The sequence below is a fragment of the Lissotriton helveticus genome, chromosome 2_2 (assembly GCF_964261635.1).
Source record: "Lissotriton helveticus chromosome 2_2, aLisHel1.1, whole genome shotgun sequence".
Classification (NCBI taxonomy): Eukaryota; Metazoa; Chordata; class Amphibia; order Caudata; family Salamandridae; genus Lissotriton; species Lissotriton helveticus.
In genome coordinates, this window is record NC_136060.1 from 405,325,778 (window position 1) to 405,397,866 (window position 72,089).

A 72,089-nucleotide genomic window follows, 5' to 3' on the forward strand; every position below is an offset into this window, starting at 1 on the left:
GCTGCCAATAATTGATTATTTATATCCTCCAGCGAAATAGTTTCAAAGTGCTTAAGGTGACAAACAGGCGATATTGTCCGGACATCCTGATCCCTGGTAGGACTAATGTGCTTTATACTCATGGTAGAAAAGTTGGCATAAATTAGCGGAAATTTATTTTGGAAGAAATTTGCTAGTAAGTCGCAGAGTTCCTGCGTTTCTAATGACGACTGTTTGCATGCTTGAGGAGATGCAAAGTCCTTAACAATATTAAACAGTGCTTTAGAGGAGTTGCTGGCTTGTTCTATTTGGTTATGAATATACGAACATCTAGCAGTTTTAATTTGTTTATGGTAATGAGATAAGGCTAATTTATAGATTAGTTTATCAACATCATTTTTAGATCTTCTCCATCGTTTCTCTAGAGCCTTACACGAAGATTTATTAATTTTCAAGTCGCCTGAGTACCATGGGGCTGATTTCCGTCGGGTAGCAAGGGTCTTCTCGCACTCAGGAATAACTGTGTCTAAAGTCTACACCTAAGCTAAATTGAAACTGGCCAGCATATCAGATATATCCTGGTGACTTTGCTCAGTCCTTATTATAGTATTTGAACGTCTCCTCGTACACCTCCAAAGTGAGTTTCTGCCAAGGCCTACACCTCTGTGTCTTTGATGGATTCGAGGGTTTCATATTGGTAGCACCAATTTGAGGCAGGAGAGTAAATAGGATCATACAATGATCTGTCCAAGTCTGAGTGAGCGGGGGATGAAACTTTAACTGTTTCATGTTCGTAAAGATAAGATCCAACGTATGGCCTGCACAGTGGGTGGGTCCAAGCACCTGTTGTAATAAACCCACGTCACTCAGGCTGGAGGTTAGCTGCATAACATCAGGGTACATCGTGTCCTCTACATGAAAATTAAAATCCCCCAGCAAAATAAATTTACTGGAGGCCAAGACCTGCATGGCTATAAATTCTGTCAAATAATTGACAAAATTCGTTTTCGGACCAGGTGGACGATAAAGTAAAGCTCCACCCCAAGTCTCCGTTGGTGACATAGTGACCCTAGAAATTCCCAATTCCATTGTGTCGTTGCTAATAGTCGACAGCCATTGGGCTTTTAGATGGTCTTTAAAGGCTAACCCGATACCTCCTCCAGTCTTCCCTTCTCTATCTAAATGAATAAACTTGTAATTGTCAGGTATTGCCAGATTAATTGATGGACAATTGTGGGGGGTTAACCATGTTTCTGTTAGAAAACATAAATCAGGGGAGTAGGTAGAAATCATGTCCCAGATTTAAATAGAATGTTTCACAAAGGATCAAGCGTTGCATAACCTATAACTTGGCCTATAATATGTTTGAAAAAGGTCATCAGAACAAACACTCGCACGAGCCATTCCCGGAAGAGAGTGAAACTTACAGGTTTTACATGTGACAGGCCTTCTAGTACATTGGGAAGTTTAGTGAGACAGGTGTTTGTCGGTTCTTGCCTGCTATACACCATGGTTCTTATGTCATGCAATGCTTCTCCCGTATAAGAAAGAGAGACATCAGACTGGGCCTCAGGTGCTGATTGGGCAGCATTTCCCGCCTCCTGGCTCAGTCTGGCGTGGACGGGCGCAGACAGGCTTGCCTCTGGCGCGCCAGCAGTACGCCCGCTGTGCGTACAAACTGGTAGAGTCATGTTATACTCTACGGGCAGGTGGTGCACAAACAACTAGCCCGCAGACCCCGATTCCCCCCAAGATGGCGCCTGGCGAAGTGCGCAGGGAAATCCTTCCTGTGTCCCTGGGCAGCTCTTTATCGGCTGCGGGGAAGAGCCTAGAGTCGTGGGAGAGAATGGCAACAGTGCAGTAAGATTTTCAAAACAACCAAAATTAAAGACAGCTAAAACTATGATTCCCGGCTTTCCGCCTCAGGAATCCCCTAGGTGTGTGCGCGGGCGTCCTGACCCAATTTTTGTACTCTAAGGGCAGGTGGTGCACAAACAACTAGCCCCCCGACCCTGATTACCCCCAAGATGGCGCCTGGCGAAGTGCGCAGGAAAATCCTTCCAGTGAACACATTCTTGAACACTATTTGAACGCCTGAAAGTAATAAATCGTTGGAGTGCTTTTAGAAATACGTGAATTTTCTCTATATATATTCACTGAAAAAACCATAGGTTTGATGATGTCATCAGTGATGTCATTTGAGATGTCATCAGTGATGTCATCAGTGATGTCATTTGAGATGTTATCAGTGATGTCATTTGAGATGTCATCAGTGATGTCATTTGACATGTCATCAGTGATGTCATCAGTGATGTCACTGACCATGTCATGAATGATGTAATATGTGACATCATCAGCAGTGGATTGCGGGTGCGCGATATATAGTTAGTGCAACTAACTATATATGGAATTTCAATGGTTTTGTGTGAGTAAAATAAGGTTTTGTAAATGCTAATTCCTAACTATATATGGTCTATAACCTATGGTTTTTTCAGTGAATTTTCAAGGTTTTGTAAATGCTAATTCCTAACTATATATGGTCTATAACCTATGGTTTTTTCAGTGAATTTCATTGGTTTTTTAACAGCTAATATCTGTAGCTGTAAAATGTATTCTTCTTTAAATCCAAAAATATATTTTATATGTTTATGAATAATTTTTTTTTTAAATATATTTTTTTCTTCGTTCCCGCTTCGCGAATCGGGAAGCTTCCCGTTAGCTGACCTTGATGCCGCGAAATAGACCGCGAGCCGGTAAACGTTTCTTTACCGCAACTGCCGCGTTAGAAAACAACATCGTGACGCCTCCCGTCCGCATGACGTTTCACGTTGTCGCGTGATACGTCATATGACGTGCTACGTTAGCGAACTGGTACGCGAAGCGAGTCGCAAAGCGCAGGTTTCTGGAAGCAAACCGGGAGGCCCTGCAAAGCGCTTAACGTAAACACAGCAGGTCATGTGACTTGGTAATAACACTTTTCATTGGTTCATTTCACTTTTGGTTTCCTAATGATGTAAGACTAGGTCATATAATCTAAAATGAACACTTTTCATTGGTTGAGAACTCTTGTTTTTCCCAAATGATGAAAATCCCTCCTTCTTTCCTCACTCTGACTTTCATCATTGTGAGAGAAAGACCCTTTGTGATCACTGAGCAATGGCTTCTTTAGTAGCTTCAGCTGGTGCTTCCCCACCACCTCCACCACATCCAAGGAAGAGTGGACCACCTGCTCAAGTTATAATTCAACAAGAAGAGGAAGAAGAGGAACAGAACGACGAGCACGAAGAGAGGCAGTTTTTGCCTGAGGAGCCCAGGACGTCTCACCGGAAAGAAAACTTCATTTGGCAATTTTTTAAAATTCCCAAAGGTCAGAAAAAAGTAAATGCAAGATACGTAACTTGCCTTATATGTCAAGATAGACTGTCCAGAGGAACCGAGAAAAAATACAGTTTCGGAAACTACACAATGCATCGCCATATGACTAGGTGGCATCCTAACAACTACAGTGCTGCACAGTTTCGGAACGACCTAGATAATCTCCCTATTATGGCCAGAAGATCTGTTGTACCGGAAGTAACGGGACCAGAGGGCAGGGAGATGGTGCCAAATATACAAATGAGATTTGGTGAAGTAAAACACATCTGCGTATATTGCGATGGATTCATTTGCTACGGAGAAAGAAGCATCACTCTGATCAACAGAGCTATTGACTATCATATGCAAGTTTGTACGAAACGCCCAAAATAATAAATACTTTTTTTTTGTTTTGTTGCTCCTGTTGAGCCCTTTACAATGAATCGTTTTCATTGCCCCCTCCAAGAAAACCCCCAAAAAATATAAAACTGTTCAGAAAAATTCAAAAAAAGTAAAAAAATGTTCCGAAAAATAATAAAAAAAATATAAAACAACAAAAACAATAAAAAAAAAGTTCTTTTCAGAACTACCTCCCCGTTATTAAAAAATTGGTACAATATTTGGAACTGTGCCAACCTCTATTTCTCTTAGTTCGCTTCCCAGTTCGCTCGCCGGTACGCGAACCGGAAGCGAACCAAAAACAGTTAAGTATAAGGGAAGGAAACAGACACTTATGTTAAAAGAAAGACAGCTATAGGGGAGTAAACTAGAGATACTATTACCCGTAATCCACTGCTGATGATGTCACATATTACATCATTCATGACATGCTCAGTGACATCATCAGCAGAGGATTGCGGGTTTTTTGGCAACGTGCCTTATCCACGGTTTAATAACGCTGCCTTTTGCTTTATATAAGTTTTCAAATTGTATGAAATATATACCAATAGGTCGTTATGAACCTTTAGGTAGTGCTTTTCTTCATGAGGTCTGGTCGCTTCCATACACATACAGATGTTTCAAAGATGATCAAGAAGTTTATCTGAATGGAGAGGAATGCACTGAGACGCCAGATCATTCACTAATGTGTAGGCACATACAGTTACACGGTTCATGCAACAAACACCGACCAAATATGGCTTGCGTGTTGCAAGGCACGCCAGTTCCTGCTATCATCCCCACGTTCAAGTTGTTGGAAAATGGTAGTTATTTGATGCTCAATAATGAAGATTGTTCTGGGTTAATTAAAAGTATTCCTTTTATCGTAACAGTAAGTGAACGGGTTATTTGCTGCAGAAATGTTCTATTTCCTCCCACACATGAACATAGGGAGTTTCAATCTCGCCACAAATACCAACCTTGGGAGCAGATTTCAACGGCATGGCAAGAATAAGAGCTCTTTTGTCTCAGAGAGAGGTGGCCTTGAGTTCGGCCCGTGAAACTTTCGTGCTTCACATAGCGAACACCCGTACAGAGGTGCAGACCCTTTTCAATTCAGATTTGCCTTTCCATTTCAGCAAGATGGTTCGGACTATCTTTAACGCATCCTCCACAAAGGCCCTGGCGCACTTTTTTAAAGTTGTTACCAGTGGTCTCGTGACTTCATTTGAGAAAATCTTTGGAGTCATCCCTGCTTTCTTTCATTCTATTTTTTCCACTCTGCTTCGTGGATTGCCATTTTTACTTGCATTACCAGCGGACGCTCTTGTGCTTTTTTACATTTTTAAATATGGATGTCCCTCCTATGCAACCTCCCGCCCTGCAGCTGCTGACACTGTTCCGCAATCGCATGCTAGAATATTATGGCACAGTGCCGTTGGCGATATTAAGCACGGCATATGGATTATCTTTTCGATTCTCCTACTTCACCTGTGTCCAGCCTGTATTTCACTGCCTGACCTGTGATTTCGATTGGGCCATTGATTTGTGTCTCTGCGGACCGGTTTCTCCTGACGTCGACTTTAATCAGCTGATGACTCCTATCATTACTCACGAGTTGGTTTGTCCTGGCGAAAGGATTATGGCTGTGGCATTGATGCATGGACTAATTGGTCCCTGGAATTTACTGGCGGCAACACAGTCTTTCTTGGAACAGAGCTTTCTTGAAAACCCACCGAGCTGTCCTCTGATGGTGATAGAGGATCCGGTGCTGGGAGAGCACGTATGTTCTTTTCCGCTTTTAAATTGGATGGCTGAACTCTTTTCGGATGAAGACGGTGACTTCCTATTGGAGGCTGTTGCAGCTTATTTTGCATACACAGTTATGTCATAGACCTTTTTCATTTTTGATATGCTGAGTACTAGCATTTCATTGACAATTCATTGACTTATTTGTCAAGTTTTTATTATTTAGCTTGCCTATTGGCTTAAGACTCGATAAAGTACTTGGCTGTTTTATTTTTCTTTAGCATTACATTTTCCTAGTTTTTAATATTTTACCTTGCGGACCGTCCACATATAAAGTTGCAATCTGCTCTCATGAGATGGCACTTCTATTATCTTATTCAGTTCGTTTCCGGATCATGGGGAGGTGTCATCTAGGTCCTGGATATCTTTACACCGTGTTAAGTTAGCATGGGCTCATTACCGGTTTAAACGCCATTTTTCCTTTTTTGAAACTTCTGCACACGACACTTAGTTGTTGCTTTAGCTTTCAACCTAATAGTTCATCGTGATTTACATGAGAATAATATGTTATTGCTCTACTATCTGCTTTACTTGTTAAACTATATCTGTACAGTGACTGCTGAAGTTTCAAGAACAACACGATACAGAATTGTTATGAGGTCTGATCTCCACGACTTCATACTCATAACATAAGTGCAGCTTCTGCCAATTCTGGGCATGAGGCGGGTTTTATATTGCTTTGCCGAACACACATACACAACACTTGATGCGGTTCACATGAAGAGAGAGCTGGTGTATGCTGATGTGATTCCTTCAAATCTAAGACACTAAAGTATGGGCACGCCCTAAACCAACACAAAGAGACCTTCTTAGCAAATAATATAATATGTGTATTAGGGAGGGTGAGATATAAGCAGCCGCGGGCCGTGGAGGGAGTTACGATGGGGCAGGGAGGCGGGGAGGGGGAGGGGCAGGGTGGAGCCCTCTCCACCCTGCCCCTCCCCCTCCCCGCCTCCCTGCCCCACCGTAACTCCCTCCACGGCCCGTGGCTGCTTATAAGTGTTAATAACTCTTATTCATTTACAGCATGTTAACATACTGTCACCATTCGCTTTTTATGTACTAGTAACTATGCTGGTAATTTTGCTACTGATAATATGTGTACTTGTATTATCTAAGATACTACGCCTGAGAAGACGGCATTAGTAAATAAACATTTCAAATACACATGTGTTCTTCTTAACTCCATGTTCTGGTTTCTAAGAAATATATCACGACCGACTGTTCATGAGTTCCACGTATCCTGAGGTACTATAAGTTCATATTCTGGATTGTCTAAACATTGAGAGTTTGTTATATCCAATGTGACACTGTACCTAGCTTGCTAAGGGGTTTTTGAGTACTAAGGTGAGTTTTGGGGCACCCTAATTCGCCGAGGTTCCAATCCTCTGTCCACAGTTCTGTGTGAGAACAGAAACCCTGCAACAGGGGCACCCCCGACCCTTCCTGGAGCTTCATCACACTTGCGATACAACTCCAGCAATGCGCCACCTTTACGGCACAGTTACATCACGCATCTGTGCTGTTTTTGCCCCATGATGCGCCGCATTGTAAATGCAGCACACCATAGGTGACGGAACAGCGGCACAGAATGACTAACACATCCCTGGTGATGCGCCAGTCATCATAAATCTATCCCTATGCTTCTTATCTTGTTCGAGATGAACCGCCATATGTATCATCAAAGTTTTTTGCATTTCCTAAATAGCGAACTTTAAGGAATAAATAGCGATTCTTTACCATTCCTAGTTTGCGATTAGCTATTTGCTAATTACAAATTACCCATTCATTTCCTTCATTTCCATAGGGCGGTTGGACTCACTTTTAGCTCGAACGGCTGAATGGATTTCCACGAAACTTGGCAAAATTGTAGGGACTGGTAGCCCGATGTGCCTTTGCTATGTCTCAAGATATATGCTCCAGTGGTTTTTACGAAAATTAACTTTGAAAAATATATATTGGGCTACATTGGCCTATATATATGTTGGAGCCCAAATGTAGCCCAATGTAGCCCAATGAAGCCCAATGAAGCCCAATGTAGCCCAATGTAGCCCAAAGATGGCCGCCAGAGACAAAAAAAACAAATGTAGCCCAAATATCAGCCAGATGTAGCCCAACTATAGCCCAGTGACAGAATGACCAATCAGCTTCGCAAACCTCCGTTACGCGAAGCGGAGCGCTGTTACAGATATATATCTTTTTTTGAACGTTAATTTCTCAAAATCCACTAGAGCACATATATTGAGACCTAGCAAAGGCACATCGGGCTACCAGTCCCTAATATTTTACCAAGTTTCGTGAAAATCCATTCAGCCGTTCGATTATTATTATTATTTTTTTTTTTTGCCCCGCGGGGCCCTTTTAAAACCTCCACATCAAACCTAGGGGGTCAGCGAGGATCTACTATTCCCCCTTATGGTCATTTGCCCCTTCGCTTTGGCCTCCTCTTGTCTCTCGATCCTAACGAGAGACAAGATGGCGGCCGCTACGGACTGTTTGGAATGTTGACAGACGCCGGAGAACCAATCAGCTTCGCTTCACAAAGCTCCGTTGCGCGAAAAGTACGCGTCCTGGAGCGCTGCCCGGTCCGCTGTTACAGATATGTATCTTTTTTTAAACGTTAATTTCTCAAAATCCACTGTAGCACATATATTGAGACCTACAAAAGGCACATCGGGCTACCAGTCCCTACAATTTTGCCAAGTTTCGTGCAAATCCATTCAGCCGTTCGGGCTAAAAGTGAGGCCAACCGCCCTATGGAAAACTCAATGTTAAAAACACGTTTTGGGACCCCCCTTTTTTCTCGGCCCCCCCTTGACAAACCCCCCCCAAATTTTCAAGGGCTGCTCAGAAACAAAATGTGCCATTTTCCTGAAAATGTCAGCCAATTCCGTCCACAAACTCCAAAGTTATTAGACATAGAATTTTCAAAAATCCCATAGAGAAAAAATCCTAACTATATATACCTACTGGCGACCGCCAGTAGGTAATTTCTATTACACAGAATTTTGGACGCTCTACTGATTTTTCCCGTCCTGATGATGACCGCATAATTATAAAGTGGTTGAAACGCTGTTGACGCATCAGTGGCCAGAAAATCAATGAAGGACACATTATTTTGTTTCATGTTGTTCCCTCTGTATAACGTACACTTTTTCGTTTTCCACTTGTCTGGTTTTTAATACACATTGTCTTTTTGTACCAGCACATTGTATTAAGCCGCAGGGTCTTAGCTGTTTTTAGCATGTATTAATTGTAATAAATTTGCATATTTTTTGATAATTATTTTGTATATGGGTCCTCTTTGTTCTTTCTCCTTTTTTCAATTTTTATTAATTTCTATGTGGTTGTCTGTTTGTAATGTGTATTTGTTGGTAAGTACTGCACTGTTTTAGTAAATTGCTTCTTGAACCACTGTTTGGATTATATATTGATTGCCCCTGGTTCAGGTGTTTAGGGCCGCCCCTGTGGTTGGTGACACCCCATTACTTGGTACAGCGGCCGCCAAACATGCCCCGTGTTTTCAGAATTGGCTGACACAGTGGAAACTTGGGGATATTTGGAGATTGCAACACGGACAGACACAGGACTATTATTATTACTTGCACCTATATAATTTGCATACACAATTGGATCTGTTCCTATGTACAGACACAATGACATGCAGGGTGACACATTCGGAATATTTAGGACGCACATTTTCTGATCATTACCCTCTCCTCCTTTGTTATCAACCGTTAATGGAACCCAAAGTCATACTGACATGGCGCCTAGACCCGTACTTGCTAACTGATGATCTTTTTTCACAATCAATAGAAGACAAGACCGTCGAATATTTCCGACATAATCAGGTCTCAACCACATCCAAAGCCATAGAGTGGGAGGCATATAAGGTGGTAATGTGAACTTTTGGAGGATGCGAACACACATATACAATTAGGGAAAACCAGGCAAAAATACAACGGGTGCTTGAATGCTTGAGAGTATTAGATGTACGTGAATACCATACCAGAGTACACGAAAAGGGGGGTAAGGCTGGCAGACTACTGGCGTGGTTGGTTCAACCGTAATGTAGAGGCACACCTATAACACAAACTATGTCTGACACAGGGGACATGTTATACCTTCCCTACTGCATTAGCGATGAGTTTTATACTTATTATAAAACGTTATTTAGATCTCCACTGGATCTTCCGATGACTGACCTGGAGGCCTTATTGGCCCCACTGCCACTACAGGTTCAGGATCCGAGTCTGAAGTGGGACTTGGGGGAACCTGTGACAGCTCAAGAAGCACGAGAGGCTATTCAGGAGTTGGCAGCCGGAAATACACCGGGAACGGATGAGTTGCCGGCAGAATTCTATAAACAAATGACACAGTTGTTAACACCCAAGTTAGTGGCACTGTATGCCTGAAACATGGCAGAATAACTCGCCACTGGCTTCCACAAGAGATGCATTGGTGGTACCCCTCCCGAAGACAAAAACAGTGGGAACAAGGGTGTCTGAGTCCCGGCCCCTCTCGATGTTAAACACCGATTTCAAAATACTGAGTAAGGTACTGGCACGGCGGAAACTGCTGCATATGACATCACTTATTCATAAACATCAGAATGAGTTTACACCCTCTAGGGCCACGTCGGCTAATATCAGACAACTTTTTTATATAATGCATCCTCCCAATAGAGTACATTTCCCCGATGCTTTGATAATGCCACTGGACCTTTGATTCAGTGAGATGGGACTTTTTATGTGCTACAATGACCAAAATGGGTCTAGGTGAGAAATGGGTGAAATGGGTTAATATATTATATTCAGGTCCAACTGCACAGGTTAAAACCAGAGGGGTGATATCAGGGCCATATGAGATCCTTAAGGGCACCAGGCAGGGATCCCCTTTATCTCCCCTCCTATTTGCCTTTGAGATTGAGCCCTTGGCAGAGCTGTTCCAACAGACAAGCAGGTCGCACGGAATACTGTTGGGCGATCAGGAGCACATTGTCTTACTGTATACAGATGATATTTTGTTATATCTTGGCCAGAGGAAGAGTGGTGTGATGAAAGGGGTGGAGCTCCTAGATAATTATGCAGCCTTAACAGGACTAAAATTGAATAAGACCAAGACTTATGTCTTCCCAGTACATGAGGGAACTGAATGCCAGGCTGATCTGTGGGTCTGTTCTGGGCCCCTGAATCTTTTGAAATATTTGGGAATTCAGGTATAACATGACCTAGAAGACCTGAAAAGGGCAATTTATGAACAATATTAAGCCCTTCTCCTCTCACCTCACCGTATCCATGGCCTTCCCATTACCCCACTCCCTCCCCCCTCCTCCTCCAGCCATCCATTTCTACTTCTCAACTTTCTCCTCCTAGGTATGATCTCTATTCTGCACCTCTGCTCAACGCCAGTAAAATATCTCAGTAACTCCATTCACTCCTTTCTACCACCTTCTTTCCCCCCTCAGACCCTTTCATCACATATCTCCCTCCAGTCCCCCACAGCCCACTGCCCTTCTTTGCATATTTCACTTCCTCCCCCACCGTTGACCCCCGCACCCCAACACTCCCCCCGGTCCCCCACTTCCTCCTGTCCTCCTTCGCCTAGTCCACTCTCTCCCTTAACCATTGAGCCACCCTTCACTCCGTGCTCAGCACACCTCTCTCTGGAAACTAAACTTGATTCCCTCATCTCGTCCATTTCCCTGCTTGAAGCGTCCATTTCACGCCTATGTGCTAAGATATCCCCATCCCTAAACAACCTCCCGAGGAGTTCCTTGCTCCCGCGCCCCAATAGAGCCAACCACAATCTATCCTCCACAGACATTACCAACCTATTGGCTACCTACCAGACCATCAATGTCTTTTCCCCTACACTCGCCTCTCCTAACAACTCCACTCAATTTGCCATTCAGACCATCTCTTCAGTCAGAACTTACTAACCTCCCCCTCAAGGGGCACCCTCATTCAAGAATCTAATCAGTCCAGACACTCACATCACCAAAACAGTTGCGTCAGAGCTACACTGTATGCTCCATAACTGCTGATCTGCAACCAAACACAAACTGGAAATCTCCGACACCATCACTCACCACAATCTCGACATGCTCTTTCTCACTGAGACCTGGTTTAATGACTCCTCTCACACTTCATTTGATCTTTTGTTACCTACTGACTACTCTATTCTCAGAAACGACAGACCAGGCAAGATCGGGGGAGGTGTTGCGATTATCTTCAGAAACACCCTCCAAATCAAAGGCTCTCTCTTTCGCACCTTAAATGCCTCTCCCTAGAATTCCAAGTTCATCATGGCACACTCTTCAGATTCCATACCATCTACCACCCGCCTGGAAATTGCTCTTCCTTTATGGAGGAATTAATTGACTTCATTAGTGACCAATATTCACAGAGCGACAAGCAGATCTTCCTAGGTGATTTCAATCTCCACTGGGGCTCTTTGGAAGACTCGGCTGCCAAAAAGCTTGCAACCTTTCTTTCCGCTAACGATCTTGCACAACACTGCTCGGAAATTACACATGCCAAGGGCTCAATTCTGGACCTTGTGATTTCCAAATCAGACCAGATTACCACTGCTTCACCCATCCATGTGGACTGGTATGACCATTTCCTCATTCCCTTCTGTTTTCACCTCTCTCACATTTTAACTCTCGGCCAACCCAAAAGAGCCTCTACGTGGTTCCGCAACACAAACATCATTGATCTTGAGACTCTATGTGATTCTGCTATGCAGTCTCTTCCTAGTCTAGACCCAAGTACGGATGTCAACGATCCCACTCCCCTTTCCCTCTCAATCCTCGCAGTCGAAATCGACAAGGTTGCTCCACTCCAAAGCAAAAGGAAAAGACCCACCCCATCAGCTCCTTGGCTCAACAAAGCTCTCTATGACGAAAGGAAAAACCTTAGAATCTTAGAGAAGCACTGGAGACAATCTCCATCCACCCCCAACCTCTCTCTTTTATGTTCAGCAAGATCCATATACCACAAACACATCTTCCAGGAAAAAACACATCACACTGCAGATCCCTCCTCGATTCAGCTAAAAACAGACCCAAAAAACTTTTCGACCTCATCAAAAACCCAAATTGTTCTCCCAAAACCATCAAGCCTGAGGATGCATCAAAGAAAGCAAATGAGTTCGCTATATTCTTCGATCAAAAGGTAAAATCTCTGGTGGAACAGGTCACCCACCCCACCCCCGAGGAGCGAAAATCCTTAGTCACTTGGCAGAACTTTGCCGCCATCTCAGAGGTTGATCTCCTCAAATGATCCGCGAAACCAAACCCTCCAACCATTCCTCTGACCCCATTCCCAGTGGCATCGCCATTGATTTCTATACTAACACTCTCTCCTACTGGACCAAGCTAGTCAATCTCTTCCTCAGTCAATGATCCCTCCCAAGTGTCCTCAAAACAGGACAGGTTACCCCCCTTCTAAAAAAAACCTCTGCAGATGCAAATGACCTCAATAACTTCCGCCCCATCACCAGTCTCCCTTTTCTTTCAAAGATTACAGAAAAATGTGTTGCAAAACAACTGTCCCAACACATTATGGACAATAATCTCCTCGACATGTTCCAGTCGGGATTTATTCAAAACTGCAGCACTGAAACAACCCTGCTGCAAGTGATCGATGATGCGCTGCATATTCTCGATTCAGGGGAATCGTGCCTTCTGATTCTTCTTGACCTCTCTGCAGCTTTTGACACTGTTAATCACATCACCCTCCTTAACATTCTTCAACAGAGAATGGGCATGGAAGGCACAGTACTCAAATGGTTTGCCTCTATCCTCACAGACAGATCCCAAATGATCAAGATTGCAAATAGTCTCTCGTCTTCACTGGTGGTTGGGCAAGGCATCCCTCAAGGTTCTATCCCTGCTCCCACTCTGTTCAATCTCTATCTGGAACATTAGGAAACCTTCTAAGCAAATCTGGAATCCTCTACCATCTCTATGAGGATGACACCCAAATCTACCTCAAGGTGTCTTCCCCTCGTGATCTTTCACGACTCAGCTCTACTCTCAACACTATTCACAACTGGATGCTAGTTCACCAACTCATTCTCAATCCCTCCAAAACGGAATTCCTCCTCATATCTAGCTCTCTCTCTCCGCCTCCTGTTCAAGCCTGGATGGATCAATCAAATCTACTCAACAGTAAACCCATCATTGTGGACTGCGCTAAATCCTTAGGTGTCATACTTGACAAAAGACTCAACCTAATCTCACACATCAACTCCATGGCCAAGAGTGCACGTTATCAACTGCAACTTTTATGGGGGATTCGTCGGTTTTTCCCCGAGAATGACCTAAAAACCTTGGTCCAATCGCTAGTTCTCTCTAGACTTGACTATTATAATTCTCTTCTGACTGGCCTTCCCAAATCTCACCTCTCCCCCCTCAAATCCGTCCTCCATTCAGCAGCTCGCTTCATTTCAGGGTCCAAACGAAGTGACCAAATCACTCCTATCCTGTCTTCTCTCCGATGGCTTCCCATCTAGGCTAGAGCTATCTACAAAACAGCGTGCATCACCCACAAAGCTTTGCACTCTTCCTCCCCTCGCTTTCTGGCGAATAAACTCAAATTGTCTGGAGGCTCAAGACCTTCTCGGAATGCGGAAAAGTTCCTTCTTGAACCCCCCCTGAGGAAAGTCAGAAAAATGGTCAGGCGATTTAGTCGATGTTTCTTAAGTAATTTTTGCCCGGCGTTAAACGCCTCTAATACCATACGAAGTTTATCAAATAAAGAGGCAGGCACTGGAGACAGGAAGACAGGAAACAAGTTTTATTCCGACGGAGCAGAACACATCACATCGGACAACAAGGTATCGTCTCGAGGTGCTCTCTAACAGCCTCTCTGAGGCCTGGCCTTTTATACACTGGTTTACGGCATGTGACCGCTCTTTATTACAATAAAGACATTGTGAAGTAATGAAAAATGACATCCCCGGTACCCCCCCCCAGTTCCGGCTCATTCCAACACGTGGCTACAGTAGAGGTCCTCACCCCCCATACAATAGGAGGGGGCTATCACGCAGCTCAGTGTTCCGCCGATTCCTTTGGAATGTGTGCGCCTGATCGAATCTCAGGGGGTGGGGAGGTCATGATCAATAGTAGCTCCTTTGAAGAGGGGCGAGTGCATACAGTAGTGGGCAATAAACTGTATCCTCAGGCCAAGGGATGACCAGCGGTCCGTGCAGACAATCGGGCTCAGAGGAAGGGGTCATCAAAGGAGAGATATTCATGAAAGAAAGGATCGGTGTGGACAATCGAGCATAGAGGAAGGGTTTATCGAAAGAGGGGTATTCATGGAAGGAAAGGAGGTGTTGGTCAGGCGCGGGGTGTGATTCCCAGAGACAGAGTCATGCGGAAGAGGAGGGTTCATGACTTGTGCATGTGAGAGCGGGGGCAGCCAGGGTGCATGGGGGATGCTTGCAGGGTCAGGGAAGTGTGCTGATGATCGATCGTGAACAGGGAGACCATGGTACCTAAAATGGCTGTCGTGTATGTTCATACGTGAGTCTGAGGAATGGGCAAGATGGCGCAGATGATGTTCAGTTCACGAACTAAAATTCCACAGTCCTCCCTTTTAACATGTCTCGCCAGCTTGTCAATTCGGATCTATCCCCATAAGACCACGTATTTCTATCTCATAGAGGGGACTCATGTGCTCAGTTCTAAAGTCCAAAGTCCTAGGGCACATACAGTTAGAAATGAGTGAACACAAAGGTGGCAAACATTGAATACCTAAGCAACACCCACACAGTATCATGACTGGTATCAGTATAAATGTAAACAACCTCCATCCCCAGTCCTTCAAAGTGTCCCAAAACCAGCTTCCAAGCGACCATCCTTGTTGCTCCTGGTGAACCTCTGAGGATAGTCTGTGGAGGTGTTCGATTGCTTTGTAGACTGAAGGCGAGTTATCTGGCACGTAGGTGCAACAGCTGGAGCCGATGATACGGCATGCTCCTCCACGGTCGGCCAGAACCACATCTAGAACAAGGCGGTTTTGAAGAGCCACCAGGCGGACTGCCTGAAGCTCAGCCGTGTTGTTAGTGAGGATGCCAGCCGTGATGTTAATGGTTGTTTCTACTGCCTGAGTCAGGTGTCGGATAGCGCGGCTATTTGCCATTGGGCCCCACAGAGGAACAAGTCCCTTCACCGCATCCAGGAACTGTGCTCCCGTGGAGTCGGCTTGTCCAATGTCTCCGGCGCGCTTTTGCCGGTGATGGTAGGCTGGGGCCACATACGTGGGGGGAAGAATGAAGGCGATGTAGCACGTACCCCTCCAACCTTTCGGGAGCCAAGTGTAAGCTTTGATGCCACAAACAAAGTACATATTCGGAGAAGCAACAAAGGAGGGGGGGTCAACTGAGACCAATGTTCTGGTGATACGGCAGGAACTGTGACCCACCAGCTGTGTTCCCTGGCCTTCGAGGCACACGAGACCTGTGACATTGATGACAGACAGGGCCACAGTCAGAGTGGCAGCCGTTCGCTTCCGCAGGTAGGAGAAGGTGGGTCTAGCTGGATTGTGGAGCACTTGCATTTCAACTCGTTCTTTGGCAGGGATGTTCATATGGAAGGCGGAACCTGAGGTCACAGGACAAAAGGGGGCAGACGTCCTTCCTGTTTTGTTCAGCCAGAACCCATAGTAGAAGTGTGACACTGTTTGACCAGAAGCGGCGTTGTCCTTGTGGCTTTCCTGCAAGAGGATCAACCAGGCGAGGCAGGAGCCGTGAACTGAGAAAGGAGAAGGGATGAAGGGGAGGGAGTGTCCAGTGGCATGCGGGAGCAACCCGCAGACCCAGCAGTTTGTGGCATTTGCAGCAAGGTTGTGCTGGTGCAATAGTTGCACGAAGGAATTGTTCCAGAACTCCTTACGCCTTTCTCGGAGCTGAGGCGAAAGGGAGATCAGGTGATGCTCTTTCATGGTGGTTGGCTGTGCAGTGGTCAGCAATATCCTATGAGCGGGCGTGCTGTCCTCCAAGATCCAGAAGGAAGTCATGAGGAGGAGGCAAAGGAGGAAGAGAATGAAGAAGGCGATTGTCTTTGATTTGTGCAAATTGTCAGCCTTTGGGTTCCTGTAGTGGGTATTTCCGGTTGCGTCCATCATCTTCTTATCTGGCGCTTCCATCATCTTCTTATCTGGCGCTTCCATCATCTTCAAGGTGCTCGGTAGTGGGCAGAACCACAGACTTTGTTTAGCTTCTCTCCGGGTAACCCTTGGTTGTTTTAGGCCACCGTTCTGAGATTTTAACTTAGTCCGTGGTCTACTTAGCCGAAGCTCCCTCCTTTCGACGCAGGAAATACCCTTCCCGGGATGGCACAGTGGGATCAGAGAATTTTGCAAGTTCAAGTGCCTCGGTATCAGGATAGCAGTTCAGTGATGGCCGGTCTTTGTTCAGGAGCTCTTCTTGGGTGTCGACGTTTTCTGTCGTGGCCAGGGTCGAGGAGACCTTCTTGCAGTGGTGGGCGTGCAGCCAGTGCCTTTTCCCCTCTACTCGAAGAGCCGTCCGAGTGGTGATCAGTACTTGCCAGGGGCCCGTCCACCGGGGTTCCAGACTCTTTGCCCGTTGAAAATTCCGGACTAAAACATAATCTCCCGGTTGGATATCGTGACCGGGACCCCTGGAAGCATCGGGGATGGCCTGCTGCACCTGTTGATGAATGACAGACAACGTTTTAGTTAACTTGTATTAATAATCTGACAGCAGGACGTCGGGGACGTCGTGAATGGATGTTGGTTTGGGGGCAGTCCAGAGGTTCATTGGTCGCCCAAACACAACCTCGTAGGGGGTCAAGTGGTGCTTAGTGGGAGTGGAGCGCATCGATAGCAATGCCAGTGGGAGGGCATCTGGCCGCTTAAGTCCTGTGGTGGCCACTATTTTTGACAGTTTCAGTTTCAGTGTAGCATTGTGTCGCTCAACTAGGCCAGCGGATTGGGGGTGGAAGACCGCATGGAACCTCTGCTTTACCCCCAGCCCCTTCAAGATTAGTTGGATAACTTCAGCTATGAAGTGGGGGCCATTGTCGCTCCATAAAATTCGACAAAGGCCGTAGCGAGGGAAAAACTCTTTCAGTAGAACTTTGGCAGTAGTCATGGCAGTGTTATCACGGGTTGGATAGGCTTCCACCCATTTGCTGAAGGCGCATACAATGACTAATACGTACTTCAGGCCTTGGCATCTCTCCAGCTGGATGTAATCCATCTGGAGGACCTCAAAGGGGTGGTCGGGGATCCCAAACCCTCCCCGGGGTACCACAGTTCCTTTCCCGGGGTTGTGTTGTAGGCAGATAAGGCACTGCTGGACCAGGCGTTTGGCTGAGTCGGAGATTTTGTTGTTGTGCCAGACTTTGGAAATGAGTTCAATCATGGGGGCAGAACCTATGTGTGCAGGGGAGTGTGCCATAGTCAGTATGGGAATCAAGTATGAGTCAGGCAGCAACCATTTGTTTGTGTCTTTTGTCCGCCAGCAGCCTTCATCGTCCTTTAGACCCACCCGTGCCCACTCAGTCAGTTCGTGAGGTGTGCTGGCCGACTGGATGTCCTTAATCGTTTCCCTAGCGTCAGTCCATTTTTCTGCTTGTGACCTGGTCACATATATACGTGTCGTTGTCCTATTCTCAGCTGTGGTTCGGGCAGTGATGTCGGACAGTGCGTTTCCCTGTCCAACTAAGTCCGTCACCTTCTTGTGTGCCTGGCATTTGACCACTGCTAATCGTTTGGGGAGGAGAACTGCTTCAAGCAGGGCGGAGACTAGATCTCCGGAAGGATGGGCGTGCCGTGGGACGTCAGGAATCCCCTTTCCCTCCACAAGAGCCCAAAATGATGAACCACCCCGAAGGCATACTGGCTGTCCGTGTAAATGTTAGCCGTGGTTCCTGCCGCTATGATACATGCTCGTGTGAGGGCAATTAGCTCTGCCGCCTGTGCGGATCGTTGCGTGATGGGGGCTGTTTCAACTACTGTTCGGGCTGTCGTCACCGCATAGGCAGCTGAAGTGGTGCCATCTGGGAGTTTGATACAAGAGCCGTCTACCCATAGCTCTCCATCAGGGTCTGTAAAAGCAATGTCTCGGAGGTCAATTCTACTCCTGGTCTGTTCGTCCGTGAGGGTCACACAGTCGTGTATAGGGGGCACATCGGGGTCATTTTCAGGCAAGGGCAACAGTGTAGCAGGATTCAAAGTTGTGCATCTCTTCAGAGTGATGTGGGGTGCAAGTAGGGTCAATTCGTACCCCGTCAGTCGTGCACTAGTCAGGTGTTGAGTCTTGGTCTGGTTCAAAAGGGTGTAAACTGCGTGGGGTACTAACACCGTGAGAGAGTTCGAAAGTACAATTCCCTCCTCACTCTGACGGATAGAGACAGCAGCGGCGGCTACTGCTCGAAGGCAGGCAGGTAAAGCTCTGGCGACTGGGTCAAGAGTGGCAGAGAAGTAGGCACAAGGGCGTTGTTTGGAGCCGATGGGCTGAGTTAGAACAGATAATGCGCATCCCTCCCTTTCGTGAGTGAAGAGGGAGAAGGGCTTGGAGTAATCTGGTGTTCCTAGGACGGGTGCCGAGCAAAGGGCATCCCGCAACTCCTTAAAGGACGCTTGGCATTCGGGGGTCCAAGGGAGTGGGAAGGGAACATCTTTGGCCAACAGGGAAAGTAGGGGCTTTATAATGAGACTGAAATTTGGTAACCATTGTCGGCAAAAAGAGGTAAGGCCCACCAATGAACGGACTTGCTTCTGTGTCTTTGGGATGGGGGTGTCTAGGATGGTTTGGATTCGGTCGGGTGTAAGTTTCCTCCCTTCTTTGGACAGGAGATGGCCTAGGTATGTCACTTGAGGCTGGCAGAACTGCAGTTTCTTTTTGGAGACTTTGTGGCCATTCTCCGCAAGAAAGTGCAAGAGTTGGATAGTGGCCGTGATTGCAAGTGGAGTGGTGTCGGCCGCCAAAAGGATATCATCGACATATTGGATCAATACCACTCCATCTGGTAGCTGGACGGCGTCCAGCTGTCTTTTGAGGGCCTGGCTGTAAATGCTGGGACTTTCGGTGTAGCCCTGGGGAGCTCTACAAAATCGGTACGAACGGTTTTTTAAAGTGAAGCCGAAGAGATAACGGCTGTCTGGATGGATGGGGATAGAGAAAAATGCATTCTTGAGATCAATAACGGTGAAGGTGGTGGCAGTGGACGGGATGAGGGTCATAATGGTGGTGATGTCTGAGACTACGGGGTACTGTGGCACCACCACTTTGTTGACTTCTCGCAGGTCGATGATGAAGCGGTACGCTTTCTCATCTCCCTCACCTTGCTTCTTAACAATGGGTAGGATAGGGCTGTTGCAGACATTACTAACCACTTCCTCTACCACTCCTGCATCTACCAGGGACTGAATAATCGCTACCAATGCCTTCTCGCCTTCTGGCGATATCCGGTACTGTGGGAGTTTCGGGAGTATTGCGTCTGGTCGAACAGTTATGTGCACAGGGTCGATCATCATTCGTCCTACATCCGAGTCATTTCTGGCCCATAGGTACAGGGGTAGGGTGTCGAGCAAGGATAGGTCAGCATCAGTTATAGAGTACATATGTCGTGCGGGGCGGGATCTGGACATGCTCGGGTTGTCGTACAGGATGACTCGGACTCCATCTGGGGAACACCTAATAGTAGCTCGGAAATGTTTTAGTAAATCAATACCCATAATGGCGTCAGGGGAGTTGGAGGAGAGCAGAAATGTTGTGTCAGTGGGGTTGTTTCCTAGGTCAAAGGAGATAGGTACAGACAGGGGATTAGTGGAGGGCGTTCCATCGAAACCTATCGATGTAATGTGTGAGCCAGACAAGGGTGCCCTTGGAATCAGTCGCTTTGATAATACACTACGTGTCGCTCCGGTGTCTACCAAGAATGGAGACTTTGTACCCAGGACCTTAGCGGTGACGTAAGGACCTTGCTGGTCAACACAGAGCTCGACTGGATACCTCCTTTGCCCCTGGCAGTCCTATGCGAAGTCGGGATTGTTCTCACTGTCAGATAGTTGGTACTGGTTCTGTCGGGGACGGTCAAATGTGTTCGATCTTCCTGGTCTGTCGCTGTTGGTGTCGTTTGTGTACCCCCGCCCCTGCCCTCTAGTCCTGGGGCCATTCGTCATGTCCCTCGTTTCTTTATTTTTAATTAGTTCCAGAAGAACCGGACATTGAGACTTCCAATGCCCGAATCCTTTGCAAAATGCACACTGATTATCTTCTATGTCCCTACGTCCAGAGTAGGGAGTGGGTGTGCGGTCCTTTGGGGGTGGATTTCTAGGGGCGATTGATTGGTAGCTCCCCCTGTGTAGTTCTTTCCCGACTGCCACCCCTTGTATCTGGGCTATCATCACCCTTTCTTTCAAATCTTTCTTCTTTCTCTCGGTTGCCCTATCATTCTCATTCTTTTGGTGTTCATAGTACTGAGCCATTTGGAGGATAGCGGCGGGTTTGGAGGCCCCCCAACTACTCTCGCTCGTTTGTAACTTTTCGGAAACCTCTCGTGACAGACCCTTTACGTAGTTTTGCACAAATAGGTGTTGTCCGGTTGCGGTGGTCATGTCTTGGCCACTGTAGTCGGAGAACACCGTTTCAAATCGGGAGAAGTATTCTGATACGTCTTCCTGGGGTTTCTGACGGCAAGCCGTGACTATTGACCAATCTACCTTTTTCTCTGGGATCAAGGTTTTTAGCTTCTGAACTATTTTGTCCGGAAGTTCCAGTATGTCTTTTATCGGTTTCCTTCCGGGCTCTCGTCGTCTATCTAGCTCACTGAGTTGATTCCAGGTATGTCCGAACAGATCTGTGTGTTCGGCTTTCCGGATTTGCTTCCACACGTCAGCCGGCAGACATAACCCGAAAAACAAATCAATGTCTGCTAGAGTCATTATCGTTGAGCCCAAGGCTGTGCCTAATTCGGTGTAAAATGCTGTCGGGTTCTTCCTTAAATCAGGCAAGGTTTGCCTAAAGGTTAAAATATCTTGTCGATCCCATGGTTGGTAAACCCAATTGTACACAACCCTCCCTTTTGCATCTGCGTGGTTGATATCGTCGTTTGTTCCCTGACCTCTTGGGGGAACCCAGTAGGGGGCGGCTTCTCTGATAGGCATCATAGTGTTGGCTACTTCTAATGGGGACTCAGCTGTTTCAGGGACTGTGATCTTAACCTCTGGTTTCTGTTCCGTGAGGTGGCGGAAGACTTCAAGCGTTTGCATGAAGAGGTCCGTCACATCGCGCTCAGTCCCATCTCCAACATCGACCTTTCTATATAGAGCCGTCAGCTTAGCAGGACCCTTAGTTTGATATCTATCCTCATATGCGTTCAGGGTGTGGTAGCTGAACCGTAAAATGAAATGCCGTCTGTGGCTACCGGCATGTGAATTGTGCATATCCATCGTATATTCTTCGCTCTCTTTCCGTTCTACCAGTGTCTTTGCTATCTTGTCTATCCCATCCCGCTCGTCTTTGCTCAACCTATTTGGTCTGGCTGTTGGCTGCTTGCTAGTCTCGAGTCCATCTGATGTTGTTACCAATGTGGCTGGTGCGAAGGCCGTAAGAGCCGGGGCACTAGCGCTAGGGTCACCCTCGCCCGCACTCAGAACTGGTAGGTGCTGTGCTAGAGGCTGGCAGGGGGCATAAGGAGGGGGCATGTAGATAATCGGAGGACCTAGCAGTAACTCGTCGTTTGCCTGTTGTTTGGAGGGCATCTCCGGGTAGAGCGTAGAGGGGGTCCTAACAGGGCATTGGCCTGTCGACCCTGATTCTTGCGTTTGTCTAACTTCCTCTCTCCTTCTTATTTCTTCATCTAGTTCCTTAGCGGCTAGGTGGGCTGCCTTTCGTAACTCTTTCCCTATTTTTGCTTCTTCTCTTTTCCTTCGTTGCTCTGCTTCTTTGCGCCACATGCCGATACTATCGAGCATGGTGGGCGTTGCCTTATTTATTCTAACAGCTGCTTCTAGCGCTTTTATTTTATGATCATCAAAGGAACCTATCAGTGGCCACTGCCTTTCGGGGTCCTTTTTTGTATATTTATGCCATAACTTACTATAAGCTATAGCGACTAGTCCTTGTTTAGTGAACATGTCCTTATTAGGGGTGCCTTCCAATGGAGCTGGATGGTTCATCTCTAATAAGCGGTCCGGGTTGTACCAACTACCAATCAGTGGGGAGAAGACAGGCATGACAGATTACAACGGGGGACAAAGGTCCGCACTACCTATCTTTCACTATTTGCAAAGACTAGACAGAATATTGCTATTCTACGTTATTTGCAAGCAGAGAACCTCAAAAGAACTATACTCCAAACAATCTATGTTCGGACAATCAATCAGTGGGGAGAAAAATAGGTACGGCAGATTACAATGGGGGACAAAAGTCCGCGTTACCTACCCTTCACTATCCGCAAAGGGAGATAGAATATTCCTATTCCTCCCCGTTTGCAGGCAGCGAATATCTCAAAGAGCGACAATGCAAATACTAGTATTTCAATCAATCAAACAATCAATCAATTCGTAATTCGTCGTGTGTCACGACCTTACCTGGACCGCATGGACAGTTTCTCGTCTTCCGCTTCCAGCGCCCGATCGTCCTCTACGCTCTGCTGCTACCGCGGCACTCCTGATGGTTCCCAGTCAGGACCGTAGATCACTCGGGAGAGGTCTGCTTGGAACCAGTGAAGTTCGGATGATCGGCTGTCAGACGAGGGTCTATCGGACAGGAGCTCTCCCGATCGTTGCAGTCGTTCACTCTGTCGTCGGGACCTCTCCCACTGGATCCACGTGTCGCTGATGGGCCCCACGTTGGGCGCCAATTGAGGAAAGTCAGAAAAATGGTCAGGCGATTTAGTCGATGTTTCTTAAGTAATTTTTGCCCGGCGTTAAACGCCTCTAATACCATACGAAGTTTATCAAATAAAGAGGCAGGCGCTGGAGACAGGAAGACAGGAAACAAGTTTTATTCCGACGGAGCAGAACACATCAGATCGGACAACAAGGTATCGTCTCGAGGTGCTCTCTAACAGCCTCTCTGAGGCCTGGCCTTTTATACACTGGTTTATGCCATGTGACCGCTCTTTATTACAATAAAGACATTGTGAAGTAATGAAAAATGACATCCCCGGTACCCCCCCCCCCCAGTTCCGGCTCATTCCAACACGTGGCTACAGTAGAGGTCCTCACCCCCCATACAATAGGAGGGGGCTATCACGCAGCTGAGTGTTCCGCCGATTCCTTTGGAATGTGTGCGCCTGATCGAATCTCAGGGGGTGGGGAGGTCATGATCAATAGTAGCTCCTTTGAAGAGGGGCGAGTGCATACAGTAGTGGGCAATAAACTGTATCCTCAGGCCAAGGGATGACCAGCGGTCCGTGCAGACAATCGGGCTCAGAGGAAGGGGTCATCAAAGGAGAGATATTCATGAAAGAAAGGATCGGTGTGGACAATCGAGCATAGAGGAAGGGTTTATCAAAAGAGGGGTATTCATGGAAGGAAAGGAGGTGTTGGTCAGGCGCGGGGTGTGATTCCCAGAGACAGAGTCATGCGGAAGAGGAGGGTTCATGACTTGTGCATGTGAGAGCGGGGGCAGCCAGGGTGCATGGGGGATGCTTGCAGGGTCAGGGAAGTGTGCTGATGATCGATCGTGAACAGGGAGACCATGGTACCTAAAATGGCTGTCGTGTATGTTCATACGTGAGTCTGAGGAATGGGCAAGATGGCGCAGATGATGTTCAGTTCACGAACTAAAATTCCACACCCCTCCTTCAAAAGAGAAAAACTGTTGGCACAATCGTTCTCAGGTAATGCGGTGAGAACCTGGAACTCGCTTCTTACTTCGCTCTGTGCCACCACCCCCATCCAGGTCTTCAAAGCGGACCTCAAATCTCTTTTATTCCAAAGACACTTTCAGAACTAATTCCCTCCTTCTCAGACCCTGCCAGGAAGTTCTTTAATCATTGTAAATTTGTCACATATGTTTATATTTTTGCTTATACATCCTGTGCTTGCTGTGTTTGAAATTGTGTTACTTTTGCCTGCGCTGTTTTGATTCTATGGCCTGCTATTGTTCGCCAGGAAGTTCTTTAGTCATTGTAAAATTTGTCATATTTATTCTTACTTTTGCTTGTACAGTCTGTTCATGCTATTTTTGTTTGTTCTATTCCTGCAACAGTTCTCTCATGTAACGTAACTGGTTCTATTGTACAGTGCTCTGACACCTTCGGGTAAAGTCCGCGCTTTATAAAAATGCATTAAATAAATAAAACAACAATGTGTGTAGGAATAGGAACATTAAGGGGAAAACGAGTATTGGAATGAATACAGATCTGAAGTGTGACAACATATAATAATTGCAATATAGAAAGTAACCCAAATGTGCAAATTGAACGCGAAGTTGAAGTCCGTGAAAAAATAAGATACATGTGATATACTATGTAACTGAATGCAAATATAAAGATGATTATGAAACTGTTAATAAAAATATATTTTAAAAAAAGAGTGGAAGCTACCATTAAAATGTGCAAATGTACCATGGAAACGATTTTGTTTATGATGTCCGCAAACCAATCTACATCTGTTAGAGGCATCACCTGAGCAGATTCTGCCTTATCACTTTTCTCTGGCTCGATCTTGATGGTGCATTCCTCTATCAAGGTACATCTCACAGCAATATCAAGATATAGACACTCGTAGCACTCTCTCTCTCTCTGTGTTCCACAAGAATCATCAAACAACACTTGAAGGAGTTGTTCAGAGCTTTCCCTCTGGTATGAGCTCCTCCCCCAGAATGGAACATAAATGTAGTCCTTTCTCAGTTTCGGCAACCTCCATTTGAACCTATGCATAAAGAGGATCTCAAGTTTCTCATGTGGAAGGTAGCTTTGCTATTGGTACTCACCTCAGCTAGAAGAGTCAGTGAGATACAGGCTTTCACAATGCAGGAACCTTTCTTACGTTTCACTGATGATTATGCAGTTCTCAGAAAAAATCCAACATTGATTCCATCGCAGTTTCATCTCAAGGAACCCATCATTCTACAAACTTTTTCCCCAAATCTGGCATCACCAGACAAAAGGTCTCTCCATACACTTTCACATTAAAACATGTCTAAAATGCTACAGCTTTGAAAAACTGATCCTCCGTTTGTATTGTATGGACAAGCTTGACATGGTGCTTTAGTCACAAAAGCAACCATCGCAAGGTGGATTTCCACCTCCATCCAGTTTTGCCACTCCGAGCTGGCAAACCAGTCACAGTGAAGGCAAGGGCTCACTCAACGAGGGCAATGTCCACTTTAGTTAGCCTGTTTGCAGTTGTTTCACTGGATAAAATATGTCATGCTGCGATGTGGTAAAGCACTCATACTTTCGGCACAGCGTAGTGATGCAGCCTGTTGGACAGGCAGTGTTATAATATCTGTTCCAATAAGGTGAGCCTCTGTGCCTGTATGTACATATTTATGATTATTTAAAGGTACATCTCTTATGTATGTATTTTGGAACTATCAGATGTATATTTTTCACGAATGTACCAATGATGTAGTAAATGAAAAAGTGAGAAAGAAAGAGAAGGAATTGGTGGGGGGTAGTAGGGCAGGAAAGAGAGGGGGGGAGTCATGTGAAACTGTGTACATGGATGCTCAGAGAGTCGGTTATGATAAGAAGAGTAAGAATTAGTGGTCAGTAGGTGATTGCGAAATTTCCCTTTCAGCAGAAGAGTTTTGAATAAAAAGGTCAAGCATATTCCAAATACCTTGAGAGGGGGCTGAGCAACCTCTTGTATGAGATTGATTTATATGTGTACTGCGTATATAGGTTACCCAGGCCCACCAGGTATGATAGAGTACATTATTTGAGGATTTCCAGTCAGGTAGTATAACTTTAATAGTGATGTTGAGTAGAAGATCAAGGAGTGAGAGTTCCAGAAAGATCAATTGGAGAGTCTTCAATTTGGGGTCCTAGGAGTATGATCAGAAGGGATAGTGGGATAGGTATTCTAAATATTTTCTGAAGCTGTGAGGACACCTCCCACCAGTAAGATTGTAGATGAGTGAGGGAGGAGAACATGTGATCCTCGTTTCTGGGCGATGAGTCGCAGGCCAACATGTATTAGCATACTTCAACTTTAACCAGAACATGATTGCCGGTGTCCAATTCATGCGGTGCGCTGCAAAAAGTCTGGTCTGGGTTAGCGACGGGATCAGTTTGTTGAAGTTGTTGTGTCATGTATTCCTATCGGTTCTGAATCGATCCCCCTATTCCTGACCCTATTCTAGTTAAACAAACCAACAAGTTAACTATCAGTCAGCCCATGAGGCAGAAAACCCCCATGATGCAGATACCGTTATCTGACGCAGTCACACTACGGCACAGGAACGTGTTATCTGATTAGGTCATAACGCTTGCGATCTAATTAGACAAGCGATATTCCTCCAGTCCCTGATAAGGCATACGGAGTTCTCATAACAAATCAAACCTATGACAACCTGGGCAAAACCCTGCGGCCATTGTTTTGATTTCACCGAGAACTTTAGTAAAAGAATGTGCTAACGAGCAAGTCGTATGACATCTTTATTGACGTATCTATGTCCATCCTTACGTCAATCTCGGCACCTTAAAGGTATAAATATTACCGATCTTGCCCTATGCAAACACACGCGTGGTGACGAGACGGAGCAGCCATACTTGCCGAAGCCGAGAGCAGAGCAGACCCCGCTGGCAGCAGCCCCGCCTTTCTGACGCGCTGAGAGAAGCTGCTTTCTCCTGCCGAGAGACCAAGCACCGGCGCTTCCGGGTAGCCCTAGCAGGCAGCCTGGAATATCGAGACCAGAGAAAGAGATACCATTCCTCATTCATCCTAACTTCCAGGTACAGAACTGAACAACCCCTCACAGAGAATTCTTTAGTAAATAAAGATGTCATACGACTTGCTCGTTAGCACATTCTTTTACTAAAGTTCTCGGTGAAATCAAAACAATGGCCGCAGGGTTTTGCCCAGGTTGCATTGGTTTGATTTGTTATGAGAACTCCGTATGCCTTATCAGGGACTGGAGGAATATCGCTTGTCTAATTAGATCGCAAGCGTTATGACCTAATCAGATAACACGTTCCTGTGCCGTAGTGTGACTGCGTCAGATAACGGTATCTGCATCATGGGGCTTTTCTGCCTCATGGGCTGACTGATAGTTAACTTGTTGGTTTGTTTAACTAGAATAGGGTCAGGAATAGGGGGATCGATTCAGAACCGATAGGAATACATGACAGTTGAGGGTCCTACCCTCGACCAGGTGTCCGCATCTGGTGGAACAAGGTTTTTGTAGGAAAAATAACAGTACCATTTCTGTTCTATATGTGGATGACGAGGAAAGTTTGAGGTAATGAGTAGTTTATAGAATTTTGAGGCGGTGTGACCTTGTGAAAGCTACCATTGTAATTTCCGAATGAGTTGAGATTTAGAGAGAGGACCCATTTTAGTGATCTTTGCCTTCATTTTGAGAAAATCATAAACGTAGAGGTTAGACAGGTTATGTTTATGTTGTAAGGATGAGAAAAGTAGCAGACCAGAGTTGTAATATAAGTCAGAAACGTTGTAATTCCTTTGGCAGCCCACAAATATCCAAGCTCATGAGAGTTAGGAGTGAATCGATTCTTATTATACAAAAGGGACACCATAGTTGAGATATGTATAGTAGTTTTCAATATTGAGTCTTTGGAACACATAGAGCTATAATGTCCTTGAAGATTATGTGTGACGGAGTAGGGATATTGTGACATTGTCAGGGTGGATGAGAGTGGAAGGAGTGGCATATAGAGGACTCAACCCAGAGCCAGATAGGTTTGAGTAGAGGATTCGGTTCAAACCACCTAGCGCCCTGGGAGGCCAAGTAAGCCGTTTGATAAGTGGGCCAGTCCAGGACCATGCATCCTCAGTTATGAAATTAGATGAACTGCCCATTGCAGGGTGACAATGTATATTGAGCGGTAAGATCTCTGTCTTTTCCCTATTCAGAGAATAGCTTGTTCTTGTCCACATTCCTGTCGCTTAGTGACACATAAGTTTTTTTATTGCTTTTTTTGGGAACAACACTCTGTATTCCCACTGATTTAAAAAAAAAAATTTTTTAGGAGGGGGTAACACTCCTGCCTACATTAATCATTTTAAAAATGTTATATTACTGTTCCCCATGCTCGTTCTGTTTTTTAGTGGGGCTTCCCTTCTGAACTGTCATTAATCCTTTCCCTACCTTGCCTGAAATCTACCCAAGTCTCTTCATCCTTTTTCATATTAAAAATAAATTCCATAGCAGGGACTTACCATGGGGTCCACCTTTTTCTCTTTTAAAAACCCTTTCCGTGTAAATTAATATTAAGATTTTTTCAGAACAAACTATATTTTAATTAATTTTTTCCAGTAAATGGAGTTTCAGTTATTTGTCCTGTTATTTTGGTTTTTTGTGAACTTGCAGGTTTTGCAAATACCTCTTAATGAATCACTTCAATAGTTTATTGTAGGAGGCTGGCTCAGTGTGTGGTGCACTCTTATTTAAGTGAAGCACCCTGCCCTAATCCAGACAACCCTTATGGTGATTTTAGTGGTCTGCGACAACTATAGATAGCTCTCTAAGTGGAGACACCGCTGGTTGAAGGGGAAGAAACCTGCTCCACCATGTCCAATAAATTGCACAGAGAGGAAGGTGCACATCAAAAACAGCACTGCAGCTCGAAACCTATAGCAACCTTTATACAAGGGCACTTATCCAATTCAATGTCAGCAGGACTCACCACAGAAGCCGACAAACACCACAAGACCGCCCTCCCTATCACTCAGTAGAATGACCATTCAGTAAGGGGCCACAATTATCCGATCATCACAGTTTCCAATATCAGAGGAGACGAGCGCCCCGCAAACTGTACAGACCCAGAACAAGACAACATAAGAATCAAGACCGCCGCCATGAAGGACACGGACAACACATCTGGTGCCAGGCTGCCCTGCACTGGACAAGTAACAAAAATAAATCTTAGCGATTGGAGCAAGGCAGAAGGAGCAACAGCCCTGACCCTACCAAGAACCAAGAACTGTAAGTCCATCAACTGGCAACAACAGGACAATCAAGTGAATGTCCCTAACAAAAACGGGAAAACACTGGATTTCATACCAGTATACAGATCAAGAGGGCCATACGACATACTAAATAGAGGGAATATACTGCGGCTGCTGTTGCATATATATTTTCTTTATCAGTGGTAACTTCTATAGATCTGGACTCAATGGAGTTTGTTAATCAGGCCGATCCCAATGGAGGTGAGGTCACACGGACTACCTGGACATCGGCAAGTAAAAATATTATTCGACATTTGGAAACTGGGGCATACAAATCAAACTTACTAATGCACCAGGCTACCCTAAGCCACTAGCCCAGCAGCATTCATATATAAGGTTAATAAATCGGGCCCACATTCCAACGTCTGTATTGAGAGGGAAAAGAGTGTGCTCACCGGCAGCCAGGAGTTAGTCACAGGATACACGGATATATCGTCCAGAGTTCCTGCAACAAGGAATTTGTCAAGAGGGACCTGGATGGCTGACAAGGACAATTACTAACCAACTAAGAAACAATTGACAGATCAGCAGGCACAATCGACCAGGAGGCGAAATCAATGTATTCCGAATATGCTCATGAAACATCAATGGGTTAAATAGCAAGCTGGCAGACTAGGACTTCATAAACTATCAAAGATCATTCCACATCATTGCCTTACAGGAGACATGGTTAACTGATCCGCCACACTTACAAGGCTAGTTACGCTCTTTTCACCCTCACTGAAAAAGGCAAGATAAGGACATCTACAGGGAGGCCTGGCAATATATGTGATAAACACATGTACAACCTCAGCTCACCTAGTTGGGTTGATAACACCAGAATCCATTGCCATAAAAATCTCCACCTCATTTGGGCCATCAGGGAACGGGAGCAAGGAAATTGCAATAATAAACACCTATATCCACCCTAACAGGAAAATCAAGGATACAAAACAACTGGCAAACTTCGTAGCGCTCTGCATGAGTGAGATCAAAATACCAGATCTAATACTCACAGGGGATTTTAACCTACATCTGCTTGGCTCATCACTAGCGTAGGAGGTAATGACACAGAACCAGCTATGGAATATCCCACAATAGCAGAACAATTCATCAGAACTACCTACAAAAAACGACCAGAGCCTTATAGAGAAACTTGAACATTTGAACCTCAGAACTGTGAATGGTAGAAGCATAGGCGACACTCCTCTGGCATTCACTCATCATTCACTAACCAAAAACTCGACGCTAGACTATACTTTTTTGTCTCTAACCCTTTTTAATTAAATCTTTTCATTCAGTATGGGTGACAAAGCCGACAGTAATCACCTGCCTTAGGAGCTCACTCTTCGTACAACTATGCCAAAAGTCATGAGATGGAAGGGTGAGCCAGGCACAAACACCACAATCAACTATAGAAAAATACTATTTATGCAAGCGACGCAAGATAATTTTCAGCAAGCAGCAACACTTTTATTTGAATCCCGTGAAGGTGATAATGAGATGGAGAAATGGACGAACTATACAAACTCCTTGGCAAAATAATTTGCTGTCCCAATTAAATCAAGGACACAGCAAAGCTGCAGTGGCAATCCCAACTTTACAAGGATCCAAAAGAGTAAGATAAGATCCATAAAAAAATACTATCAATTATACGTTACGGCAGGTACGGTGGTCTCCAACTAACACCCCAAAACTAGCAGAATTACAACAGCAGAAAAAACAGCTGAAGCAGGCTATTTGGGCTCTCTATGGGCGAAATTGCATGCAGATTCTAAATGGAGAGACCGTGCAAGGTTCTGGGAGACTATGAAAAGATTTACAAACCCAATACACGAGGGTCTGTCTTCAAATATATCCAAGGAGGACTGGGCTATCTACCTTGGAAACTACTTTCACCAAGAAAATATCTTACTACATAATGGGACCAGCTCAGAGACTATACAAGGAGAATTGCCAGAATTCATACGCGCAACGATCACCTCAAAATGATAAAAAGCTATATAAAGAAGGGAAGACAAGAAGGGGCGGTAGGCCCAAATGGAACACCACCTGTGCTTTAAAAAAACAAAATGCAGATTATTGGGAAAAAAGCACTTAGTCCACTGTTCATGGAAGTAAGGCAGACAGGCATACTTCCTTCGCCCTGGCGTGCCTCGATAATTTCACCTATTTTCAAGTCGGTGATAAGACTCTGCCTAGGAACTATCATTTCGTTGTCCTTTTGGATAAAGAGGCAAAATATTTTACAGGCACTCTGCTGGACAAATTGCAAAACTGGGCAGAAGGCAACTCAATTATACCCTTAAACCAAACGGGCTTCTCCAAATCTGTTGGAACGGTAACAAATATATAACCATGGCTCTGCTAATAGATAAGGCAGAGACAACAAAAAAGCCACTACACTTATGCTTTATCAAATACCGTTTTTTTTTTATCACGTGATCCGTAAAAGACTTTGGTCAAAGTTGGCCGACTGGGGCATACCACAGACTTTACTAAATCTGCTAATTAATCTGCATACTGGAACCTGGATCGAAGTAAAGTTGGGGGACGGGTCAGCGTTATCAAGGAAGATAACAACAACAAAAGGTCTCAAACAAGGCTGCGTGCTGTCCCCGACCCTATTTAATCTAATTTTTGCCGACCTTATCCTGCTCCTAAACACCAACAATTCGCACTCTCCAAAAGTCAGAAGTCTAGCTCTACTATGTCTACTCTATGCTGACGATTTAGTTCTGATCAGCCAAACGAAGGTGGGTCTAAAGAATCTCCTTAACACTACATTTGATTACTCTGAGGCAAATAATATGAACATTACCTTGGAGAAAACTAAAACTATGACAATCAAAAAGAATTCCAGGAACACACCTGTCTAGTTTTGGGTCAAGACCCGCATAGACTCAGTAAAAGAATATAAATATCTGGGGGTGATCATTGACAAAGAGGGGCATTTGGCTGCCCAAAGGGACACAATCCAAAAGAAGGGAACAGCCCTGGCAACTTCATTGAGAAACCTTAACTCCAAACTGAGTGGCCGCTCACTTGCCCCACTGGTCAAAGTAATACGGGCAAAACTCCTGCCTACAATAACCTACGGAAGCAAGGCACAGAGGGGAAGAGACTCCAAAATCTTAGATGGTGTGGTTGCAAAAGTATACAGAATAATTTTTGGTCTACCAAACAAGAGTCTCACCAGCACAGATTAGGCTTGAGTTTGGTGTTCAAAAACAGACCCTTGCAAGACAAGGTGTGACAGTTATTTTTTGGGACAAAGTAAGAAAATCAAAACCAGGAACCCTAAACAGGTATTTGTGGTCAGAACTACAACAGAAAAAAATATCACCAGCAACTAAATACCTACTAGCAAGCCTGATCACCCTGGGCCGCCTCGAGCTTTGGGAAACATCTATAAGCCACTGCCTTCTCAAAACAATAACATAGAAAACAGTAAAGAGCCAATCCTGGATTGAAGACAATGCAGCCCTATCCATAAGATCGCATATCTGGATGATCCAGAGCTCCTATACCTCTCCCGCTGCTCAAAAATACCTAGCCCTAGGGTTTGCCAAATCCACTAAAATACAATTTCTGAAGTACCGACTTGGCATGCTACCATTTGTTGCCTGTACGACACAGAGCAAGAGGATATGCTGCATCTGCTCTGTATGTGAAAAGAACTAACACAGGAGCAGAAAAAGCTCTTAAAGCCACTTTTCAACCAGAGAGGCATCCACACACGGAGGCAGGCAGTGCTGGCATGCTTTGCACCAGGGGACACACAGCTGAACTGCCACCTGGTAAAATATTTGAGATAAGCAGAAAAGAGAAAGCCACAAAATGAAGATGCCGACCACTGATTGCTAACTTTGGACAGAACAACATTATAGTCATTGAAAACTCAGTTGGATGCTGCAATACAAATATTTTGTACAGATTTTTAGCAAATAGTTTAATACTATTTTTTTAAACTGTAACTTATAAATGAAATGTCATGAGATACCTTGTAGTAATGGTTTTAAGTAACTATGCTAAATAAAATACTTACTTACTATTTAAGTGAAGCACCCTGCACTAATTGAGACAAACCGTATGGTGATTTTAGTGGTCTTAGACAAGTGTAGATAGCTCTCTAAGTGGTAGCTGTGGCGAGAAGCCTTCAGGCTTAGTCCAGAAGGAGTGGTAAAGAGCTTGTTTCACCAGATCTAATCATATAGTGTAGGTTAAATGAAATAGAACCACTCAGTGTAGTTATAAACATAAGTATATTTATTATCACTACCACACTGGCATATCTCTAACCTAGAGATATCAAAACAATACATCTAATATTTCAAACGTAGAACAGGTAAGTAAGCAAAAATACACATTGACTTCCAGGGGGAGACCAAATCATATACTAAAGAAGTGTAATGTGAACTGCGACCGAATTCGGGACTTGGACCAGAAGACTCAGAAGAGCTGAGAACACAATGAACCGCCTGAGGTAACTACCCAGGAACCCCACAGAGACTGTGTGCAGAGAGTACTCAATGCAAGTCAATTGGAAAGTCGCGGTTTTTAAGACAGACCCTTCCCAGTGGACCCTGTAGATACACCGTGAAAGATGGAAGGTTGGAGAGTTACCCCACTCGTGAATACCCCAGGAACCAGGATACCTACACCAGGGAAGTCAGGTGCATAGGTGCGAAGTGACATCGTAAACTGCTGTAGACCACAATGGAGGACTTCAGGAAAGATGCAGCTGGCGAAGAAGGTGAAAGAGTCTGGTGGAAACCAAGGAGGGATTCTTGAAGAGGAGTACCTGTAAGCAGAGGGAACAGAGTCTATGCCACTCGGAAGTTCTCTGGAGGACAGAGTCAACAAGCCTTGACAGTGCAGGCCTTGAGGGTGTTGCAGAACCACCCCCTGTGTTGCAAGCCTTTTGGAGTCCGTAGGACGTCAGGAGCTGCAGACCAGTCAGCTTGGTTGTGGTGCCTGCAGATGCAGGGGAGTGACTCCTTCACTCCAAGGGAGATTACTTTGGGTGTCCCTGATGCCCACAGGCCTGAAGATGAACCTGGATAAAGCACAGGCATAGAAGACGCAGAAGACTGAAAGGATGAAGAGACAAAGAGCAGCAGGAGGCCTCCTTGGTGCAGTCTTGGTTCCCAGGCAGAGTCCAACAATGTCCAAAGTGCCCAGATGATCGAAGTTGAAGTGGTTTCGGGCTCTGAATCTTGTCCCACAACAAATCTGAAGAGCCACCCACAGGTAAGCCCTTACGTACCCTAGGGAAAGGGTTGGGATGATTGAAGGATGCCTCCCAGAGGAGGGGATGGACAGAGGGGAGGATACTCCCATGTCCTTTCTCCAGTTTCGGGCCAGAGTGGGAGACAGCGACGGAGTATGCAATGAGGGTACTAAATATGCCCTTCAAGCAGTCTGGTGGCGCTGGCAAGCGCCCCCACCCAAGCCCATTACACTAAGTCCTGTCTGGGAGGTGGTCAGAAAACCTATTGTTCTTCCTTCCCTTGCTCGAGCTCGGCTCAGCAGTAGGATGGCAGAAACGTGTCTGTGGTAGGCAGCAGCACTAGCTTGCTGTTAGATCCTAAAAGGCAGGTACCAGAAATACAGGGGCACCCTAGGGGAGCCCCCCCCCCAGTACATGAGATCCTACATACAACACTGGAATCTGTGGTGGGGTATTTTTTATTTTATTTTTTTTTATTTAAAAAGGTTTTATATAGCACTACTGGACCCCGGAGTATCAGAGCGCTTTACAGACAGATAATAAAAGTACATATCTAGAACAAATAATAGATAAAAGAACAAATAAGCACTTAGAACAAAATAGAACATCGTTACAAAGTGAATAAAAATTAGCATGGGATATAGCATTTCAGCTAGAGGAGGAGATTGAGGAAAGGGAGTAATTTAGGGGTAAGTAGGGGGGATGAGGATGGGTTGAAAGATAGGAGAGAAAAGGGTACAAGGAGAAGGAGGGGAGGCAGTAGGAAAAGAAGAGAGACGGGGTGGGTTGAGGAGAATGAGATGAGGACTGAATCAGTATAGGGATTTAGGTGCCCCAATATTTGTTTAGAAGAAGCACCTTGAGTCTTTTTTTGAAGAGAGGGTAGGAGGGGTTGCAGCGAAGATCTTTGGGGAGTGAGTTCCAAATCGTAGGGGCATTACCAGAGAATGCACGTGATTGTGTCTCTGTACAGTTGAGTTTCGGGGGGATGAGGACAAGGGCATTGGTGCTTCTCAAGGACCTGGAGCACCCAGCTTTTTGTAGTTTGTCAGAGAGGTAAGAGGGGGTGTTCTGGTGAAGGGCTTTGTGAGTAATACCTGCCAACTTGAAGGTGGATCTACCTTCAATTGGGAGTCAGTTAAGGTTTTTGAGGATAGGAGAAATGTGATCGAATCGTATACAATCAGAGATGAGTCTAGCAGCCAGGTTGAGGACAGATTTGATCGGGGTAAGGTGGACTTTAGGGGTGCCCGCAAGGGTGGCGTTACCATAATCAAGTCTGGAAAGTACAAGAGATTGGACAACAATTTTGAAGTCATCCGCTGGAATGAAAGGTTTTATTTTTTTAAGGTGGAGAAGGGACAAGAGAGCACTTTTCGCAGCATTCTTAATGTGAGGGATGAGAGTAAGATTCTTATCAGTGCCGATGCCCAAGGATTTAACAGAGTTAGAAGTGGAGAGGAAGCAGTTGAGTGCATTGATGTCATTGATCCAGAGTTGGATAGGCAGAGAGCAGTTTTTGAGGGTGAAAAGAATGACTTCAGTTTTTTGGGATTTAGTTTGAGATGATTCAGATGGAACAAGGTTTGAACTTTATTCAAGGTATCATTGAGGAGAAGGATGACATGGCGGGATTTGATCTTGTAGTAAAGTTGTGTGTCGTCCGCATAGAGGTGGTAACTAATATTAGCTTGTTTTAGGATGAGGGTGAGTGGTTCCATGAATAGATTAAATAGGATAGGAGAAAGGATAGAGCCTTGTGGGACACCAAGTGAGACAGGTTGAGGTTTGGAGAGGCAGTGACTGAGTTTAATTTGTTAGGATCTGTTTTGGAGATAAGAGGAGAACCATTGGTGAACAATGCCCTCAAACCCTAAGCGGTCATTAAGAGTATTAAGAAGGGTGGGATGGTGGACAGTGTCGAATGCCGCAGAGAGGTCGAGGAGGATAAGAAGGGAGGATTCACCTTTGTCAAGAGAGCGATGAATGTCATCAGTGATACTGAGCATGGCAGTTTCTGTGCTGCAACCTTTTCTAAAACCAGACTGGAAAACGTCAAGGAGATTGAAGGAAGTGATATGTTTGTCTAATTGGGAAAGTACACATTTTTCAAAGGCTTTGGAGAGAAAGGGAAGGTTAGAGATAGGGCGCAGATTATTCAGGTCATTAGGATCAGCGATGGGGTTTTTAAGGATGGGAGAGATTTGACCAAGTTGAAGGGATGGTGGGACACAACCCGTGGCAAGGGAGGAATTGATGATATTGGTCCAGATGGGGGCAATGATGTGTTTGAGTTCCTGGACCAATTGGGTGGGCAGAGGGTCGTAGGTGTGTGAAGATGGTTTGAGTTTAGAGATGATATTGAGGACAGTAGATTCAGAAACTGGCCGAAATTCCTTCCAGGAGGCATTGTTTTTGGTAAAGGTGCCGTTAGAGATAGAGTCAGGGTGGAGAAGAGATGAGGGGGGTATAGAGGGGTCATGGCACGGAGGAGCATATAGGCATGGTGAAGTAGGAATGTTAGTGGGGTGTTGTTGGCTGATGGTAGATTGGGATGGGAGAGGTGGAGAAGAGAAGGATAACTCAATAGAGTTGACTTTGTTCGAATCTTTTGGTAGAACTGGAATCCTGGGTCAGTAGCAAAGGGCTAATTCCTCCGACAAAAACAGGCTTTAGGGCTGGAACGGGCACTCTCACAAACCTATCCGCGCTAACCCTCCAGGCCAAAAAGGCAATCGATAATTCTGTGATGTATTCCTATAGGTTCTGTATCGATCCCCCTATTCCTGACCCTATTCTGGTTAACAAGTTAACTAGCAGCCATTCCATGAGGCAGAAAACCCCCATGATGCAGAAACTGTTATCTGATTAAGCCACACTACGGCACAGGAACGTGTTATCTGATTAGGTCATAACGCTTGCCATCTAATTAGACAAGCGATATTCCTCCAGCCCCTGATAAGGCATACGGAGTTCTCAAAACAAATCAAACCTATGACAACCTGGGAAAAACCCTGCGGCCATTGTTTTGATTTCATCGAGAACTTCAGCAAAAGAATGTGCTAACGACCAAGTCGTATGACATCCTTACGTCAATCTCGGCACCTTAAAGGTATAAATATTACCGATATTACCCTATGCAAACACACGCGGTGGTGACGAGATCGGAGCAGCCAGACTTGCCGAAGCCCAGAGCAGAGCAGACCCCGCTGGCGCAGCCCCGCCTTCCTGACGCGCTGAGAACGACACGCTGCTTTTCTCCTGCCGAGAAATCCAGCTCCGGCGCTTCCGGGTAGCCCTCGCAGGCAGCCTGGAATATCGAGACCAGAGACGAGAGATACCATCCCTCATTCATCCTAGATTCCAGGTACAGAACTGAATAACCCCTCGCAGAGAATTCTTTAGTCAGTCACTTGGCAAAACAAACTTAACTTAAACTATAACTTTCTATCCCTGCCCACGTATTAGGCTTAGGTCAGGTACACGGGGTAGACGTAGTTAGAAACACCAGTTGAGTACGATTAGTCAAATGTATATGTGTATGTATCTATTTTATTCATTTTAAACCTTCATATGGCTTAGAAACCATATCAATGTTTTTACTGTCAGGATCAGCACTCTGCAGGATTCGTTTCGTAGCAATAAGCTCCACCTCCGGACCTCCCAAACACCCTGACTGATACCACACAGGGTGGTCGAGTGATACGGCGAGGGAAAAACCCCGAAAACGGGGAAAACCCAAGGAAGGAAAGGAGGGGTCAGCAGGGAAAGGAAGCTGCAAAACAAAAGAACAGGTTAGTACACTTCCTATGTCTACTCTCAGTAAAGTCTCGCTAAAAGGACTAATCACCTGCTTCTATCATGATTCATTCTCCGCACGACGGCCTTCATCCCTTTCCTCCAATCCCTATACAACACAAGGGACACAGTTAACACATACAATGAATACAACACCCTGCACTTCTACGTTATAGGTTATTCCGTCTTCACATACCCCTAGAGTGGCAACACTCTTCCTCTAGAGAATTACACAGCCAAAGTCTTGCACAGTACACTGTTTCTACTGTCCAGCAGATCAATGAAGGCAAGCATAAGAAGGCAAATAACTGCAGAGGCTTTTTCTCAATAAACGATATCAATTACAGCATTGACATCCATGAATGGAACTGAAAACCTCTTTTTGTCAATACCCAACCAAACACGGTGAGGTGTAGCCACAAAGCCACTGCCACCCGCTTTGGGAATTGAGATCCGAAAATAAAGATAACACTCGTCATGAATTCATGACGGCAATGAGGAGATTGACATTCCCCTTCATTCCGCCACTGGAAGCGCCAAACCAAGTACAACTGTTGAAGTAAACAAACGCCAGACACGCCTTATCCAAGGACGTTCTGAATCACACTCACAGTAGTTCAAGTCGAGTTCAATGCGACTTGCATGTCCGGCTGCAGGCGAGCGCCCCGCGCTCATAAGAAACATATGCCCAGCAAGCAAGGTAAACTGTGTCATTAACGATACCAAATCAGGGTCGCCAAAGTCGCCGAATCCTATGTCGACCTCGCTCCTGGGAAGGAGAGCAGGAACCGAAAGCAGCCGTTCCCGCGTAGACAAACAGAATCACTAGCTCCGAGCAAGCCGCTCGGTAACGCTATATCGCGAGGGCCGCAAAGGAGCATGGGAAGCGTAGTTCTTGGCCCGCTATCCCTGGGAATTGTAGTTCATAATGCAGGCGCGAAGGCTAGGACCTGACAGTACGCCCCCCTCCCATGCGCCTCCTAGGCCCGGGCTTAGAGGGAAACCTCTGATGGAACGAAGCAACAGCCCTGGGAGCATGAACATTGGACCATGGTTCCCAGGAATCATCCTCGCTAGAATATCCCTTCCACGAGACCAGATACCACAACACCCCTCTGCGCATCTTGGAGTCACGAATGGACCGGACTTCATATTCAGGGCCATCCCCAAGAGCCACTGGCGGAGGTGCCCTCCGCTGGGAGGTGAGGGCCGCTTTCAGCAGGTGGACATGGAACACTGGATGTATTCTCAAGGAGCCCGGCAACCGCAACTTATAAGCCACAGGGTTGATCTTTTTCACGATCTGATAGGGGCCAATGTACCTAGGATGGAAGATGCTTCTCATCTTGAATCGGATATACTTGGTAGACAACCACACCCTGTCCCCAACCTGAAACTGAGGTCCTGGCAGCCTGTGTCTATCCTCCCATCGTTTGTACGTAGCCTTGGCCTTTAGCAAATGGTTCCGCGCCTCTCTATGCACTCTTCGCAAGGTACGCATGCGAGCCAAAACAGTGGGCTGATCTCCTACTTCTGAGGGCAGAGTAATGGGCAAAGTGTTGGCATCATACCCATAATTCGCCCTGAAAGGAGACAGGCCGGTTGAACTATGCCAAGCGTTGTTATATGCCAGTTCAGCCATCCATAACAGGTTCACCCATGAGTCCTGTGCAGAAGCAGAATAACACCTTAGATACTTCTTCAGGGTTTGGTTTAAGCGCTCTGTCTGCCCATCAGTTTGAGGGTGGAAGCTTGTGGAGAGAGCAGCCTCAATTCCCAAAGCCTTACACCACATCTTCCAGAAGCGAGCAACAAATTGTGGTCCTCTGTCTGACACGATCACCCTAGGAACTCCATGCAAGCGGATGATTTGTGAAGCCAGTAACTGCGCCGTTTGCCCAGCGGTTGGAAGATTCGTGCATGGAATAAAATGGCCCATCTTAGTCAGGTTATCAACAACCACCAAAATAGCTGAATACCCCTGTTCCATAGGCAAGCCCGTAACAAAATCCAGACTGATATTCTGCCATGGTTGAGCGGGCGTGGGCATGGGCATCAACTGACCTTTTTGTTTGGTAGCCTCCCCTTTCGCTCTTGCACACTCCTCACAACCCTTGACCCACACAGTGGCGTCCTCAACCAATGTTTCCCACCAGAAATATCTCCGAAGCAATCTTACTGTTTTGGTTATACCAGGATGCCCTGCCATAGGTGCTACGTGGCACCATTCGAAGGCTTTCTTCCGGAGCACAACTGTGGGCAGGTAAAGACTATCCCCCTGAAATGGCAGGCCATTTCTCACCGATCTCCCCGATCTTTTTCCAGCCCATGTATTCCAGGCCTGTCTAGAACGTGCGCTCTGCACTTCTTCCAAGAACCGCTCAGCACGAACCACACATAACACCCTGGCCGCCGGAATAATGGCTTGTTGTTCTTTCTCTTGTGGTACCTCCGGCATGATTTGTCGGGACAGTGCATCTGCCTTCCGATTGTCTACACCAGGCCTAAAGGTTACCACAAAATTGTACTCTGCAAAAAATAGCATCCAACGCATCTGTCTTTGCGTTAGATGTCTGGCTGAAGTCATATACTGGAGGTTTCTATGATCCGTGTACACTGTAACCGCATGACAGGCCCCCCACAAGTATTGCCTCCACTCTTGGAAGGCACGTTTAATAGCCAGGAGTTCTTTTTCCGCTATTGTATAATTGTACTCAGCAGGGCTCAGTTTCTTTGATAGATACGCAACAGGGTGTAGCTGGCCTGTGAGTGAATCCCTCTGAGACAAAACCGCCCCTATTGCTTCATCCGAAGCGTCCGCTTCCACCACGAAGGGATGCTCAAGAACAGGGTGTGCCAACACAGGTGCTGTAACAAACGCCTTTTTTAATACCTGGAAAGCCCCCTCTGCCTCATCGTTCCATTCAAAGCGCACTCCCTTCCGTAACAACCTAGTGATAGGGACAGCCTTTTGCGAGAACTGGTCGATAAAACGGCGATAATAGTTAGCAAAACCCAAAAAGCTTTGCACCTCTCGCACATTCTTAGGGACTGGCCACTCCTGCACCGCCTGGACCTTCCTGTCTGACATCTGTAACCCCTGCGAGCTCAGATTCACTCCCAGGAACTCCACCTCCTTGACCCCAAACTCGCATTTACTCAATTTTGCATACAGGCGGTGTTCCCTCAGCTTCTCCAAAACCGCTCTCACCTGTTCAGCATGGGATGAGTCATCCTTAGAGTATATCAGTATATCATCGATATACACAACCACGAACCTGTCCAGATAGTCTTTCAGCACATCATTTATGAAAAATTGAAACGCCGCAGGGGCATTACACAGCCCAAAGGGCATCACCATGTACTCATAGAGACCGAATCGCGTCTTGAATGCCGTCTTCCATTCATCCCCCTCACGTACTCTGACCAGATGATAAGCCCCCCGCAAGTCCAGACGGGTAAAGATCTTTGCTTCTCTCACCTGATCAAGCACGACAGAAATGAGGGGGAGAGGATAACGATTCCGAATGGTATTTTTATTCAAGACGCGATAGTCCACGCAAGCCCTGAGATCCCCATTGGCCTTCGCTATGAAGAACAGAGGAGAGGCTGCCGGGGAGCGGGAAGGTCTGATGAAACCCAAGCGGAGGTAGTGGTCAATATATTCTTTCAGGTGAGCAGTCTCAGGGACAGACAATGCATATATCCTACAAGATGGAATTGTAGCCCCCTCTACCAGATCTATGCAACAATCATACTCTCTGTGGGGAGGAAGGGATTCTGCTTTCACTTCACTAAACACATCCCTGTAACTACTATACATAGCTGGAAGCTGTACATCCTTTTCCGCTGCTGTGGCTGCTACATAAGGAGTGGATAAGACAGCTACATGGACCGAAGGACCAGCCTCCATGTGATCCTGACAAAACTCAGGCAAAAACGCAAAGGTTTTATGTTTCCAATCGATCACCGGATTGTGTCTCCTAAGCCAGGGCATTCCCAGTATTACCTCATACTGAGGTGCCGCTATGATATTTAATGACAGCAACTCGGAGTGGATCATACCTCGCAATACCACAGACAACCCTACCTCACTTGTTGTTTCGGTGATTTGTCCTGACATTAAAGGTTTACCATCCACCGCTAGAACAACCTCGGTGTTCTCTCTCAGGATGCGAGGTAAGGCTAAACGAGAAACTAATCCCTCATCAATAAAATTGCCCGTTGCCCCTGAATCCAACATAACCAGAACTTGGTGACACTCATTCTGGCATTGCAACGTCATTCCAATCACCAAATGGGACTCTGTTTCCCCCACCTCGATGGCCGACAAGGAAGTCAGATTCCATTCTGATTTCTCCCCTCTTCCCGGACTAACAGGTTCCCCCTGCTCATCTTTGAGTGTATTGGCAGAAACAGCTACTCTTTTGAACTTACTGCTACTGGCGGCTTTGGGCTTAGAAGGGCAGTCTCTCACGAAATGCCCCTTCTTCCCACAATACATGCACAGCCCCTGGGTTCTCCTAGCTTCCCTCTCTGCCCTTGACAACGGGGATCTGAGGGCTCCGATTTCCATAGGCTCTGTACTACTTTCAGGCCCACCAGTGGATTTTGAAGAGGAGCGATCGTAATGGAATGCACCTCTATCCCATCTTTTCCTAGCACCACCTCTTTCTGATAAACGACCATCCAGCCGAAGAGCAAGATTGATCATGTCAACACAAGTCTTGGGTTGGGGGTCCACTTGAGCCACCACGTCTTTTAACTCGTCTTTTAACCCCTGATAAAAAAGGGACATTCTCTTCTCCTCAGGCCATTCTGCCTCTGCCACTAACCTGTTAAACGAAGTCAGATAAGTCACCAAATCATTCCTTCCTTGTCTCAACTCCATAAGTTCCCTATCTACTGTGAACGAGGCGGCCCTACGATCAAATACCTTCTCAAACTCGGCTCTAAAAGCCGCCCAATCAGACAAAAGGGGATCGTTATTCTTTACCAGTGGGACCGCCCAATTAGCTGCATCACCCGCTAAATAGGAAATGGCAAAAGCCACCCTAGAATGGTTAGTAGGAAATGACGCGGGTTTACAAGAAAAATGTAATAGGATCTGGGTCAAAAAGACTTGTGCCTTCCTAGGATCTCCCGTATATCTATCTGGGGTGGCCAAAGGGATAGGTGGTGGTACAGTCACCTGCACATTCGAAGCAGTAGAGGAGGCGTTGAAAGGATTCCTAGACAACTGCTCTACCTTTTCTCTTAATGCGGCTATCTCTGCCTTTGATGAGGCCAACTCTTGCTGGACCAATACTAATGCATGCAACACGTCCTCCATGGATGCCATTATTGCTACCAACGAACCGGGCAGAGTGTAATTCTTGGGCTAGTGATTCTGTCAGGATCAGCACTCTGCAGGATTCGTTTCGTAGCAATAAGCTCCACCTCCGGACCTCCCAAACACCCTGACTGATACCACACAGGGTGTTCGAGTGATACGGCGAGGGAAAAACCCCGAAAACGGGGAAAACCCAAGGAAGGAAAGGAGGGGTCAGCAGGGAAAGGAAGCTGCAAAACAAAAGAACAGGTTAGTACACTTCCTATGTCTACTCTCAGTAAAGTCTCGCTAAAAGGACTAATCACCTGCTTCTATCATGATTCATTCTCCGCACGACGGCCTTCATCCCTTTCCTCCAATCCCTATACAACACAAGGGACACAGTTAACACATACAATGAATACAACACCCTGCACTTCTACGTTATAGGTTATTCCGTCTTCACATACCCCTAGAGTGGCAACACTCTTCCTCTAGAGAATTACACAGCCAAAGTCTTGCACAGTACACTGTTTCTACTGTCCAGCAGATCAATGAAGGCAAGCATAAGAAGGCAAATAACTGCAGAGGCTTTTTCTCAATAAACGATATCAATTACAGCATTGACATCCATGAATGGAACTGAAAACCTCTTTTTGTCAATACCCAACCAAACACGGTGAGGTGTAGCCACAAAGCCACTGCCACCCGCTTTGGGAATTGAGATCCGAAAATAAAGATAACACTCGTCATGAATTCATGACGGCAATGAGGAGATTGACATTCCCCTTCATTCCGCCACTGGAAGCGCCAAACCAAGTACAACTGTTGAAGTAAACAAACGCCAGACACGCCTTATCCAAGGACGTTCTGAATCACACTCACAGTAGTTCAAGTCGAGTTCAATGCGACTTGCATGTCCGGCTGCAGGCGAGCGCCCCGCGCTCATAAGAAACATATGCCCAGCAAGCAAGGTAAACTGTGTCATTAACGATACCAAATCAGGGTCGCCAAAGTCGCCGAATCCTATGTCGACCTCGCTCCTGGGAAGGAGAGCAGGAACCGAAAGCAGCCGCTCCCGCGTAGACAAACAGAATCACTAGCTCCGAGCAAGCCGCTCGGTAACGCTATATCGCGAGGGCCGCAAAGGAGCATGGGAAGCGTAGTTCTTGGCCCGCTATCCCTGGGAATTGTAGTTCATAATGCAGGCGCGAAGGCTAGGACCTGACATTTACAGTATTATTTTATACTTCTGCTTTTATTGTATGCACTTTACTTAACCATAAGTATTGCGATAATATCGATCCATTTCTCTTGTACGAGAAAAGAGACTGATCAATAAATAACATCTTTTATTGAACACGCCCGTCTCTTCCTTTTCTCTACAATCTGGTGAGACTAAGAATGCACGTACTGACTGAGTAAAATAAGTCGTCTTTTGTTTTCACACGACTCTAGAGATACACTCTTGATTAGGGGAGAGCAAAGTTGTCATGTTCTATGGTTGTCAGAAACTAAATCCCTTCTTGTCTATCCAGGGAGGTTCAACTCCTCCTTGCCTAGTCGAGAAAGTTTCTAGTGAACTCTGAGCTAGCTGGCAAACCCAAAACTTTAAGTCTAATATCGACAGTAGTAGACCTAGTTAACGTCTGGTCTAGGCCTATACTATTGAAGGTATTATTCCCTATTGGGATAATAGGAACTACACTACAATTCCTCCACGCTTTACACCTGTTTTTTAGACTTGACAGCGGCTTTTGATAAAGTGCCTAGATCCAAACTTTGGGCCAAAATGAAAGCCTGGGGTGCTGAAAAAGGGTTCAGGCAGATCAGGTCATTTACCCCTTTTTCTAGGTTTGCCCGGCGTTAGCCGCTTCTCACCCAACTCACGATTACCCAAATAAAGAGGCAGGCGCTGGAGACTGGAAGGCAGGAAACAGGAGTTTATTTCCGACGGAACAGAACACGTCAAATCAGACAACAGGGTATCTTCTCGAGGTGCTCTAACAAGTTTCTCTACGGCTCCGTCTTTTATACACAGGTTTATGATGCACAAACATTCCTTATTGCAATAAAGACACTTTGAAGTACAAAAAGGGCATGTTTGGGACCCCAGCTCCAGGCCCATTCCCACACTGACCGCTCTGATGTTGTTTTCCCCTCCCAAATGTGACATGTGATTGTAATCTGCAGCCGGACATTCCAACAGGGCACGAGGGCAGGAGGGGGTGGTCAGATCTAAGGTTGGGCAGGCGATGAGATCATGTTTCGCTATGCGGGGCCGGAGGGGTACATCCACGAGACCTACTTTTATGATGTGGGACTGGGTCGAGAGGCCAGGTGTAGGGGCGGGGGGAGATCAGAAGAAAGGAAGGGCGTTCCTGGGAGGGATGCGGGGGGTGTCGGTCAGGTCTAGGGGTGTGAAGGCCTTGATTAATCACCGCTCCTCTGATGTGAGGCGAGGTCTTACTGTAGGAAGCAATAAACTGCATCTGTTGGGCTAGGTGATGGCCTGGGATCAGGCCGGGCAATCGGGCAGGGAGGAAGAGGTTACCAAAAGGGCCCGTTCTATGAGCAGAATGAAAGAGCGAGGGGGCGGGGGTCCAGAGTGGTGACAAGGTCGTGTTTAGCGGTGCTTTTATGGCCCGAACAGGAGAGACCGTTGGCTGTCGGGGCACGGGGTGCTTGCGGGGCTGGAGAGAGAGAGAGAGAGAGATGATGGCTATCGGCAATGGGCAGGGAGGTCATGACACAAAGATGGCTACTATCTATGTTCGTGATGGAGCCTAAAAGGGAACAAGATGGCAGGGCCACCGTTTCGTGACTTTCTTTACCTTCAACAGTGGCGAGGGTGAACACAAATGAACGCCGCTTATGTACATATACATTTGTCATTTTCCACAGTCGCCGCTTTTTACATAAGATAGATCATTTCTGTGTTTATCATACATATAGTCGTGTGTAGTCAATGAAATAGCGTTTGTCAATATTGGTAGACTTACATATAACCGTGTGTAGTTGATGCGACATACGAGGTGGAATACATATAAATTTACATTTGTCTTACTTAAAAGTGACCGATGAAACATTTTACAGGCAAAAGTGATTGAGGGAGGAATTTAGTCCAATACAAGCAAGTAGTCAAGGGGTGTAGAAAGTTCCGAAAAAGGGGGGGGGGGGGTCTTCGCCACAGTGTCTTTATTAGTAGCGGGTCATCACTGGTAGGTTCTGGTAGTTCGTTTTCTTCCGTTGGCGCTGTTGAGCACCGGCGGTGGAGCTATAGGTCCAGCTCGGGCCCTTCTTTACACGTCGCAGGGTGTGATCTGTCCTTTGCCGTTAGGCCACAGTCCTGTTTCCTTAGCTAATCTCTCTTAAGGGTGCCTTATGTTGGGCACCTGCATTTCTGTCTCGGAGTCAAAATCCACGTTGAAAGGATAGAAGGGGTTTTGTCGGATAATCGGGGGAGGAGAGGGCGGAGTGGGACCGGATCTTTGAGACGGACCAGGGGAGCAAAAGGGTGATGCGCAGGCAGTTCCATCAATCGGGCTCAAAGGGGCGGGGACTTCTGGCACGCGTGGGTCAACAAGTAGAGGGCTTCAAGGCAGCCCTCCATTCCTTCGTTTTCTGCGTTTGAGAGTGGTGCATCGTCCCGCGTCCCGGTGCTCTGCGGCTCCATCTTAGGTCGAGGTCACACGCGCCTCACGATCTGTGGCCAGGCTGTGCGTCACGTCCAGCCCCTCTCCTCCGGTGGCTGTGTATCCTTGAATGGGTACCAAACAGGTTTTAGCGAACTGGCAAGAGAAGGCATTTATGCATTTCAATTCCGTCCCAGATCTAGGTAGCTGGGGGTACGTTTCATCGGTCACGGTCAGAAGTTATCACTGTGGAGTATGTATACAGTCGTGTCTACTGAGTTTGAACTAGGTCTATTTGGCGTTCATTCATGTCGCATGTGGCTTTCTGACCCTAGCCCTGGCAGTCTTTTATCATCATGAGAGAGGGGTAGAGGCTAACACTCTTTTCTCGGGGAGCAACAGTTAAGCAGGGTCATCAGTTATACCTCGAGTTTACGGAGCTGGGGTCAAGCGGGAGGAACGGGGACGTTTTGGACATCCGTACTTGGGTGCGGAGGGGTGGGGCAATCTGGGCCTAGGAGATTGTGTTTCTAACGAGCTGAGAGCAGAAGGCCACTGACGTATAGTCCTCCTATAAAAAGGGCCAGATTAGGGGGACATCAGTCGTCCTTTCCTTATAGCCAATTCGAGTTCTGTCATTTTTGCAGAAAAGGAGAGGTAGTAACATGGCAAATTACAATTGTTTAGTTTCTGGCAATTTTGTCGATCACCTTTGTGTTCGAAAAACCAATTAGGCTCGTGCCGGCGGGGCACAACATTACCACACAGAGGAAGAGGGAGCAGGGGTCGTTCGCATTTTAAATGAACTATTCGGTACACGTACAACATGAAGGGAAAGGACGAGAGAGAGAAACGTGTACAATAATAGGCCATTTTGATGCGCACAAAACACAAAACAGTAGAGGTCATATTATACAGAAACACAGACTGAGGGACAACGTAAATCCATATACCACGTACACATGAATTCAGGCGAGGGGGGGGGGTACATGCATTTACATACAGAATTCACGACAAAACATAGAACAGTACTTGGCCAAAGACATTTCCTCCTACATGCTGCGCATCCTTAGTTTCCTATTTAATTCGCCTGGCTGTCCTTTGCTGTTCGTTTCTGTTGCAAAATACTTATACTTTCGTCAATTGTTCGGGAACTATCCTGGTCGGGCTAGTACTTACGGTGGGATATTTGAATCATTTTTTTTTTTTTTAGCGGACGGGTATCCAGGCCAAGGCAACGGAGAGTGTTAGTTGGGGTCACAATGGGCAACTTCGAGTTTCATGGCGTAAGAATCTACTCGTAGGTGCACGTCATTCTTGGTTGCATTAGTAGAGAGATGGTCGTTTCTAAGTAAGGGTGCGTTATATCTATGTCTGTTCATCGTGTATAGGTGCTAGGTTCAGACCCCCTTTTTCCCCATTCCATCGGCCGTCCAATCATCACTCAAGTCGTACACAAACATCTCTCTTATCAGGTCAACGCGTGCAACGTATATCCAGTCGAGTTACACACATTCGGTCATACACACATGCATTCATATCACCCAAATCCGCGTTGCTTAGGTCTTCTCCACACTTTAGTCGATGTTCTGATGCGACCTGCAGAAAGAAGGGGAAGAAGAAGGGGTGGGGGCGGCGTTTAAAGACACATTCGCGCGCATAAACCCAAAAGGCTTTTTACTTACTACGTATTTCGACCTATCTCCGCGGGGTGCAGTCCCTTCCATCTCGGCGTTTTAAGCCCCGAGGGACTGGTGGTGCGGGAGGCATAATCATTTATGGACTGCACATTGCATAGATCGCCCACGTGTGGTATTGCGGATCTTGTGTGGGGGGGGGGTCGAAACAAAAGGGCAATCAGGGTAAAGTGGGTGAACTCGTGTTCTTCTTCGAGGAGTCGGGGTGGTCTACAGTGGTACCGGGTCTGGTTTAGGGGCATCTGAAACAATTTTCCCTGTGATATGTGGCATACAAAGTAAAACAGAACATCGGGACCTTTATCGATTGCCTTAGGTTGCACAAAAGTAAAAAAACACACGCAACAACTTGGATCGTTCACATTTTCAATATTCCTAGGTACTTTGCTTTTTAACCTTTCAGTAATCGACTTGCTTTATTTCGCCTGTATTTTATGTAGATCGGAAACAAGGGCTATGTGTTCAAAACTTACCAATCCAAAAAGCTACGACTGTATTTGTTGTCACAAAATCTTTATTTAAAAAATGTTGATGTACAAATGCAGGCCTACAACCACGTGGGCCAGCCACGGAGCAGCCTGGAACTGTACATGAGGGCATATTTATCTGCGGAAAACATAACCGAGTCGGTGGTTGTTTTATTTCATCAAGGTACGATAAGTGCAATAAAATCATATCGAAAATTCATTCTGGGTAAGTACCATTAGTGTCAAAAAGATTCGAACTTTCAATAATACTGTAATCAATGATGCGTCAGAACTTAATATCAAATTCACTGTTCGAATGTTCGAGCAATACTCATCCCCTCCCGCCATGTGCTTCAAAACTGCATACATATCTCACGATATCAAGTCTGAGCATCCGGAACACAACAGGGAATTGTGAGTTTCGTTTGTACCGGCGCCATTTTGGGTGGGGTCAGGCGGGTCCAAGTATAGTCAAACTGTCTCTACCAACTCGTGGTTGGGCCAGAACTGCTTTTCGGCAGTCCAGAAGTTTCGTTAAGGGGGCAACAGAAGGGACCGGTGACATGAACCATCAATCAAAGAAAAGGGAGGGGCAACAATCTTTCCTACCGGGTCGTACTGATGTTCCACCGGAACTGATCAAATCGGTAGTCTGCAGTATCTTGGGTCATTCAAAACTGAGGCTGGCGACGTCTTGTGGTTACGTCTTGGTCGTTCTGCGGGTGATCATGGCAGTCATTTCCCATCGGGGGGGCGGTCGGGGCCCGCGGAGGTCGAGGGCCCTCCGCAACTCTCGTAGAATCTTCAAAGCTGAGGAGAACGTTTCTGAACGGAGGACTCGTTTTTCTAGCTGGCCAGCGACCAGGCCATCCTTGCACGTCAGGTTCGTTCCTGCAAGGTCGACCGCCATTTTTAGGAGTTCTGCAGCTACCGGCAGTCACTGGGTCAAATGAGCAGACGGACTCCAGCCTGTTGGGTGAGGCGTCGTAGCACCGCCACAGTGGACGAGACCCTGCTGGGTGTGTGGAGCGTCCCTATACTGCAAGAGTGGAGGAACTCTTTGCCGGGTGCGTGGAGCGTCCCTGCACCGCAAGAGTGGACGAACCCTTTGCCGGGTGCGTGGAGCGTTGGGGGTGCAGCTGAGGGGCCTCCACCTGGGGAGGCGGGAGAGGCTCGTCCGCGCCGCCTCTCCCTCCCAGTGCACCCCACGGCGTCTCGCTGACATTTGTTGTGGCCGGGCCAGGCGATGAAGAAGAGGGGGGGTCGGAGGCATATGCAAGACATTCCCCTCCCCCCCGTGGCCTGCAGGGCGCCGGGAGAAGAAGGGAATGGGAGGACCAGTTCATTCCGGGTCGGGCCCATGCCTTCGGCGGCCGGCCGTTCTTTGCCACGGCCCCAGGAACGGGTCCCTTGGTTCATCCCGGGGACAGGCCTTGGCGCGTGGTGTCGCCTCCGGACTATTCGCGTAATGGTTCTCCACCCCAGGCCGCCGCCGACGGCTTTTGTAGACTTTCTGACGCCCAAAAACCTACTAGAAAGTAGCCCAAAGTAGCCCGACATTGCTACTTTGGGGAAGGAGGGACAGGAACGGCGTCAAGCAGACGGCGAAATGCATTGTGGGTTTGCTGTTGCAGCCGTTTGCCGTGTAAATAGTTGTTTAATATATTTTCGTTCAAAATAAAAACGTTTTAACCTGTTACTTTGCTATAGTGTTGTATATTTCTAATATTTGCCTAGGGTTTGTCGTTAATTGGGCGGGGTGGTCGGTGGAGCCGAGCTGTCTCGCAGTCATCATGGCGTTGAGTTCGGCTTTCCTCACTAGTTTCATACTTCCTGAGGGGTTGTTCCTAATGTTTCCATTTCAGTAAAAAGAGATCTCATCAGTGGCCTACTGACTTTACCCGATTCCTTTTGTTTTTCCTAATGATTCTTATGTTCTTTTATTTGCTAGCACGATACCGCGGCTAATCCGCATTTTCTTTATATATGTCCTTTTTATTAGGGGTGTCCTCCGGTGGAGCCAGATGGTCTACCTTTAATAAATGGGGAGATAGGCATGACGGGTTACAACGGGGACAAAAGTCAGCACTACCTATCCTTCACTACTTTGCGGAGACTAGGTAGAATATTTCTATTCTACAGTATTCGCAAATAGGGAATACCCAAAGAGAGAACCAATTCCAAACAGTCAAGTTCGGACAAACAATCAATCAATCAAATGAGGAATAAAATAGGCGCGACGGGTTACAACGGGGGCAAAAGCCTGCGCTACCTACCCTTCACTATCTGCAAAGAGAGAGATCTTCCTGTTCCTCTCTGTTTGTAGGCAGAGAAGATCCTTTCCAAGAACCAATTCCGAACGATCAAGGTCCGGTCAAACAATCAATCAGTGGGGGATAAAAATAGGCACGACGGATTACAACGGGGGCAAAAGCCTGCGTTACCTATCCTTCACTATCTGCAAAGACTAAACAGAGTATGGCGGCCCTGTGCTTGTTTGCAAATAGAGAATGATCCAAAAAGAACCAATTCCAAAACAATAAATGCTTGGATAACAATCAATCAAATGGAGAGGGAAGTAGGCGCGACAGGTTACAACGGGGGCAAAAGCCTGCGCTACCCACCCTTCACTATCAGCAAAGGGAGAATACTCCTATCCTTCCCCGTTTGTAGACAGAGAATCTCTCAGGACAAAACAATCAAAATGCGTAATACTAGTATTTTCCAATGACAATCAAACAATCAATTCGCAATTTGTCGTGTTTCCACGTCCTTACCCGGACCGTATGGACGGTTTCTCGTCTTCCGTTTCCAGCACCCGATCGTCCTCTATTCTCCGTAATTGCTGTGGCACTCCTGATGGTTCCCAGTCAGGACCGTAGATCACTCGAGAGAGGTCTGTTCGGAACCGGTGAAGTTCGGATGATCGGCTGCCAGACAAGGGTCTATCGGGCAGGAGCTCTTCCCGATCGTTGCAGTCGTTCACTCTGTCGTTGGGACCTCTCTCACTGGATCCACGTGTCGCTGATGGGCCCCACGTTTGGGACGCCAATTGCTGAAAAAGGGTTCAGGCAGATCAGGTCGTTTACCCCTTTTTCTAGGTTTGCCCGGCGTTAGCCGCTTCTCACCCAACTCACGATTACCCAAATAAAGAGGCAGGCGCTGGAGACTGGAAGGCAGGAAACAGGAGTTTATTTCCGACGGAACAGAACACGTCAAATCAGACAACATGGTATCTTCTCGAGGTGCTCTAACAAGTTTCTCTACGGCTCCGTCTTTTATACACAGGTTTATGATGCACAAACATTCCTTATTGCAATAAAGACACTTTGAAGTACAAAAAGGGCATGTTTGGGACCCCAGCTCCAGGCCCATTCCCACACTGACCGCTCTGATGTTGTTTTCCCCTCCCAAATGTGACATGTGATTGTAATCTGCAGCCGGACATTCCAACAGGGCACGAGGACAGGAGGGGGTTGTCAGATCTAAGGTTGGGCAGGCGATGAGATCATGTTTCGCTATGCGGGGCCGGAGGGGTACATCCACGAGACCTAGTTTTATGATGTGGGACTGGGTCGAGAGGCCAGGTGTAGCCGGGGGGGGGGAGATCAGAAGAGAGGAAGGGCGTTCCTGGGAGGGATGCGGGGGGTGTCGGTCAGGTCTAGGGGTGTGAAGGCCTTGATTAATCACCGCTCCTCTGATGTGAGGCGAGGTCTTACTGTAGGAAGCAATAAACTGCATCTGTTGGGCTAGGTGATGGCCTGGGATCAGGCCGGGCAATCGGGCAGGGAGGAAGAGGTTACCAAAAGGGCCCGTTCTATGAGCAGAATGAAAGAGCGAGGGGGCGGGGGTCCAGAGTGGTGACAAGGTCGTGTTTAGCGGTGCTTTTATGGCCCGAACAGGAGAGACCGGGGGCTGTCGGGGCGCGGGGTGCTTGCGGGGCTGGAGAGAGAGAGAGAGAGAGAGATGATGGCTATCGGCAATGGGCAGGGAGGTCATGACACAAAGATGGCTACTATCTATGTTCGTGATGGAGCCTAAAAGGGAACAAGATGGCAGGGCCACCGTTTCATGACTTTCTTTACCTTCAACAGTGGCAAGGGTGAACACAAATGAACGCCGCTTATGTACATATACATTTGTCATTTTCCACAGGGGCGCGCCGCGAAAGCTACTGGGAGCAATAATAGAGCTATACTCGCACACCTGGGTTCAAATAAAAAAAGGAGATGGCCGATGTCTAACTAAGAAATTCATAACTCTGACAGACTAAAACAAGGCTGCGTGTTGGCCCCCAGCCTGTTCAACATCAACACCGCAGACCTAGAAAGTGATCTATGTACAATCCAGGGAGATCCACCAAAACTTGGCCAAACACCGATAGTTAGTCTACAATATGCAGACGACATTGTGCTTCTCCCAAAAACCCCGATCCGCCTACAACATTTGATTTCCAAACTCGCGTTATACATCACCAACGCTCAATTAACTATAAACCTCAAAAAATCAAAAATCTTATGCTTCTCCAGCTTCCGAAAGAAAAAATCAAAATTTGTATGGAGGATACATTCCTCTATATTAACATGAGGTACTGGGTTTTTAAGAACCGGCATAGAACCGGTAACCCAGCGGTGTCAGGGAATCAACACCCAGAGACCTCGGGTTCTTCCTGAGTCAGACCTACAGAAACTCAGAGTCTTCTAGGTGAAGTCAAAGATTAGTTTATTGGCTGCAACCAAGGTAACAGGTGTCCTAGAAGTACAATACGGGTATGTTCTCAGGAGACTGCACACTTTCATGAAGTCAGGCTTCTCTTCTTATACACAGTTTTGGGCCCTGGGCAAAACATTCTTGGTCATAAAGTAAATTGTTAACATGTTTCCCGAACAAAGAAAAAGCAGAGTCATGATGACATGTCAATATTTCACTTAGTGCTGCCTACAACAAATCATTTGGCAAGGCCCAACATTTCATCAGATATCACTGGACCCCTAATAAAAACGGGCACCTCCCCACCATAAAGTAAGTGAAGAAAAGGAGTGGAGAAAAGATGTGAGCGAGATATGGCAGGTGTGCGCGCTGAAATGGGTTTATGGCTGGTTGAGCCTAGATGCTATCTTGCTCGGCCACTGGGAGGGAACTGACCTAACGAGTTCGGCCTGGGGCAATGGTTCTAACTTGTACTGAGGTCAGGGAGAAGTCGATTAAGGAGTATGTGTCCTTGTGGAATCAAATTCAACTGGATTAAGGCCTATGTAAAGGGCAACATATAAATGGGAGTGGGGTTCAGAATGTAAATGACGATTTCGAGGTGAAATCGTCACTCGAATACGCTGAAAATACATGTACATGATGTACTCGTCATTCTCGGTCTTTTGATACCAAATTCGTCCTATTTCGACGAAGTTTTTATTCTCGAGTCCAGTACTATTATATGAATCCAGATTTTCAGAACCACAAACCCTCCTTTTGCCCTTACATAGGCAATTAATCTATCCTCATGTTAGTCCAAGTCTAGATCTGTATTCCTAAAGTCATTGAGATGTTGCTGTAACATCATTCTAGTACTTAGTTCATCTCTTGACACAGGCTTCCTCACACATGATGTAGCACAGAGGCCACATATTGCAGGAGCACACTGTATGAATAGACAGAACAGGAAAAGAATGGCTAAGACCATCCCAATGACCATCAGAATTTTCCATCCCCAGGCAGATATCAGTTCCCAGAGCCATCCCATTAACGACCAATCTCCTTTATCCACATGAATAGATTCGGAAATCTTATGCAGTTTGGAGATGGCCCTGTACACTGTTGGAGCATTATCTGGGATGAAAATGCAACAACTAGACTGGATCAATTTGCATACTCCACCTCGGTCCGCAAGTATTACATCCAAAGCGACCCGGTTCTAAAGGGTCATAAGTCGATCCGACTGGAGCTCAGCAGTCAGGTTACTAAGGGCACCAGCAGTTTCAGTCACGGTGGATTCAACTACCCTTGTCAATTGCCTTATGTTCCTGCTGTTAGCCATGGCTCCCCAGAACGGCAGAAAACCCATTGCAAAGTCACCAAATTCTTGACCTGCAGTGTCTTCTTTACTCAAAACACCTCTAACTACCCTTGTCCGGTGGTAATCCGCCGCTGCTGTGTAGGTGGGAGGTAACAGGAATGAAACAAAACATGAGCCCGAGAAGTCAGGGGGCAACCATGTATAGGCTCTATCATGGCAGACGAAATAAGTACCCTTAGCGGCTAAAAACACAGGGGAAGTCTGAGATCCAAAAACATACGTTTCTGTACAGACACTCTTCCCTAGCTGAGCTCTGGGATTCTTGCCAATACCTTGCAGACACAGGTGACCTTGATGAGGTACGATCCAGATAGGGGACGATCTTTTGGCTTGCTGTTTCTCACTTAATGTAGTGCCATATCCGGTCACGTTCCAACCTACATATGCAAGTATCTCATCATCCGGGGTACCTTCGTAAGAGGTTACTTCCTTGATCATGTCAACTATACCTTTGACTAGGGCGCTAGTCTTGAGGTTGTCTTTTACAGAACGTAGGGGTTGGTTTTCTCGTGCATATATGAACATTGTCCTATATGCCCAGACTGAACCATTGTGACTAAATGGCAGGACCAAATAGGGGATACCTTTATCCGTGGTGTGGGGCATGAGACCACACACCCAACAGTTAGTTGTGTTCATTACAAGTTGGTGTTGGTGTAATAACTGAACGAAGGAGTTATTAATGAACTCTAATCTCCTATTTGATTCGTGGTCAGGCAGAGGGTGGAAAGAATGAGAGGAAACAGTAGGAGGAGGTATGGGTGATGTAGTGGGCGCAAATGTCACATGAAAAGAGAATAAAACATAGCTTATCAAAAAGACCATTACGCTGGATAGCATAAAAATACACACTATTATAAAACTTTTCTTCGTCATCGTGTTAAAAAGTCTCTGCTTAAAGTTCATTTGTTTGGCATGCCTCTCCACATCAGGAAACTCCATCCTCTCTAAGGTGCTGCCCGCGGTGGTAGGTTGCCTCTGCTAAAGGATGCTTCCGTCAGTCTAGGGCAACTCCCTTGGACCAACCAGAACTACCGACCTAACGTCGTCAGCTGCACCCAAAAGTCTTTAATCAACCGCGACCATAGCAGCGGAACCCGGATGGCGGTTCGAAAAACAAAAATAAGCAAGTTACCTAGATGGGAGATCTGCACTTTCAAAAATAGGATTTGGGGAAAAGACACATTTTATTAGTCCATAGGGTTTTCTCTCGGATCACAAAAGGAATCACTTTTAATTAGTCTGTTTTTCTTGGTCGTAAATTGTAGCGTCTCTTCCCGGGTACTGTCTGGTCCAGAAATAGTAGTTCAGGTTCCACAGGGTTCAATTGTTCTGGTGGTGGCACAGTTTCTCGAAAAATGTTCTCGCTTTCACAGTCAGGGTTAGTTTCTTTTACACGTTCATCAGTTGTGCGCTCTGAGTCAGTGCCTCCTTTCTGGACCCATTGGTCATGTGGCAGAGGGAAGGGTATCTTCTTACAATGGATCCCGTGGACCCAATTGGCCTTCCCCTCCACCCTAACAGCTGACCTTGTAGACAGGAGGGCGAGGTGAGGCCCGGTCCATCTGGGCTGGTCGTTTCTTGTTCTTTGAAAGTTGCGGACGAGAACCCATGAACCGGGGTCAATGGAGTGACCCGGAGTCTCAGAGACCGGAGGCAAGGTGTTGTGGACCTGTTGATATAAAACACGCAATTTAGCCGTCAATTCATACAAGTAATCAAGCAAAATAGGGTGTTGCAGCTCGCTGAATTTCGTGGGCCTAGGCACTCCCCCCATATGTTGGCTGGCCGACCAAAGACTATTTCATAAGGGCTGAGTTTCACTCGCGAATGCACAGTCATTCTGGTGGATAGGAGTGCTAAGGGTAGAGCGTCAGGCCATTTAAGACCTGTGCTCGCTTGGATTTTGGCCAATTTAAGTTTAAGCGTGCCATTGTAACATTCTACTAATCCAGCTGATTGGGGGTGATTTGCAGCGTGGAACTTCTGCCTAATGCCTAGCCCTTCACACACTCTTTTCATCACACGACCCACAAATTCACTTCCGTTGTCAGACCAGACCATTCTAGGCATACCAAACCTGGGGAAGTACTCTTTCACAAGGGCTTTTGCTGTGGACAAGGCAGTATTGTCTTTTAGGGGATAGGCTTCTACCCATCTTGAGAAGGCACAAACAACCACGAGCACGTATTTTAACTTGTTGCACCTCTCCATGTGTATGAAATCTAGCTGCAAAACCTCGAACGGATACGTAGGAGGTGCAAAATGACCAGCTGGAGTTGGGGTTCCCCTACCAGGATTGTGCTTCAGACATACCATGCAATTCTTGACAACATTCTCTGCACACTTGGGAATCCCCGAATTCTTCCACACTGGGGCCAACAACTCGCAAATCCCTTTCACGCTGATATGGGCCATTCCATGAGCCATTGTAACCACTGCAAGCACATATGCATCGGGTAACAACCATCTCTGATGCTCTGTCAATTCAATCCAACAACCATTTGCATCCATTCTTCCTGTACTCTCTCTCCACGTGCTCAACTCTTTCTCCGTGGCCTCAGCTTCGATGGACTTCACGCTCTCTATCGTGTCCTCACATATTCCAACATCACCAGTCCATCTTTCTGGGCTCGCAACATACATTCGGCTCATCACATTCTTTGCAGTTTCCTTAGCGGTTTCATCAGCAAATGCATTTCCACGACCAACATCATCAGTCACTTTCTTGTGAGCACTACATTTCACAATCGCCATTTGCAGGGGCAAGGTCAGTGATTCAAGAAGCTCATTCACCAACTGACCATGCTGAATCTTAGCTCCATGCGAAGTCAGGAATCCACGTTCTCTCCACAATCGTCCAAAACTGTGAGCCACTCCAAATGCATACTGGCTGTCAGTATAGACAGTCACTTTCATTCCTTTAGACAACACACATGCTCTCGTCAGTGCTACTAGTTCTGCGGCTTGAGCTGAACCATGTGGTATTCGTGCAGTTTCAATGACTGTGTGCAAAGTTGTGACAGCATATGCTGCAGTCACGTTACCATTTGGGAGCTTAAAGCATGAACCATCTACCCATAATGTACCATCACATTCAGCAAGAGGAGTGTCGAACAAATCCACTCTCCCTTTTGTCTCTTCCTCTGTTGTGAGAAAACAATCGTGCTGTTCTGAAGCATCTGACTCCTCTGCAATTGGTAACAATGTGGCTAGGTTCAAGGTACTGCACCTTTTTATGTGCACATGGCTCGCTAGCAGCGTCAATTCGTAACTGGACAGTTGAGCACTAGTTAAGTGCTGTGTCTCGGTCCTATTTAACAATGTGTCTACTGCATGCGGGACCATCACGATTAGTGTATTATTCATTACTAGACCAGCAGACTGTCGAATGGAAACAGCTGCTGCTGCTGTGGCCCTTAAACAACTTGGCAATGCTCGTGCTACCGGATCCAAAGTTGACGAAAAATAGGCGCATGGCCGCTGTCTATCTCCGAATAACTGAGTCAGCACAGACAATGCACAGCCTTCCTTCTCGTGGACATACAATGTGAAAGGCTTACTGTAGTTGGGGGTACCTAACACAGGAGCCGAACATAATGCTGTGCGTAATTCGAAAAAGCTTCTCTGACACTCTTCAGACCAAGGAATGGGATTGGGTGTATTTTTACACGTTAATGCCACCAAGGGTTTGGCCAATAACGAAAAATTTGGAATCCACTGTCTACAGTACGATGTAATGCCCAAGAAAGCACGTACTTCTCTCTGTGTTCTTGGCACACTCAATTTTGCTATTGCCTGAATTCTTTCTGGGGTCAGTTTCCTTCCCTCCTTCGATAAGAGGTGACCTAAGTAGGTCACTTCTTGTCGGCAATATTGGAGCTTGGAAAGTGACACCTTGTGATGCAGATCACACAGATGACGCAATAATGTCAATGTGGCCTTTCTACAAATTTTCTCAGTGTCTGTAGCAACGAGCAAATCGTCCACATACTGTACAAGAGTAGCACCTTTTGGTAAAACAATCGTGTCAAGTTGTGTTTTCAGAGCTTGACTGTATATTGAGGGGCTTTCACAGTAGCCTTGAGGAGCGCGTTTAAAGCGGAAGCTTCGACCTCCTAAACTAAAGGAAAAAATATCCCTGCTCTCCTCAGCAATTGGGATGCTGAAGAAAGCATTCTTTAGGTCAATCACTGAAAACCATGAAGCAGAAGCTGGAATCATAGTTAATAATGTGGTAATGTCGGGGACAACTGGGAATTGTGGCACAACTATCTTATTTACTTCTCTAAGATCAATCACGAATCTATACACAGGTGGCTGAGAAGGGTCAGTTCGTTTTAAAACAGGCAGAACAGGACTATTGCAAACATTGCCTCGTGTTTCTTCAATCACATCCTTTTCAATCAACTCGTAAACAATCGCTAGCAAAGCTTTTTCACCCTCATTAGATATTCTGTATTGGGGGATTCGTGGCATTTTGACATTCGACTTCAATGTTACAACATATGGTGGAATTTCTAAAAGACCTACATCATTAGGACCAGTAGCCCAAAGAATATCTGGAAGAAGTGACAATTCTGCTGGAAGTGCATCTCTCGACAAATACATGGGAGAAACCACTTTCTTACCTAAAGTAAGTTGTACTCCTGAAGGAGAACAATACAAAGTCGCATACAATCTCTTTAACAAATCCAATCTTAGCAGATTCTCACCACAACCTGTCGTCAGAATAAGGGGTGCTTCGAATTCACAAGGACCAACAGAAAGAGATAAAGGGTCAGAAATCAGATTTCTAACTGGGGCGCCAGAAAAACCTACAGAAACGTTCATTTCGCCAGACAAAGGTGCACCAGGGAGTTTGGAGTGCATAATAGAACTCTTTGTAGCACCAGTATCCAACAGAAAAGGTTCTGGCACACCTGATGTAATCACCTCAACGTAGGGTCCACTCTGATCTACTGGAACTGAAACAACTCCCTCTCTTTGTCTATGGCTGTCCTAGCAATCATTATTCTCCCACTGCTCATTTTCTGTGTAATACTCATCAACATAGTATTGAGCGGTCCTGTCAGATACGTTATTCTGCTGATCAAACCTGTTCATAGAGTTTTGTGGCGGAAGGGGGCGCACGTCCTGAGGGGCGTTTCCACGTCCTCTACCTCTAGGTGCTTGCTGACTGCCACGACCTCTAACGCCAGGAACTCCATTCGTACGTTGTGGCAGGGCAGGACAATTATATTTGTAGTGACCCTCTTGTTTGCAATATAAACACTGGTTGGGGCCTACACGGAGTTGAGCATACTCGAATCTTTGCGAGTTTCTCTGATACTGTTGAGGCTGCTGAAAAGTATATTGGGAGTGATTCTGGCAATTATTATGTTGATTACCAACACCACGTGGCGGATAGGCTTGCTGTAGCAAAACCTTCGTTTTGAGTTCTCTAGTTTTCTTTTCTACTTTATCTTTCTCATCTTTGTCTCTATTCTCGTAGTATTGTGCAGTAGCTAATATCTGCGCTGAAGATGAGACTGCCCAAGAACTTTCTGAATCTTTTAATTTCCTACACAATTCTGGAAGCAGATTGTGCACGAATTTATCGCCAAACAATCTCTGACCACCTTCCGTGGTCATATCTTGACCGCTATGGTCAATGAATGTTTCTTCAAATCTGGTGAAGAAATCTGAAACAGTTTCTTCTTTCTTTTGCTTGCATGCAGACAACTTATCCCAATTTACGCGAATTGCAGGCATTATCGTTTTCATGTAATCTACTATTCTACCAGGGAGTTCTGCTATCAGAGGCTCAGGCTTGGCACCACCAACTTGTCGGGCATCTGCAGCAGTAATATTAACCCACGTGTCACCTAATTCCTGGTCATGATCTACATGACGAATTTTACCCCATAAAGGCTGTGGAACAACATTCCCAAATAACATGTCGATATCGGCTAAATTCATTATACATGACCCAGCAGTTTGTGACAATTCTTTATAGTACCCTGCAGGATTTTTACGCGGATCTGGTAATGTTTGTTTGAGTGCTAAAACTTCAGCTCGCTTCCACGGGACATGTACCCATACACGCTGAAAGTGTGGCAGGACAGGTGGGACAGCAGTCGCGTCACCCTCTCTCCACTGTGGGGGAACTTCTCTCATAGGGTATTGTCGTGCCTTTTTCCTACTAGATGCACTAGATTCCGATGGTGACCCAGAACTGTTTCCCTTACTTCGATATGATAATAACATTTCAACTGCCTTTTCCACATCTGGACCTACAATCATACCCTCTCCAAACTTAAATCGTACACGACACATTTCTTGTCGGATGCATTCTTTTTTTTTTTTTTTTTGAAAACCTTTATTGTACAGAAGGCGGTCACAAATACGGGCCTACAACCCACCGGGCCGGCCACCACAATGAAAAAAATACGAGGCAATACAGGAGATGTAACAGGATTTCTAAACCATTCAGATGAAAGGCAAAAGCAAGAAGCCTTCGATCAACCACCACGGACAGGAGAAGAGAAGGTTAATTTTATAATAGAATAAAGGGCGTGGCAGAATGTTTACAATCCGTGGAGTCCAGAGGGCCGTGGTGAGCCGTGAGCAAGCGGGAGTACTACGCACAGGCAAATTCCAAAAAGAACAGTCACATTTTAGCAAAGGCAGACCGTGAGTCCCACATTAATAACATGCGCAACCGCTGCTCAACGCCCTCCCACCACCACGAGAGCATACAATAATACAATAACTAAAATAAGCTTGCAACACAAAAAGGCCCTCTGTCACAACAACCCTGGGTAAAAAAATAAAAACAGGGGGAAAAAGGGGAAAAGAGGGGGATAAGGGACACAGAAAAAAGGAAGAAAGGAAAGTGAGGGCGCAGCATCACAGCACGCTCCCTTCGGCTAACGAAACACTCAAGATTAGCTCGGCACAAGGAACTAGTGGTAACAGGAGGAAGGAATGCGCAGTAAACCATGACAATAGAGATACCAGAAGGGCCCTGCCAGCAAAAACACCCCAGGGGGCCACATGCCGACACCGCGCCACGAAAATAGGGGATACACAAGAGCCATAGAAACAAAAAGGAAATGAAGAAAAATACAACAAGACAGACCCCCCCCCACCCCGCACAGCCCACCCTGCACCCCTGCAGAAGGCTATGGCCTACCCCCCAGCAGCGTGCCTGTCGCCCTAATCGGAACCCGAAATATAGAAGAATATAAGAAAGAAAGAATCACGGAGACAGAAAAGGAAGGGAGGGGAAAACAAGGAAAAGAACAGCGGGAGAGGAGCCATGTAAGCAAAACCCCAACAGCTCCGACCGCCCCGCCCGAAAAAAACTTCATGCCCACGGGAAGCTAGTAAACATACGGATAAGCTGCAGGAACGTGACGAAGTAGCAAACATTGTAATACAAATATAAACGGATCTTCCGACCATACCACAAAATAATCGTCCACCGAGGCAAGTTCAGCTCAACCCTGTCCTCTTTTCTCGCAAGTTGCAGCAGTCCAACGTACAAGAAACCAGATCATGTGAAACAGGAGGTGAAGGATAGGGAGTGCGATAGACAATACACACAAGTCATAGCAATCGGAACCCGGATGATCCGAAAAGGACAGTCCCCACCTCAGGCAATGTAGACATAGTTCCGACGGCACTTTGGAAGCCGGTCCAATGGAGCAATCACAGGATCTTCAGTCGGCCATGCGAGGCAAATAGGGAAATAAAGACCCATCAAGGCCGGTCAGGACAGGAACCGGCCGGCGGACCTCCCGAGTAGGAGGATGCACAGGATGAAGGAGGGCAGCGGACTTCCGTACAGCCACACCGACAGCAGACGCCGGGTCCAAGATCTCCAGGACAGTTCCAGCAGCACACAACAGAGATGAAGCCTCACACACGGGGGGGGCACGGCAGGCCCAGCAAGAGGATCTCCCTTCAGGATAACGATAGGCTCAGCCATGGGCGCCCCCCAGGAGCGTAAGGCGGCGAGGATGTCGCCAAGTGTAGGCCAACCTTTACGGTATTCAGCAAACGTGCCATGCGGCGAGCCATCGCCGCCACCCCCAGCCAGGCCGAGAGTCATGGGGCCAGCCGCCATCTTAGAAGCTCGGCGGGGCCGCTGCAAACTCCGACCCGCGTCCGGACACCAGCAGGGCAAAACAGGCTACGGCCAACCACCAACAAAGGCACCACTAGAGCAGGAAGGGGGGCCACCAGAAGAAGGCGATGCGCCGGCTCCCCACACGCTTCCAGCACCGTTCTCCGAGTCCGGGCGGAGGAACTCAAAATGGCCGGGCCGGAGAACAAAGGGGAGACGAGCCACACACACGGTCAACCCCGTCCATGGAAGGCAGCGCCCCAACACCAGGCCGCAGGACCGCCGGACCAGGCCCGGAGAGCCGTAATCGGTCTATTTGCACATCGGCCGTCCAGACCGACTCCACACCACCACCAAAGGGCCAGCCACAGCGCCCCGCCCGGCCCGGGCGCCGCCAAGGAGCGTCAGGCCCGGTAGCTCCGGAGGCCCCGAAGCAGACAGGGGTGCAGCTCAGGATCCGCGGCACCCAAGGACAAGCGGATCAAACGGTAAGTGCCTGTGAGATGTCGTCATTCCATTGCTTATCGAAGAATACTTCCCGGGGCAGGATAAAATACAGAATAGACGGTACAGACAGGAGAGCGAGCGGAGCCGAGCTAAAACGCGGCCATCTCAGACGCGAGCTTGGCTCCTCCCCCCGTGGGATGCATTCTTGATCATTGTCTTCCAAATCCTCGCCAAGAAAGACACACATCTGTTCGAAAACATATCTCTGTGTCGCTGCTTCCCATTGATGGAAGACTTCCATGACAGACTGTACATCATATTTTGCAGTGTCCATGACCCATTTCCGAGCTAAACTATTCAGGGAATCTCTCTCTTGATAATCAGGCAGTTGACTTCGCAACTGTCTTCTTCCTATGTTAGGGGTCATAGCAGGCGACCCGAAAAGAGGTAAAAGAAGATTAGTAACAGTGCTGGCCATTTTCTGCCGAATGGAAGGTGAAACTGAAGGACAAACAGATGGAAAAACGGGGTGAGATAAGGCGGGGGTAGAGATGGCAGAAGAGGTATCAGGGAAAATAGATGTGGTACTAGGCAGAATCGTAGAGGGAGCATTAGGAGATGTAAAAAGTACAGTAGGCAAAATCGTAGAAAACACAGGTGAAACAGAAGTGGTCGGTGGGCCTGGAGGAGGCTGCACCGAAGAAGTAGGAGCCAGCTGACGAACAGCTGGTGGGTGCTGTGGAAGAGCAGGAGGCGCAGCTTGTGCAACTAAAGGTTGCGGGGGTGCTGTGGCATTCTGCGCATAGGGGGGTGGTGAAGTTAATAATTGCGACATTAATGGGTCTTTTTCACGCTCTTTTGCTGCCTCTTGCTGAAGAGATGGCAAAACTGGATAACACTTATCTATTGCCATTTTACGTTGCCTGTGCAACTGCTCATTCATCTGCTCCTCCTCATTATCTTTAAACTGCACGGCAGCTTGCATTACCGAAAGTCCCCCTTCTCTCTTATTTTTCTTAGCTAATTTAATTTCTTTTTGTTTGGCTTCTTTGCGCCATAAGCGCAAAGAGTCAAACATCGCCGGCCGGGCTTTCTTTTTAAAGAGTTTAACTTCAAGGTTGTCTAAGATTTCAGAATCAAAGCTACCATATTGGGGCCATTTTAAAACACCATCTCTCCTAGTGTATTTAATCCATACTTCGTTGTAGGTGATGGGGCCTACCCCATGTTTTACATACAGTTCGTAAGTCGGAGTTCCAACTGGAGGAACCGGACATGAGTCCTCCAATCGGGAGTCCCTATTATTACCAAGACAAAACAAATTCCCAAGTCTAAGACTAGGCATCCTCGCTCTCTAGTCTAGTTCCAAAACTTCAAAGGATTATCGATTACGATATTTCTCGTGAATACACGAGTCCTTCGGTTATGGTGCTTGCAAGTACCAATACAAAACCTTTTGTATCCCAAAGATACCACAAAGTAAGTCCAACTAAGGACTGGGAGACGCTCCACTTATACTTAACTGAAAATATCGATGGCGTCACCAGAAGACTCGTCTCAGTGTTTCGCTCTACCGAAAACTTCAAGGGTCCAACTCAGGGCGATAGCCAGGGCAGCAGTCCTTGTAGCCGTCGGGAAGCGGGGAACCTCGCAGCAAAGACCTTCGGACCACGTCGACATGCAGGGGTCGATGAGGTGGTGGGCCCTCCTCCGGAATTTCCACACGAAGCTCCTCACGATCTTCAGGCTGACTGGTACCACTGGAATCGCTCCACGTTGGGCGCCAACTGAGGTACTGGGTTTTTAAGAACCGGCACAGAACCGGTAACCCAGCGGTGTCAGGGAATCAACACCCAGAGACCTCGGGTTCTTCCCGAGTCAGACCTACAGAAACTCAGAGTCTTCTAGGTGAAGTCAAAGATTAGTTTATTGGCTGCAACCAAGGTAACAGGTGTCCTAGAAGTACAATACGGGTATGTTCTCAGGAGACTGCACACTTTCATGAAGTCAGGCTTCTCTTCTTATACACAGTTTTGGGCCCTGGGCAAAACATTCTTGGTCATAAAGTAAATTGTTAACATGTTTTCCGAACAAAGAAAAAGCAGAGTCATGATGACATGTCAATATTTCACTTAGTGCTGCCTACAACAAATCATTTGGCAAGGCCCAACATTTCATCAAATATCACTGGACCCCTAATAAAAACGGGCACCTCCCCACCATAAAGTAAGTGAAGAAAAGGAGTGGAGAAAAGATGTGAGCGAGATATGGCAGGTGTGCGCGCTGAAATGGTTTTATGGCTGGTTGAGCCTAGATGCTATCTTGCTCGGCCACTGGGAGGGAACTGACCTAACGAGTTCGGCCTGGGGCAATGGTTCTAACTTGTACTGAGGTCAGGGAGAAGTCGATTAGGGAGTATGTGTCCTTGTGGAATCAAATTCAACTGGATTAAGGCCTATGTAAAGGGCAACATATAAATGGGAGTGGGGTTCAGAATGTAAATGACGATTTCGAGGTGAAATCGTCACTCGAATACGCCGAAAATACATGTACATGATGTACTCGTCATTCTCGGTCTTTTGATACCAAATTCGTCCTATTTCGACGAAGTTTTTATTCTCGAGTCCAGTACTATTATATGAATCCAGATTTTCAGAACCACAAACACAGGTGGACAAATACAAATATATGGGCATTTCACTTGACCATCAATGAAAGTACAACCACCACTTAGAACTGGGGAAGTCAAAAGCCAAACAGCTTCAATTCGCCTTTAAAACTATACAAAAACATCTAAGTGTTAGTTCTACCGGCCACATGCTAGAGATCGTAGCTGCCAAATTTTTGCCATCGCTTACATATGGCTCGGAAATGATGGCATCCAGGGACTCCACAGTGCTAAATCTTGCCCAATCCAGACTGTTCAAAAACCTCTTCTCGATCGCGAGACATATCTCACAAGCCAAAATACGTTTGGAATACGGACTAACTAATCAGATTCCGGCAAGACAAGGTGCTCTGGCCAAATACTACTGGCGCATGAGGGACGCTGAAGATAACACCCTTGCCCATCTCTGCTGGCTAGAGGTCGAAAAACAGGTCGGGTCCTCTAATTCAACACACAAATCCCTTAGGCAAGCGCTTGCTTCACTAAAGTTGGAAGAAGCCTGGCTTTCACTTACATCATACAACGCTTTTAAACACCTTACCAACAAAGCCATCAAACAAGCATCGCTGCAATTGGACAAAGCCGTAGTGCCCAGGTGAGAACTTGCAGGGCGGCTGTGATAGAATGCCTCAGCGGGTCCCGGATACAACTAGCCTGCAAAACTATAAAATTTCTGGCTCATGCTGCAGAAGAGCTAGAAAACAAGGCAGTAATTAAAGATGACCTTGGCCAACCGGTCTCACCACGGCTGCCCCTGGACCCCCACTTCCCTTCCTAATGGACATCCTCTTATTTTCACTTTTCCAGGCAGTGTTCTCTATTCTGAGTCAAAATGTGCACCCTCCATCAAATTCATTTATTTCCCCTAAGCATTTGTACTTCTTCCTAGACAACTCATCTGTTGTCTCGTAGTTCCAATGATATAGTCATACCTTCCATCAGCCACATTCTTATAATTTTACACTGCGATTGTATACTTGTGTAAGTTTGCTAAGATTATGTTTTTTTTTTGGTTTTTCTTTTTCTTCTTCGTTTTTTAAACTTATAATTTCTCAAGTGATTTTAATGTTGTTTTTATGCTGACAATACATTGCACATGTTGTTTGTATGGTGGTAAGACCCACTCTTTTATGATTTTTTTATCAATCAAATAAAAGTATTATCATCACTCACTCAGGACTTTGTTCGAAAAGAAGCTGGCGATTTCTTCACATCTTTCGATAGTGGCTGTTATTTTAGGGGGGGCCAAAGGAGGTTTGTTTTTTAATAATGCTAAAGAGTTCTCTGGGACGGTTTTTAGCCTGGTCAAGTTGTGTGCGAAAGAAAGAGGCTTTTTCAGCGAAGATGTGCTTCTTGTATTTGGCTCTGGCGTGTCTAAGGAGTGTCAGGTTATCGGGGGAGGGATGATTCCTCCAAGAGTGTTCCGACTGCCTGAGGGCCCGTCTTTCTTTATTAAGGTCAGAATTAAACCAGGATTTGGGAGGAATTTTTGTTGTTGTTTAATTTTGATTGGGGCAATATGGTCGAGCACTTGAAGGACAGAATTATTGTAGTGTTCAGTTAGGTCATTGGTGCTGTGAGGGGGGGGGCAGAGAAAACGGAATTTGATAGAGGATTCCAAATCGCCGGGGGGAATAAGGTGAAGATTACGAGTATGTTTCAAGGGTAGAGTGTCAGTAGGAGTGGGGAGAGGAATAGAGCAGTTCATAGTGAAGAGAATAAGATGATGATCAGACCAGTCGACTGGAAGAATCGTTGAGAGAGAAGCCAGATCCATGCTTGTCATAATGGCATCAAGGGTGGCGCCTTTGAAGTGAGTCGGGGATTGGCAGAGTTGTGCCAGGTCAGTAATGTCCATGATATCTTTAAGGAGAATGACAGACGGATCATCGTTATTATTCCAATGAATATTAAAGTCGCCAAGAAAGAGATTCTTGGAGTGAGTGAGCAAGGATTGAGTGATAAGATCAGACAGCTCGTCGGTAAAGGGGATGGGATTACCGTGGGGGGTGATAGATAGTATGTAGACGAATGGTGGGGGTGTCCGTATCCGTAAGATCAACACAAAGGTATTCAAAGGAAGAAGGGTCCTGGAGATGAACTAGCGTGAGATTAAGTTCCTTTTTATGAATTAGGGCAAGGCCTCCTCCTATTTGCTTTATTCTGTCTTTCCTAATGATGGAATAACCAGGAGGAATGAGCAAGTCAAGGATAGGAGTCAAATGGGGGTTGAGCCAGGTTTCGGTAAGGAATGCAATATCAATGTTTTCATTAAGAAGGGTTTCGGCAATATCAGTCACATGGCAGGATGCGGATCGGCAGTTAATCAACATGCAGTAGAGGGGTGGGGTGTCGGGGGATTGCATACGGGGATCAGGGAGGATAGAAGTTAGTTGTTGAGGGGGTCTAGGAGATGTCGGGTGAAGGGGGAGATGACTAGTTCCTAGGAGGACAGGGATAGTAGACTGAGGGAACGGGGGACTGGAGGGCGGGGAGGGAAGGGGTCAGACGAGGGCGTTTGGGGATAAGTTAACCTCCAAGGATATTGGGTCTGTAACATGTTTAGGAGAGGAAATCAAGGCAGCCATATAGGGATGGGGTGCATTGGAGGGTTCAATGGGTTTGGGTGAAGTCAGGGAGTTTGAAGGGAGGAGGGCGTCAAGAGAAGGGTGTTCGATGATGCCAATAATTGGGGAGCTGTTGCTGAGGGAAGTAGAAGGTGAGCTGATGAGTGATGATGCGCTGTTAAATGAAGGGACAGATGTGCATGCGTGATCAGAAGAGTGGGCTTTAGTAAGGAGTGAGACTTCAGATCTGAGGGAGGAGAGATCTAAAACAAGGGACAAAAGGAGAAGTTCAATATTAAGAAGTGATAGTGTAAGGAGAGAGGAGTGGAGTGGATCAACCGTTTTTGGGAGAAGTGAAGAGTAGGTGTTGGGATTAGGGAGAGGAAGGGAGGGGTAAACAGGGTGGGAAGGAGAAGGGGGTTATGATGGGTGGGAGGTTTCATAGTGGGGAAGGGAGGGATCAAGGAGATAGGATTGGTTGGGGAATTGGGTTTAATAATCATTAAGTTAAAGGAGGGGGAGGGATAGAACGGGATGTGGGAGTAGGTGTATTGAGGGTAGCAGGAGAGATCAAGGGCGTGTGAGAGGAAGTGGTCGGCGGGGGAGATGTAAGAGTTGCTGTGGGAGTATGGGGGGAGATTTTAAGAGGGGGGAGGGATATAGAGCATCCAAGGGGTGGGTAATACTGGAGTCAGAGGTATAGCGGTGGTATTGGGGGATTGAGGGGTGGTGGAACGGGGAAGTAGTGTTGGGAGTCAGGGATAAAAGAGGGATTGAGGGGAGAGGGTGAGGGGAAGTAGGGTTGGGGCTCAAGGATGGAAGAGGGAGGGGAGGGGACAGAGGGGGGTTGGGGGAGAGAGAACCAGTTGTGATGGTGGGTGAGAGAGAGGCAGAGAAGTTGGGTGATTGCGAGATAAGGGGGTTGGTACAGTTTATACAGATTGGGGTAAGAGTGGTTAGTAGTGGTTGAGAGAGAACCTCATGGATCGTGGAGGAGGTGGGGGAGACGGTAAGGAGAGATAAGGGGGAGATTGGGCGTAGGGAGTCAGAGCTGGTGATAATGCAGTCATCTATGGGGGACAGTTGCGGTTGGGTGAGGGCAACAGGGCTGGATGGAAGATTGGGTGAACCAGAGAGGAGAGAACGTGAGGCTAGGGGGAGAAATGTGGGTGAGACCGTAAGGAGAGATAAGGGGGAGCGTGGGGGTAGGGAGTCAGAGCTGGTGATAACGCAGTCAACTATGGGGGACAGTTGCGGTAGAGTGGTGGCAACAGGGCTGGATGGACGATTGGGTGAACCAGAGAGGAGGGAGCGTGAGGCTGGGGGGAGTAGGGTGTCGATGCTGGTGCCAGTAATAAGAGTTCGAGTAGACAATGTAGGTTGGGAGTAGATGTCACTGTTGAGAGAGGTTGTAGGAGGTTCGGAGAGAAGAGTTAGGGAGGTAGGAGGCAAAGGGGGAGATAATGAGACTAGGGGATGCGGGGGTGGGAGGGGGGGTTCAAGGATTGATAAAGGGATTAGGATAAGACGCTAAAGTGTAGTTCGAAGATGAAGAGGTGATTTTCAGACGCTTGGATGAGAATCTTACCCGATTTGAAGATGGAAATGTCGATGTTTCCAGGAAATGAAGAGGAGGGGGAGGTGGAGAGTTTAACACCATACGGAATATTACCAGAGTTAGTGTTCGGGAGGTGTTGAAGAAATAAGCTTTTCCATTTAGAGGGGCGTTTGGAGAAGAAGATGTAGTTGGTGATTAAGGAGGAGTTGAGTGTATTGTGGAAATCGGCAAATAAGGTTTCAGGGTGAAGACAGAGGAGCTTGTGTTTAAAGTTTTTCTTGCCATGTTTGGTGAGGTGGGAAGGGTAGAGGATAGACAAGGAATTGGGACCAATTTTCGAGATAGGAGATATTGAGGAAGAAGGAGAAAGAGAGAGGGGAGGCATGATTAGGAGAGAATGGAGAGGACGAGGAAGCACACAGATTAAACCAAAAAATTAATCACAACAGGAAAAGGAAAGGTGGAACAAGGAAGAGATACATTAAGCCAACGCAAGAATTACAGGGAAATGGGGGAGAGCACAATAATAGAACAACTAATGGGGGTACAGCAAGGTCAGATCAAATAAACAACAATAAAAGAAAAACATAGTAATCAAAAGTATACCAAAATAGACGTCAATAATAAAACACATCAGAAGAAAAGAAAAGTGCATTCAAGGATAAATAATAGGAATATCTGCAATAGACTAAAGATGGGAAGTATGTAAGTCAGCTAAAGAGGCTAGACAACCGTGCAAATACAATAAAAGCTGCGCAAATATCGCCCAGAGGAAACGTTAATATGTAAGTCAGTGGTCATCCGCTACTGTGTTTAGCAGTGTGTCGTCCGCTACTGTGTTTAATACTGAACATGCAAAGGAAGTGGATCTTCTGAGAGTCAGATGCAG